This window comes from Lissotriton vulgaris, chromosome 2_1 (genome assembly GCF_964263255.1).
Source record: "Lissotriton vulgaris chromosome 2_1, aLisVul1.2, whole genome shotgun sequence".
Classification (NCBI taxonomy): domain Eukaryota; kingdom Metazoa; phylum Chordata; class Amphibia; order Caudata; family Salamandridae; genus Lissotriton; species Lissotriton vulgaris.
The window spans coordinates 474,038,784-474,110,635 of NC_141687.1; the positions used below are offsets into that span (position 1 = coordinate 474,038,784).

General features: G+C 45.5%; 1 protein-coding gene across 2 annotated transcripts; it reads left to right on the forward strand.

The window, feature by feature from the left end:
- The first annotated feature begins 17,344 nt into the window (after positions 1–17,344).
- NABP1 (nucleic acid binding protein 1) lies at positions 17,345–52,036 on the forward strand. Of its 2 annotated transcripts, XM_086955391.1 has the most exons (7): positions 17,345–17,432; positions 17,546–17,894; positions 20,071–20,209; positions 21,560–21,631; positions 44,324–44,405; positions 46,737–46,779; positions 50,510–52,036. In XM_086955391.1, exons 2-7 carry the CDS (start codon positions 17,804–17,806, stop codon positions 50,689–50,691), a joined length of 609 nt encoding a protein of 202 aa, XP_086811517.1. In that variant the 5' UTR covers positions 17,345–17,432; positions 17,546–17,803; the 3' UTR covers positions 50,692–52,036. The 2 variants fall into 2 exon arrangements, with proteins under 2 accessions (XP_086811517.1, XP_086811518.1); XM_086955392.1 differs by lacking the exon at positions 17,546–17,894 and having other exon boundaries at positions 17,347–17,432.
- Positions 52,037–71,852: the final 19,816 nt, after the last annotated feature.

A 71,852-nucleotide genomic window follows, 5' to 3' on the forward strand; every position in this document is an offset into this window, starting at 1 on the left:
GACTAAGAGTCATTGAGCATAAACCAGAGATCCACCAGGATAGATCTGCTGGTGATTTTTCTAGTAATACCTTTTCTAGACTTTTATCCGAATATGTTAAGGTAATGGATGTGAAAGATTGTTAAATTTGTGTGAAATTACCAGCTTCTGTTTCGGAAGGGGTTACCTATAATATGCTTCCCCTTACTTATGGTATTACGTGTAGTATAATAGCTAGTTTATTTTATCAAACTGGTCGTTTAGAATTTTATTATTCAGACTATGATGAAATTTTTGCAAATTTAAAGGTTGTAAATAACTTGAATAAAGTGAGACCTGGTTAACAGATGAGGGCATTTTTCTTAGTGACTAGTGAGCTCACATACGAGTACGCTTTTAAAAACAATTTAACATGCAAATTGAGAGTGGAAGAAAGGTCTCTTTTAAACATGGTTGAAGAGAGAAGAGCAATTTATAAAGAAAACGAGATGCTGAAACAAACTAAATCTAAGTTTTGGCAGAGTGAGGATGAAAAGCTTAATGGTAGAAATGAAAATGTTGCGATTCACATAGATAAACCTGTTAGTGGAAAACTTTGTATAAGAAGAGACAATACACTTTATGATAACTACTTTGTGGGTGCAAGTCAATGTGAAGATACTTACCGTATTATAGGGGGATGGGGATTTAAAGGAGGCAAAGATCCAATTTTTCCTGGAATTTATTTTGTTTGTGGGAACAAAGCTTACTTCAATCTCCCGGACCACTGGTACGGGACTTGCTACCTTGGTTTAGTTTTTCCAAAGATTTTTCATATAGATAGAAATTCAGAAGGTTCATTTGAAATTGGCAAACACCTGAATAGGTTCAGGAGGGAGAGTTTTTCAGAAATAATGGGAGACATATTTGGTGCAATAATACCTATGGTGGGAATAACCCTGAATGCAATTAAGATCAGAAAAGTGTCTACAATTGTTGACAGATTGTCAACAGACACTGCAAGTGGTTTTCAATTAGTTGACACAGAACTTGTTGCCATGAGAAGCATGGTAATGCAGAATCGTCTTGCGTTAGACATTCTGCTTGCTAAGGAAGGAGGAGTTTGTGGGATTTTGCATGTCCAACATTGCTGCACTTACATTCCAGATAAGAATCAGAACATAGAGATGTATATAAAAAATATTACTGAATTACATAGTGAGATAGAACCTCTAGAAGATTAACATTTTTCAGAACGTTTGAGCAAAAGATTTGCAGCAATCAGAAATTGGTTTCAAGAGATTAGTAGTTCAATCATTGGGAAAGTACTCTATCCTGTAATAGTTATAGTCATAGTGATGCTTTTGTTAAAAATGAGTTGCATGATACACAAGAGAAAGAAATATGTAAGGGAAAAGAAAAGATTTTATAAGCTTAGAAAAGAGCGAGAAAAGGAAATAGAACTAGAGGACTTTCGTAGAGTTCAATATGTGAGTTGTAGACAAACTGCTGAATCAAAGGTTTAGAAAAACTAATACAGTGAATGTTCAAAACATGATTCAATAGATTAAAAATGTTTGCTGAAATTTTTGGGTGTAGTTTGGTGATTATGAAATCACCAGATGAGGGAGTTGATGGAGCAAGCAGAAGAATAAAATTGTGTTCAAACTCGCAAAGTTAAACTTCCATAACAAACATAATTGTATTAACAAGCACGTGTGTTGTAATGATTAATCAACTTAGATTTAAAATGCACACATACAGAAAAATATGTGGGACTAATTTTTTATATGCTTCATGTTGCAATCGCAAGTGTGTGGAAAATAATGAATTAACCTTGTCTATTGTTTTGTCAGTATTAAATGCGGCTGTTTAATTAATGGCATGTGCTTATTTGTGTGTGCTTATGTTTTGGTATGTCTTTTCTGTGGCAAAAGCTTGTGGAGAATCCTGATGGCCTAAAGAAGAAGGTTAATATAAATGCTGCTTTGTGTGCTTAAGCTAGGTAACATAAATTAACGGGGTAATAATTAACAAAGAGGGTGGGTAATAGAATGGGTCTCAATTCTCTAATTAATTACTGTTTTGTGTTTGTTTAAATATTAGTTTCTGCAAGAGGCTTTTAGGCCTGCAAAAGATGGCATTTTCGAATCCTGTCCAGAAAGGAGACTTGCACAGTGGAAAGTTTCACCACGTCGACAATTTTGTCAAGAAATAATGTTGAATAAGTTGTGCTTGATGTGCTCCAGGAGAGATTGTCCAAGGACAGGAAGCGGCAGGATTGCCAAGGCAAGGAAGTCATGAACTGTAGCTCGAACTTTGATACAATTTTGAGGAAGCGAAATGACTCGAAAAATAAAGGACAATAGGGCTAAAGAAAAGCCTGTTCTCGGTCTGGAGATGGTTATGACATGCTGGTGGACTGACACGGCTCAGCCAATTGTGGATTTATGGAAAAGAATGCAGAATTTAGTTACTTTAGCTAGTTAGAAAGGTATAAAAACTGGCCCATGGGGAGGACGGAATGTCTCTTCTTCTTGTTTCCTGATTCCTGAAGGGCGTGACGTGCTGTTGGACTCTTTGGCGCACGTAAGGACAGCAGTCTTTAAAAATATTCTTTTAGGTGTAGTGAGTTTTTAGACAGGGTGTTAGGTTTTAGGGAATGGAAACTTATATTTTGCTTTAATTCATGCTAACTGTTTTATCTTTGAAATGACAGACTAATGAGTCTTTTCCTTAATAAAATGATGCCTTCACTTTGCTAATAAAATAAAGATTTGATTTAAAATGCTCTTTCTTTGAGAATTAAAATTAATAAATTAGATTTGAAATGACAAGCTGGTCTTGTTTATTCATGGTCTAGTTATCATCAGTTGATCCATTCCCCTTAAGTGACTTAATTAAATAGCATATGTTTTAAATCCATGGTATGAAATGATATACTGCAGTTGTATATAATTATGTAAATAGTTTGTGAATAGTTCTGATTAATTAGGTCACATGATTCAGTCGCTCAGAAATTGTCTTGTTCGTTTATGGGCCTTGGTAAGTGATTCATGATTAATGGTGAGTAATGTGGAGATAGGTAGCGGTGGTGAGACAGTTTTTCATTAGGAGCGCTGGATCAGAGGAACAGTGGCAAACAGACTCTACCACTATGACCTAATGGTGAGAACACATAGTCTAATAGACCTGTAATAGGACAATGATCAACATCCAGGATTACCAGACATATTAGGGGGATCTGTATCCCATCTAGATTAAATTAATGCCCACAGTTCATCTCGATCATTAAGTCCATTTGTGGTTGTATGGTATCTCTCAATTAGCCTGGCTTCTGTCCTGTTCAGTTTCGTTTCTAGATCACTTCGGTTCTTGGCTGCAATTACCACTAAAACTGACCAAGTCATGTCATCTTCGCTGTGTCCAGCGTCGGTGTAATGCTGTACCAATGGGGCCCCACTAGTTAAACACCTAATGCGCGACTTGTGCTGGCCAATCCACATTTTCACAGCTTGTGTAGTCTGGCCTATGTAGGCTAAATTGCAAGGACACACCACTATATAAACAACATTCTTCGTGTTGCCGTTAGAGAAGGAACGCAAAGTATGCGTCTGGCCATTGATCATAATGCTCTTTGAATCTTTAGTATTGAGGCAAGCCGCGCAGTTCATGCACCGGTAGTGCCCAATCAAGGCTGGCAAGCCTAACAGACTCCTAGTATCTTTCCTAATTGTGGGTTCTCTGCTGGCTCTTACAAGATGTTGTTTTATGTTTTTTCCTTTACGGAAAGCAAAGAGCGGTCTAGGAATATTAAGGTTCTCAATCAACCTTCAGTTTCTTAGGATGATTTGCGTAACCTTATTAGCTTTCGGGTTAAAAGTCAAAACACAGGTCATAAAATTACTTTCATATTTTTCTTTAGGTGTCAACAGAGTTTCGCAGGGCGTATACCAAGCTCTTTTAAGAGCAGCCTTTACCAATTTCCTTGGGTAACCTCGAGCGCATGATTTATTCAACAACATTTCTGCGTTTTCGAAATAATCATATTTGTTTTAACAATTTCGACGAATACATAGAAACTGCCCATAGGGCAGGTTCTCTTTAAGACTCCTGGGATGACCGCTAGTAAATTCCAATAGAGTGTTTCGATCGGTAGGTTTAATAAACAAGTTTACCTCCAAATGGCCATTACTATTGAAAATCGACAGATCTAGAAAGTTGATTTTCTCATTACTGAAATTAATAGTAAACTTAAGGTCTGGGGTACATGCGTTAAGCCACCCATGGAATGATCCAAGCTCTTCAACCCTTCTGGTCCAGATGAGGAATATGTCATCGATGAAACGAACCCACCGCGACAAGGACTGCCGAAATGGGTTCGCTTCACCAAGGACATATCGCCCCTCTAATTGGTCCATAACGAGGTTCGCTATCTCAGGGCCAAAGCAACACCCCATAGCCACCCCCTTGAGTTGCAGGTATAGGTCCCCTTTAAAAGAAAAGAAACTGCTCTTCAAACACATTTTGGCCAAATCAAGAATAAATTTAGTGGGTACCTGGTGTGGTCTGCTTCTTTGATCTAAAACTAATTCCATCACCATGAGCGCCTCATCTTGCGGTATGTTGGTGTAGAGACTCTCGATGTCAAAAGAGACCAACAGCTGCTGGTCTCCATCGAACACCGAGTTCTCAATCTTATGGATGAAGTCCATAGTGTCCCTAATGTATGCCTGAGGCCTGAGTGGTACATACAAAAGGCTTGAGGAACGTATCTATATATTTAGCCACGGGCTCAAGCATCGAACCACACACCGCAATGATCGGGCGTCCAGGGGGTTTAACAGCGTCCTTGTGTACTTTAGGAAGTACATATAAGGTAGGCGTTTTTTGCGAAGAAGTGTTTAAAAATTCATACTCTTTTTTGCTCAAAAAACCATCATCTAATGCTTCCGTAGTGAGGTGCAGTATCTTAGCTCTTAGTGTGGTGGCTGGGCTATTTTGAATTTTAAGGTAGTGTATGGGGTTACCCAGTTGTCTTAGCACTTCTGTATCATATGCTTTACTATCCCACACAACAATCCCCCCACCCTTGTCAGCAGGTTTTATAACTGTCAAGGGGTTGTTGGCCAAACTCGCTAGTGCAGAATGTTCCTCTTTATCGAAGTTGGATTTGAAAGAGATCCTTTTCTCACTCAATTTCTCTTAGAATTTGGTTCTCAAACAGAACGATTTCATCAGGCATGCTTGCACTGTCCGGGCAGAAAGTGGATTTAAGTTTTAAACCACTTACATTCCATTCCACACTCTCATCTTGTTCAACCACTGTTTTACCCTCAAAGATATAGAGGCTTCAGACAGAGTGGTTATTAGAACAGAGGATCTCAAAACCCAAAGGCGAGCCAGAGGCAAGCCCATCTAGTCCTGAACTGTGCTTCGTGCGAAGAACTCTGGCCCTCCCTCCCCCCAAAGATACACCATTGCAGAGCTCTACACCCTTGACCGTGGACGCTGCAACCTACACTGCATTCAGGTATGGAATTGAAGTTCCGCCCACTCTCTGCCCATATTTTTCATTGGCTTGTGTCATTGTCTTTTGTAAACGTTGGCTTCTGATTCATTAATGGACTTGCTAGGCCCTCCTTAGTATCGGATTATCTACAATTGTAACCTGCCATGAGGACTGGCTCTTTTACTTGTGCAGTTACATCTATTTTTACTTTAAAGTCTGTCAGCCTAATTTTGTTTAATGAGCTTCTTTCTCCTACAGCGCAACACATGTGGCGTGCAGCACTGCTTACCACAATCTTACAATATTGAAAAATTAGACGTAGGTGAGCTGCCCACTGGCATAACGAAACTTGAGGAGGCCCCCCTGCAAAGTACAGTGAGGGGCCCCCTCCAGACTAAATTGAGAGCTCTCCGGCCAGAGCTATGTGCTGAGGGGACCCCATGGAGCTTGGGGCCCCACCGCACCGCCGTGGACTGTGTTACGCCACTGGAGCTACCATGTAGTAAAGAAAGTCGCGGCTAGCCCAAGTCTGTGTTTTCAATATTGTAAGCATTTAGTAAGCAGCGCGCCACAGGCAGCATGCTGCGCTGCTTTAAAAAATCTTACAATATATAAAAAAATAGACTTCGACAAGCCACGCATTTCTTTTCTTCATTGCTGCTCAGCGAAGTCTCTTTTTTCAATATTATAAGCTTTTAGTAAGCAGTACTTGCACTGCTTACCAAAATCTTACAATACTGAAAAAACTAGTCTTCGGCGAGCCGCGATGAAGAAACGGAACGCACGGCTCGCCGAAGTCTATTTTTTCAAAATTGTAAGCTTTTAGTAAGTAGCGCGCCACAGGAGACGTGCTGTGCTCCTCATTAAAATCTTACAATATTGAAAAAATAGACTTCAGCGAGCCGTGCCTTTCTTTTAATCAGCGTGGCTCACTACAGCTGACTCCTTCTCCTCCCTGTTCGCTCCCTCTCTTCCGCTGCAACAGGAAGCAATGCAATAGGTCTCGCATTTGTGAGAGTTTAACCTATGGACATTGTAAATGAAATTGTTTTTTATTGATCTGTTTAAAAAAAACACACATACATAAAATGTATTGTCATTTGCAATGTCAATACCTTAAACTATTGCAAATGCGATACCTATTGCAAATGTGGAGAAGTGTGGAGAAGTGTGGCTCACTGGTTAGAGCAGGCAGACCCTGAAGCAGAGGTCAGACCCGGGACCAGGGTTCAATTCCCGATGCGGCAGGGTCTTGAGCTCAAATGTCCATGGACTTGATAATTCTCGCTTCGGTGCCTGACCTAATCATGGGTTCACAAGCTGCAACTCTGGGCATTAAGCTTGCTTAATCTCCACAACGGCCCCCCGCTGCGGGATGCTTTCACCTTGGGGATGCCCTGTAGTGGCTATCTCACAGGGAAAAGCCAGGACGGGTTCCCAAGGCAAGCGCGGAGATACCCCTTCGGGGGTCGATTCAGGTGCTATATAAGAAACTGTTAGACCTGGCACCTTGGCGTGAGTCTCCCTTCCACTTTTTGCTGATGTGCCTCCGATGTTTTGCTGGTTTTCCGATACTCAGGGCACTGCGCCACGGCTGACCCGTGCCGTGGTGCAAGTGCTCCCTACTGTAAATTGTACATGCGATTGGTATCCATGATTGGTTCATTGGATTTACTGTCAGTCCCTAGTAAAGTGCACTAGGAGTGCCGGGGCTTGTAGATGCCAATACTGCTGGTGGGCCTGCAGCGCTGGTTGCGCCACCCACCGAAGCAGCCGTAAAGATGTGTCTGGGAACTGCGACCGCAGAACCCGCGTGCGGTCTGGTACTGTCACGCTAGCTGGCCAAGTGCACCCACTTGCCAGCCCCCGAACCTTCCCTTGACTACATATTAGTCACCCCTATAGTAGGCCTGCGGGCAGGGTGCGTTGTAGGTGTGAGGTAGGACAAGCCCTGATGTGTGTGGCATGTCCTAGTAGTGACTTACAACCAAGACCGTATATCACTATTGAAGGCTACCTGCTCCATTAGGCCAGACTGAGCTGCTGGAATTATTACACCCTATAATCCCAGCAGGCTCAAGGAGCATGGTAGCGAGTCGTGTTTAGTATGCCTGAACTCAGGATGATAAAATATTTCTTGTAGTCAAGTTTATTTTAGTATCCTGGGTTTGCAAATGCTACTTTTAGAAAGTTAGCCTTTGCTTGCCTAACCATTTCAGCCCGCCTCTGCTGGTATGTGTATCTGACTGTCTGGGATGTGTGAGTGACAGGGCTGGGGGGATGACAGGTGGTGAATGCGCAGATTACACCTTAGTGGGAGGTAGGAGTGGCTCTTGACTCTGGGTCTTGCTGTGCTCTGCCTCCACAATGCCGGCTCCACCCTCCTGGGGAGCGACTGATGACTCAGCCGATATCTGGCCCAGGAAGGGCGAAGCCCCCATCAACAAGGTACTCTGGCTGCCCCTGTCCGCACAATGCTGGCTCCACCTCCTGTGGGGCGTCTGAGGCGCCTGCCCCTCACACTGAAAGCAGAAGCCGGATTACACCCGCCGGAGTACTCAAGGACTGAAAGTGGCTATGCAAAGGCCCCCCTGGCCTGCGAGAACAAAAGAAATGCCATATAAAAGAAGGAGCCCTGCTCCTTGGAAGTTAGATCCGGTTTGGGCTACAGAAGGAACTCTGCCCGACGAGAAGGACCGTGAAGGACAAGGAAGGGTGCTGTCTCTTGCCTGTGTCTGGTGCCTTGCTGCCGAAGGAGAGGAGAAAGGAAAGACTGCGAGAAGACTTTTGCTTTACAAGACTTTGTGCCAAACTCTGCTGAGAGATCTCCAAGGGCTTGCTGTGAACTTGCCCCCTGACCAGCGCCCCAGGACCAGTGGGCGCTACACCCTGAAGAAAGCGACTGTGTGTGCTGCCGATCACTGCAGTACCGACGGAGGAATCTCCTCCAAGGCAACGACACCCACCTGACCACCGTGACCGGGGCCCAAAGCAACAGCGAAAGCAAAGTGAGGTCCAGCCGCCGCTGGCCCGAACACCGTGACCGCAACTGCACCGGGAGCCCGAGAGCAAAGCGAAGGAGGACCCGTCCGGTCCGAGCTCTCGAGTTGACTGCGCCACGAGCAGCCAATCCACTTGCAAAGACGGACAGTCGCCCTGTGAGAGTCCTCTGGGTCGGTAACTTGCCCGACAGCCCAGCTGTGAGCACACAGCTGCACCGGCATTTGGCTGGGTACGTCCTGCACTTGAGGACCGTACTGCCACTTGCCATCACCACACAGCCGCCGCCTACAGGGTCGGAGCGAACGACGAGGAAAGGACCCTGCCACCACAGAGCACCGCTGCCCCGGATGACCCGTGACCTGCTCGGCTGAGAGCCGCAACGAACAGCGACCCCGGGAAGGCAACGCGACGTGGGACAGCTCCCCTGGAAGCCGCCCGCTCCATAAGAACTTTGTTGAACCGGCCAGAAGGCCCGAAAGAACACTTATTGCTAGAGAGAACTGTGGCAACTTGAACTAAGTAACTTGAAACCGCTATTTGAAAGTCTGACAACTGTATTCACTTGCCTGCTTGAAGTTTATATAAAGAGATATATTTTCAACAAATACAGTTTGGTCTCATTGTGTGGTGGGTTGGTTGTGACGGTGTAATATTGCAAGTGTTTAACCCTATGTGCCCCAAAGATTAGCCTACGACTGCTTAAGCCACACTACCTAGAGGGTAAGCAGAGGTTGTCTGGAAGGTAACCCTCAGCCCTGACGAGGAAGAGAGAGTCCCTGCTTGTCGTTAGTGTCGCCACTGCGCCAACTAGAGCCTCCCCCTTCCTACATTGGACGCAGCGGTGAGGATTTTTCGAATCTACATTTGCAGTATTTATACCTGAGCTTCTGACCATTGCACAGTGATTACAGTCCAGTTACTTAGCCACAGACTTTGCTTTTGAATTTTGCCGAAAAGAAGATTCCGAGTGTGAGAACCATGCCGGGCACGAAGAGCCTGAATGGAGCAGAGTCCACGACCTCGGAGGTGTTGGAGGTCGAGTGGGACGCCGCGAAGCTGGAGAAATACACCAAGGATGAGCTGAAGTTTTTTTGCAGGAAACTCAAGGTTCCGCACGCTGGTTGCAAGAATAAGCCAGAGCTCTACAAGGCCCTGAAAGCCTGGGTAGAGTCCAGAAAGGCCCCGGAAGATCAAGACGCCCTTGCAGAGCAAGTTGCAACGGAGGAGCAGAATGCACTTGGGGATCTGGTGGATCTCGAAAGGCAAGACAGCGTGCACAGCTTTGGTAAAGGCCTGTCGCCAGAGGAGCTGGCAGATAGGAAAGAATCAAGGAATCACGAAAGAAAGCTGGCAGAATTAAAAATCCAACTGGAGCTTGAAACGAAAAGAATGGCGCTGGAAGAGCGAAAGCACCAAATGGATTACGAAGTGAAAATGAGGGAGATGAGCCTGAAAGAAAGAGGCTTGGATCGTCCTCCCTCTGGTGGCAGCACATCGCCAGTGCAGGTAGAGTCAAGAGTGCACATCCCGAAAGACGTAGTTAAGGAGTTCTTTAAGGGGGATGACATAGGACAGTGGTTTAGGGCATACGAGGTAGCCATGTCCTCCCACCGGGTCCCTGACAAGGATTGGGGAGCGGGGTTGTGGGGAAGGTTCCTTAGCGAAGGGCGAGATACCTTGCTAGATTTGCCCGTTGAGAATCAGAGATCCTATTCCCACATGAAAGAAGCTTTAATGAACAGGTACGGGCTTACCCCTGAAATGTATAGACAGAAGTTTAGGGGATGTACTAAGCGGCCTGGGAATACGTATGTGGAGTATGTGACTTACTTTTGCAGAGCACTGGATGGTTGGGTGAAGGGTAGCAAAGTGAATGATTTTCAAGGTCTCTTTGATTTAATTGCATGGGAGCACTTGTCTGATCACTGTTTTCCTGAGTTACACCAACACCTGATCGATAGCAAGCTGTCCAACCCGAGGAAGCTTGCTGAGGAGGCGGACCGCTGGCTCAGCACCAGGGTCCACAACGGTCCCGTGGGAGACTCCGCCAAGAGTGGGCAGGGCCCCCAGCAGAAGAGTGGGGGGGACAAGGGGGGAAAACAGAAAGGGTTCCAAAAAGGCCCCCAAAGTAGTTCCCAGGGGAACCAGCAGCAAGGTTCTCAGCCTCCCCCACCCCCAAAGCAGAATGGGGCCCCGACAGGTAAGCCTGTTCCAAAGGGGCCCTTCAATTGTTAAAAATGTGGCGAGCCTGGGCACATATCCAGTGACCCCAAGTGTCGCCTGTTTGGAAAACCCGCACCCACTGGTGCTCCGCCCCGTCAAGTGACTAGTGTTCACTTAGGAGAAGAAGTGATGGTCCCGGGGGGTGGAGATCCTGTTCACATGACCCTGGTCTCGCTAGGAGACAGTGAGATGATCCCTACGAACTACCTGCCCTCTAACACTAAGAAATATGGGCAGGTGGTGATCATCAATGGCAAGGAAGCAGAGGCTCTTAGAGACACAGGAGCCAGTGTGACTGCAGCGAGGCAGCACCTGGTGTCTCAAGAGCAGGTTGTACCCCATGCCTACTGTAGGGTTATCAACGCTGATAATTCGGAGAGTCAGTGTCCGATGGCTCAAGTTCCCTTCGAGTGGGGGGGGGTCTCTGGTACTCTGCAGGTCTGTGTGAGGAAAACCATGCCTGTTGACTGTTTGCTAGGGAATGACTTGGAGCACTCCCCTTGGGAAAAGGTGGAGAAAACGACTCACCTGCGGATGGTGGGTCTGCCTGACTGGGCGTGCGTGACTACCCGGTCGATGGCAGCCAGTAGGGGTGATCAAGAGGTCCTGGGGCCTGAAGGAGAGGCCCAGGAACCGGCCTTAGGGAGAAGGCGCAGGGGGCGCGGGAAACCGGCCCCTGAAGTTCCCACGGTCCAGGAGGAAGCAGACCTTGAGGGGGATGCCCTGGAGCCTACAGGGGAACAGATCGCCGAACTGGGGGACCTGCCTGAGCTGACCCATTGGCAGCAAGAAGGAGGACCCTCCAGGGAGGAATTCTGCAAGGAGCAGAAAGAATGCCCTTCTCTCGTGGGTATGCGGCAGCAGGCTGCAGACCAGGCCAATGGTGTTCAGGCCAAAACACATTATGTGTACTGGGAGAACGACCTCCTGTATTCAGAGCCTAAGGCTGCTGAACCTGGGTCAGCCCGTGTGCTGGTGGTACCCTAGAAGTTCAGAGCCTTCCTACTGGGTCTGGCTCATGATGTGCCTTTAGCAGGACATTTGGGGATGGACAAGACCTATGACAGGCTTGTCACCCACTTTTACTGGCCCCAAATGCACAAGAGCTCAGACGCTCATTGTAGAACTTGTCCGACTTGCCAGGCAAGTGGGAAGACCGGAGGGAAGAACAAGGCTCCCCTCCAACCCTTCCCTGTGGTCGGTACGCCATTTCAGCGAGTGGGTATTGACATCGTAGGGCCTCTGGACCCCAAGACAGCCATGGGCAACAGGTTCATCCTGGTCTTGGTGGATCATGCCACCCGGTACCCTGAAGCTATCCCTCTGAGGACAGTGACGGCCCCCGTGGTGGGACGTGCACTGATGGGAATTTTCTCACAAGTAGGATTCCCTCCAGAGGTGGTGAGCGACAGGGGGACCAACTTCATATCCAAGTACATGAAGTCCCTTTGGCAAGAGTGTGGCGTAACGTATAAGTTCACCACACCTTACCATCCCCAAGGTAACGGGTTGGTTGAGAGATTCAACCGAACCCTGAAAGGCATGATCATGGGCCTGGAAGGTCCGATGAGGCGTAAGTGGGACGTCCTCTTACCATGCCTGCTCTTTGCATATCGCGAGGTACCACAGAAGTCCCTAGGGTTCAGCCCCTTTGAACTGCTGTACGGTCACCCTGTGAGAGGACCGCTGAGTTTGGTAAAGGAAGGCTGGGAGCAATCTCCCAGGAAACCTCCCCAGAATGTATATAGCTACATGCTGGCCTTCAGAAACCAAAGCAGACGCTTCAGACAACTTGCCGAGGCAAATCTGGAAGCAAGCCAGGAGGAGATGAAGCGGTGGTACGACCAGAATGCCACTCTGGTCGAGCTTCAGCCTGGACAAGAGGTGTATGTCCTGGCCCCAGTGGAGCCCTGTGCCCTTCAGGATAAGTGGACAGGCCCATTTGAGGTTGTGGAGCGCAAGAGCCCAGTGACATACTTGGTGGACATGAAAACGCCCAGGAACCCTTTAAGGGTCCTACATGTCAACCGCCTCAAGCCCCACTTACGAAGGTCCGAAGTGGGCATGTTGTTGGCAACTGATGACGGAATGGAGGAGGAGTCGGAGCCTCTTCCTGACCTCTTAGTGGCCTGTGAGAAAGACGGGTCAGTGGATGGAGTTAACCTCTCACCCACCCTGACCCCCGAACAACAGGAAGACTGCCGCCAGTTGCTGGGGCAGTTTCCAGATCTGTTCTCCCTGGTTCCGAGTGTCACAGATTGGTGTGTCCATGATGTGGACACTGGAGACAGCTTACCTGTGAAGCATAAGGCTTACAGGGTGACTGACAGGGTCAGGGCCTGCATTAAGGAGGAGGTCTCCAAGATGCTTGCCCTTGGGGTGGTTGAGTCTTCCAGCAGTCCTTGGTCCAGCCCCGTGGTCTTGGTCCCAAAGGCTGCTGCGCCGGGAGCCACACCCGAACTACGGTTCTGTGTGGACTACAGAGGACTCAATTCAGTCACGAAGACTGACGCGCACCCCATCCCCAGAGCTGATGAGCTCATTGATCGGCTAGGGGCTGCTCGGTTCCTCAGTACGTTTGATTTGACGTCTGGGTACTGGCAGATCGCCTTGACCGATGGGGCAAAGGAGAGGTCGGCATTCTCAACACCAGATGGGCATTTCCAGTTCTGGGTTATGCCATTTGGGATGAAGAATGCCCCTGCCACCTTTCAGAGATTGGTTAACCAGGTGTTGGCTGGGCTGGACGAGTTCAGTGCCGCCTACCTGGATGACATCGCGGTGTTCAGTGGCACCTGGCCCGAACACCTGCGACACCTCTGGGAAGTGTTGATGGCCCTGCGCAGAGCAGGCCTCACAATCAAGGCAAGCAAGTGCCAGATTGGGCAGGGTTCAGTGGTGTACTTGGGACACCAAGTTGGGAGTGGCAAGGTAGCCCCCTTGCAACCCAAAATTGAGACCATCCTGGCTTGGGAACCCCCCAAGACCCAGACTGCAGTGAGAGCCTTCCTGGGGCTCACTGGGTATTACAGGAGGTTTGTCAAGGGCTATGGCACGATTGTGACCCCCTTGACAGAGCTGACTTCGAAGAAGCAGCCCAGGAATGTGATTTGGACTGACACCTGTCAGAAGGCTTTTGACACCCTGAAGACTGCCATGTGCACGGCGCCCGTGCTCCTGGCTCCTGATTTCTCCAAGGAATTCATAGTGCAAACAGACGCTTCAGAGCATGGTGTAGGGGCTGTTCTTTCACAGATGACTGAGGAGGGCTTTGACCAACCCGTAGCCTTCATAAGTAGGAGGTTACTTCCACGGGAAAGTAGGTGGAGTGCAATAGAGCGTGAAGCATTTGCTTTGGTCTGGGCGCTGAAGAAGCTAAGACCCTACTTGTTTGGGTCTCACTTCCGAGTTCAGACGGACCACAGGCCCCTCAGATGGTTGATGCAAATGAGGGGTGAGAACCCGAAACTGTTGAGGTGGTCCATTTCTCTACAGAGTATGGACTTTACGGTGGAACACCGCCCTGGCACCGATCACGCCAACGCTGACGGTCTGTCCAGATTTTTCCGCCTTAGTGATGTGGAACTCCCTGGGGAAGGGTAGTTCCCCCCACATTTCAGCTGGAGGGGACACATGTTAGACCTGGCACCTTGGCGTGAGTCTCCCTTCCACTTTTTGCTGATGTGCCTCCGATGTTTTGCTGGTTTTCCGATACTCAGGGCACTGCGCCACGGCTGACCCGTGCCGCGGTGCAAGTGCTCCCTACTGTAAATTGTACATGCGATTGGTATCCATGATTGGTTCATTGGATTTACTGTCAGTCCCTAGTAAAGTGCACTAGGAGTGCCGGGGCTTGTAGATGCCAATACTGCTGGTGGGCCTGCAGCGCTGGTTGCGCCACCCACCGAAGCAGCCGTAAAGATGTGTCTGGGAACTGCGACCGCAGAACCCGCGTGCGGTCTCGTACTGTCACGCTAGCTGGGCAAGTGCACCCACTTGCCAGCCCCCGAACCTTCCCTTGACTACATATTAGTCACCCCTATGGTAGGCCTGCGGGCAGGGTGCGTTGTAGGTGTGAGGTAGGACAAGCCCTGATGTGTGTGGCATGTCCTAGTAGTGACTTACAACCAAGACCGTATATCACTATTGAAGGCTACCTGCTCCATTAGGCCAGACTGAGCTGCTGGAATTATTACACCCTATAATCCCAGCAGGCTCAAGGAGCATGGTAGCGAGTCGTGTTTAGTATGCCTGAACTCAGGATGATAAAATATTTCTTGTAGTCAAGTTTATTTTAGTATCCTGGGTTTGCAAATGCTACTTTTAGAAAGTTAGCCTTTGCTTGCCTAACCATTTCAGCCCGCCTCTGCTGGTATGTGTATCTGACTGTCTGGGATGTGTGAGTGACAGAGCTGGGGGGATGACAGGTGGTGAATGCGCAGATTACACCTTAGTGGGAGGTAGGAGTGGCTCTTGACTCTGGATCTTGCTGTGCTCTGCCTCCACAATGCCGGCTCCACCCTCCTGGGGAGCGACTGATGACTCAGCCGATATCTGGCCCAGGAAGGGCGAAGCCCCCATCAACAAGGTACTCTGGCTGCCCCTGCCCGCACAATGCTGGCTCCACCTCCTGTGGGGCGTCTGAGGCGCCTGCCCCTCACACTGAAAGCAGAAGCCGGATTACACCCGCCGGAGTACTCAAGGACTGAAAGTGGCTATGCAAAGGCCCCCCTGGCCTGCGAGAACAGAAGAAATGCCATATAAAAGAAGGAGCCCTGCTCCTTGGAAGTTAGATCCGGTTTGGGCTACAGAAGGAACTCTGCCCGACGAGAAGGACCGTGAAGGACAAGGAAGGGTGCTGTCTCTTGCCAGTGTCTGGTGCCTTGCTGCCGAAGGAGAGGAGAAAGGAAAGACTGCGAGAAGACTTTTGCTTTACAAGACTTTGTGCCAAACTCTGCTGAGAGATCTCCAAGGGCTTGCTGTGAACTTGCCCCCTGACCAGCGCCCCAGGACCAGTGGGCGCTACACCCTGAAGAAAGCGACTGTGTGTGCTGCCGATCACTGCAGTACCGACGGAGGAATCTCCTCCAAGGCAACGACACCCACCTGACCACCGTGACCGGGGCCCAAAGCAACAGCGAAAGCAAAGTGAGGTCCAGCCGCCGCTGGCCCGAACACCGTGACCGCAACTGCACCGGGAGCCCGAGAACAAAGCGAAGGAGGACCCGTCCGGTCCGAGCTCTCGAGTTGACTGCGCCACGAGCAGCCAATCCACTTGCAAAGACGGACAGTCGCCCTGTGAGAGTCCTCTGGGTCGGTAACTTGCCCGACAGCCCAGCTGTGAGCACACAGCTGCACCGGCATTTGGCTGGGTACGTCCTGCACTTGAGGACCGTACTGCCACTTGCCATCACCACACAGCCGCCGCCTACAGGGTCGGAGCGAACGACGAGGAAAGGACCCTGCCACCACAGAGCACCGCTGCCCCGGATGACCCGTGACCTGCTCGGCTGAGAGCCGCAACGAACAGCGACCCCGGGAAGGCAACGCGACGTGGGACAGCTCCCCTGGAAGCCGCCCGCTCCATAAGAACTTTGTTGAACCGGCCATAAGGCCCGAAAGAACACTTATTGCTAGAGAGAACTGTGGCAACTTGAACTAAGTAACTTGAAACCGCTATTTGAAAGTCTGACAACTGTATTCACTTGCCTGCTTGAAGTTTATATGAAGAGATATATTTTCAACGAATACAGTTTGGTCTCATTGTGTGGTGGGTTGGTTGTGACGGTGTAATATTGCAAGTGTTTAACCCTATGTGCCCCAAAGATTAGCCTACGACTGCTTAAGCCACACTACCTAGAGGGTAAGCAGAGGTTGTCTGGAAGGTAACCCTCAGCCCTGACGAGGAAGAGAGAGTCCCTGCTTGTCGTTAGTGTCGCCACTGCGCCAACTAGAGCCTCCCCCTTCCTACAGAAACATAATAATAATAATAATAATAATAAATGCTTGTTGCAATTCCCAGAGGGTCGCAAATCGAGAATTCCCTCATGCATATTAGTGAGAGAGATCTATTTGCGACCCAATTTAAATCGCTAAATGTGTGAAACACCCATTTGTACAGCGATTACATAATACCGAATTCCAAAGATTCGGTATCAGGTCATCGCAAACACAACGCTATGTGCATCTGGCCCCAAATCCTCTGATTGACTGCACTGTTTTGCGAAAAACGATAATATGTTTAAAAGAATGGTCATTAAAGTGAAAACACAAGCGAAAGAAGACAGAGACGCACACGCCCAAATTTAACACTGGAAGGCAGGCGAAATTGCACAAGAACCAAACTCGAGAACGAAACAATGGGAGTCCTCTTTGACCAATCAGCAGGGAGCCGGCGCGTCACAAAGGGCGGGTCAGATGGTCGGACTGTTCCATTTCCCAATAACTTCACAATAAAGGATTGTTTTCCTTTGTCTCCTTTCTAGGTACCCCGGACCCCAGTACTAGTGCAAGCCACTAACGAGAAACGAAAATCAAATCATAGTTTCTTTCATGAGGGGTTTAATTTCCTCACTGTTGTACTTTTGCAGTGAGCTGTAAAATGGTCGCGTCTACGTTCTTATAAGCCGAGGTTCTAGCGCGTGGAGCATTCAGACTCGGTAGTGTGTCGGGTCTATGCTAGTTGTGTTCGTGGACCTGTGGTAGAAGTGGTGTCAGAAGCACACCGTGCTTAAACGTACGTTACAAATTCTTATCCGCACCCTGTACTTACGGACAGGAGCTCTTCGCCTAGGCTATCTCTTCTTAAATTTCAAAGTTCTTGTTAAACTCCTTTCCTTCTCTTTCTAGGGCACTTTAAGTAGTTACGTATTCAACATTCACTCGAAACCGGCAGCTAAACGCTACTGCACTCCACATCTACCCAAGACTGACCGCAGTGACCGACGTCTGCCCACCACACCCTGAGCCAGCAGGGTCCACCGATTTTTGTCGGCCATCCATCCTAGGCAGTCGGCAGACAATCGCCAGAGAAACTGTTTGGTGTCTGGTGTGCCTGGCATTGCCCTGCCCGCATCCGGGAATGCCCGGGTGCTTCCCGTCCTCGTAATGAATGGTGTCACCGAGGGGCAAGTCTTAATCAAAGACATAAAGCCAGGCCTGAAGAACCTCAATGTGCTGTTCATAGTGCTGGAGATAGGTGAGTGTGAGTGTGGGCTGGGCACTACCAGCGCGGGCTGTTTGACTTGGCAGCTTGGGAGAGGCTTTCATTTTCAGCCTTTGCCTGGGTAGCCGTATTTGTTTTCCTTGTTTCTCAATTTTGGCTGAGCCTGGCAGCGCTGTTAACATGTACCTACATCTTGACGATTTTTTTTTTCTGTAGTTGCGGCTTCCTACCGTGGCTTCAATCTCACTTTTTTTGTTCTAGTTAATGGGCAGCTTGCTACATATTCGGCTGTTTTGTGATATTTATTATAACTGCTCAGGATCTATTTCTTGCAACGTGTTGTGGGTGGCTGTGGCGTGATGCATGTGCTACACACACCCTGGCAAAGATGAATTTTGTGCGGAGCTGTTGTCTTTGTCTGGGTTGCTCTGACCCAACATGTTTGGGTTTCCGTGGGCAGACACTGAGCTCAACCGGTTTCGCTTTTGATTAATGGCTGTGCCCAGTGACTGCTGACTTTTCTATATTTCTATGGCATAAAGGCTTATCTGATTCCTGACGGGGCTTGGTAAGTGTACTCTGTCAAGGTATGGTCTGGCCTGGCCAGGACTACTTTCTGTATACTGGCTGTGGCATTGTAACTTCTGGTTGCGACTGTGCCCGGGGTAGGCCGTGAGTTTCCTGTGGTAGTCTCGCACTGCCACAGCGTGGTTCATGGATGCTGGCGAGTCGCCCTGTATGCTGCAATACTCCACGCTGTCCTTCACACGTGCCCACCTTCCTGCTCCTTTCACTTTCCCCTCCTGCTCTCTTCCCGGGTGCTGTGTCATTCTTATTCTTAGAATCCCCACACCCACGCTGTCCTGCTGAAGGTTTAGTTCGAGCATGCACTTCCTCTGAGTGTAATTTGCTCCCTCCCCCGTAGCTCACAGCGCGAGTTTTATACGGTCTGCTTAGTAATGCGTTTTTCATTTAAACTGCATTTCCACTCATTGCAAAAAGAGGTGCTGGACGACAGCCTGCACGCGAGCGTCTGCCTGAGCCAAGACAATAGTCCTAAACTATAATTCCCGTAATGTCGCTGGACGAAGGGCACAGGGACTGGCGTCACTCCTCTGTTTTCATTTTTAAAACTCCATGTCCAGTCACGTAGCACCAGTGGATATGTTTTCCTCCCACGTTTAAAGTGTTGGGTCTTAGCACCGAGACCATTTAAACAAAAATGCATTGGGTTAAAGCACTTACTGCTGACATCTTTGTGACTGGTGGGTCACAAGGTTCACTGAATGTCATTGTCATCTACGCCATTGAGCTGTACGAGGACTCAGAATACCGGATTCGATTGAATTGGGTGGATTTTTATCTGGAAGCCTCCCTATTGTTACTGACACCATATAAACTTTCGCAACATAGCTCCGTCCTCTTCCTTACCTTTGAGTCACTGCTCCCCGACCTTTTCCTAAACAAAGCTCGAGGTTCGGTGACAAAGATAAAACCAAACATTCACAGACCAAATAGAATAACCCTAAATCTGGGAATTCTCCCCCCCATTTGGAATGTTGACTAGCTTCCTTTTGGTGTCTGGTATGAGCGGCCAATTAATACTCGGGTTACAGAGCAAGGATTTCTTTTACAATGGAAAGTGACTGTGTTCTCAGAAATGTTCATAATGACTTCAGAGGGGCAACAGTTATCAGATGACACCATGCTAATTGGACAATGTTTACCTGGTCTAATCTTTCTTTAAACGGATAGCATTCTGGGAGCTGTAGTCCAGGTTTATTTCAACTAAACAAATTGGACTAAAACGTCTGAAAACAGGGATTTGAAAAACAGAAAGCTGTGGACTAGTACATGGTGCTCTTGGTGGCATGAGGCTACGGGTAAGTAACATTATAGATGACTGGTGTGACCTGGATACTATTTGGACAGGCCTGGGCTCTCATTAAGCAGGAACCTACTTTTTGCGAAGGGTACAACTGTTGGGTCTGTTTAAATACACAGATTGGACCCTCACTCTCAAACAATGACTTGTAAAAGCAACGACCAGAGAGGAAAAGTAGTGTCCCCAGGAAGTCTTTTGGTAACCCTAGAACCAGCTGACCTAAATGCTGAATTTGAATTACCCACCTGGCAGCGATCTTTTGGTTGAAGTGATTGTATTTATCTATTTGCACTCATTTGTTTTTCCTCTTTAATCATTTTCCAGGTATGGTTACCAAAACCAAAGATGGCCATGAAGTTAGATCTTGCAAGGTTGCTGATAAGACGGGCAGTGTTACCATTTCGGTATGGGATGAGATTGGCACCCTGATCCAGCCCGGGGACATTATTCGTTTAATCAGAGGGTATGTGTTTATAGGAATTATATGGAGCGTGGTGGGGGTGTAATGTAAAGTTGAATCTACAGCTGCATTCATGAAAATGGTAGGAACTAAATCACTAAGTCAGACATCATATTATAGTTCCTAAGGTAGGGACTCGACCATTTGGCACGTGTTGCCAAAAATGCCAGTACGTTTCATACTTTATCAGAAAGCTCAACATTTCGCTTTGGTCAATTCACTTTATAATTAGTTACATTTGTTTACTCTTTCCAGAATCATACTAGTATACGAAATGGTTGCTTTAATTCTAAATGATGTGTTTTTAGAATATTCATTTTCTTTAAAAAATGCTTCTCTTCAGATTTGCACTGGTGTGGTAAGCATTTCTTGTACTGTAAGTGACATGCATATGAATATTGGACTGCATAGGCCAAGAAGCAGGCACCTTAATCTGGTCAATTCCTCATCATTTTGTAGTTTGAGATTACTGGTCAAATTCATGGTTGGGCAGGTTAGCCACCAAGTGGCTAAGGTGTTGGCGGAGGCACTACTTTTACCGGCCTAGCTGTGGCAGCCTGACACATTTATTCCTGCCCACTGGCTGATAGGGCATTTTTTGTCAACACTGCTCAACCTCCAAGGCTGGAGGTATACTTCAATTGAAAATGTATGGTAGCTCTGCCCTACCTCCCTGGCGATGCGGACTGGGTGGCAGCACTTAAAAAATAAAATAAGAAAAAACACCAAGCTGGCTGAGCAGCTAGGGAGAAAGTAACAGGATAATTACAGTACAGGTTACTACATAATGTTTGCCCGGTCTCTTGTGCTGGCCCAACAGTCTTGCACACTTCGCATGTTCTCCTTGCATGCATTACAGCCTGCATGGAGAATGCCCAGGCCCCCATTTCCTGGCTGCAGCGTTGTGATTACAGCACTAGAAAAATTCCCTCCCTCACGACCTATCTACTTTTTATTTACCAACATTCGTCATCTGGAAGCACTGGGTTGCTGGCACGCTGTATGAGGAGACTGACTTTACTACAGGTTGCAGCAGTGACATCTAAGAAGTAATTATTCTCAATAGAAAATTGAATCCATTACGAAATGAAAAGGATATACCTGTCTTTCATTTCTCAAAATATTGCTATTACTTACCCAGACTATACCACTAGCAACAACATAGTATATTGCCTTTTTGTACATAAACAAGTTGTAACACTTTAACAGACAGGAAGCTATGACAAAAAATAGCACATTATTAATCTTCTTAAATCAAGCTTTTTGGAAAGTCTGCCGCTAAAACTCATAATGTGGCTTTTGATCCTTGGATGTTTTGTGGGAACATAACTATTTTACACTGGGTTTCTCTAGATATGCTTCGATGTGGAAAGGATGCCTGACTCTCTACACAGGAAGAGGAGGAGGACTTCAGAAAATTGGGGAGTAAGTATTGAAACCGTTTCGGTTTCTTCATTTTTCCTGAAATACTTCATTCACTCCATCACATGTTTATCAGATGGACCGATTTAGAAGCTGGTGCAGGTAAATCTATTATGAAACCCCACCCCCCCCTTCCCCCCCTTGAGTCTCAATTGTAGCTGTGGGCAAGCAGTGCAAGGCTGCAGGTAAGTGATGCATAATGCACGAATGAGGAATAACTGCTTTCAGTTTCACGCTAACATGTAGAGCAGTTGTAGCCGCAGATGTAGCTCAATCTCCACTGAGGCTTCTGCTGGTCATCAGTCAGTATTTGTTCTTCAGACAATAGCACGAAAGAGTTCAGGTCTGGGAAGTGCTCGCAAACCAGGGGACAGCTTTCACACTTGCCAAACTGCTTGCTTTTGTTGGGGCAAAACTCAGGACATGCCCAGGGACCAGGCCTGGGCTTAGTACGTAGAGTTTTGCTAGGCGGAACTCTGAAGTTACAAAAAAATCTCTGAAGTTCCGCAAGTGGAGGAGTGCAGTGCGAACTGAAGTTTGTGCTGGTATTCCTGCAGCTTGGGTAGAAATTCTTACCGATCGCGAGATGGGAAACTCTGCTGCACATCGCAAAGCATAGTTTTCTGCACTCTGCGAACGGAGTGAAGTTCACTGCCAGAGCCTTCCTGGAGGACCCTGCACTTTATAGACCACGTGGTCTCCTGTCCTCCACACCCACTGATTTAATGAACTACCAAAACTCTAGGACTAAGTCGGGGTTCTGCATTTCTTTTCCGTTTTGTACAAAGTACCCAGAACGTGAAATGATGGGCTCCTCTGTGTAAATAGGATAACATGGCACACATACTCCTTCCACCCTTCTATACACTGAAGGTCTGCACACTTGCTAAAAGGATATAATGTATGACCCGATACAGAGACGCTACCCAGGAGTCATCTGGGAAAAGGCCTGTCCTGCTAAAGTTGCCATCCTTGTAAGAACTTTACTATCTGAGGGAACAGTATTGCTGCTCGCTACGAACGCACGATTAGCGTGTCTCTCCAGAACTGGGCCGACCTCCAGGTCACAGTACTTTACAGTGGCTAGCTACAGTGGGTCTCTGTGCACACGCATAGTTGTCCTGCGTGCTGAGACTAAAACAAAATGCAAAACGGGGCAAAGTTGCATGTGAGTCTACACAGACGGAGGCTTATAGTTGCAAAGCACACACTTAACATTCCAGCCCCAACAGACTCCTACTCACTTTGCTGTGATTGTTGCTGGGTGCATACTTTGCAGCAAACCACTGTGGTCCTTGGTCTGCAGCTCCACATTGGTTCTTTATGGGGTCGATGGGCTGATGTCGCAAGTCGCAGTGGTTTTAATTATTTTTATTTTTGTAAATGCAGATTGGCATGCTGTACTCTTGTTGTGCTTTCAAAGTACACACAAACGTGAGTAGGGTTTAAAGGGAGTAAGTAGATCTGTTGCTGAGGTTCTTACCATTAAATTTGTCAAGTTCCAAAACCATTTTACCATTACATTTGATCACTTAAAATTGTCTTAAACCAGATTTATATATATATATTTTTTTTAGATAGCCTTCAAGAAAAGTTTTTGGGTCATCCGCAGATAGACTAAACGTGCTTTAAAAAAAAACCGACATATTTTCGTTTGTCCTCAATTAATTTTCGTGATATGATAAAGTGGATGTTGTCACGATTTGGAAGCACATTTAGAGCTCAGTCTGTGACTCGTAGTATAAGGCTGCATTAAGGTATAGTACAAAAGAATTACAAAACGAATCCTGGGGGAAACTGTTCAGGGCTTTTAGGCGGAAAGATGCTAGGGCCTTTTGGCTGGAGGCCAATAATACCAACCCTCTAAGCATGACTTCTTACACTGTCCTAACTACCATTAGTCTAGAAGCTTGGGTCAACCATTTAAATAAAAAATACTATATGGACACAGTGCATCTAATCAATATGTTGAAGGTGGTCCCGCCTTCCCCTCTCCCGATCCGGAATTCACCACTGGCGAGGCCACTGAGGCAATTAATAGGAGCCCTTGCCACTAGGCCCCCGGATCTGATGGTGTACCAATGGATTTGTATAAAGCCTCATCTGAATTATTGGCCCTTCGCCAACCAGTGTGCAGACGCAGGCTTTTTCCTATTTTGGGGGTGGATGCCGGGTGATTTGGTCAAACACATTGAGAAAAACGTTGCCCCCCTTTTGGAGATCTACGAGAGAGTCTCTCAGTTCTTACATATGACTCGAGTTTCTGAGAATACTCCGACATAAGCTCCCTTGAGGGTAAGTGAATCTGTGTGCTTGGGCGCATTCTGGGAGCCCCGCTAATTTACTTTTATTTCCCACCAGGAGGTGGGAAGGGAATACGCAGAGGACATTACCCCCTCATGGGTCCTCCCAGTCCTAACAACGTGAAGCAGTCCTGCCTCCACCCAGCCAATCACAACGCCAGTATTCAAAGGTTACATAAGCCCCTCCTATCTACCGTCATGCCTGTTTTTTTTTCTGCTCAGATGGCGGTCGGAACGCTGGTGCTCCCGGTTCCTGTTTCTGTTTCTGTTTTTCTTCAGGGCGGTGCCGTGAGTGTTTCTTTTGCAGTTTTATGATTCTGCATTATTTTACTTTGTGAATTTCACAGGAGTATTTCATTTGCAGTTTTTTACTTCTGCATTGTTTCCTGTGGGTTTTTCTCTATGCGCAGCCGCTCCGGTCCCCCGGTCAGCCGCCTCCTGTTCTGGGGTCAGGGACTCTCCCTGTTCATGGGCTGGGGCGGGGAGTTTTCGTGGTGTCCTGGCCCCGGGTCGTTCCTGCGCTGTGGTTCTATTGCAGCGTCCGGCCCCCACGGTCATGGTCTTTTGACCTGGGGCTGTGGGTGGAGACTACAGGGCTTCCCTTGTAATTTTCACCGGTCTCACATTGTGTGATTTGGTGATTGGGGCAGTGTTGCTTGGAGGTTGCTGGGCACTTCCTTTGTTGTGTGGTGAGTTCCTGTTTGGTTCGATTGCTCAGGTTCGCTCACCATGTGTGAAGGGTCTTCACCTGTGCCTGCCTGGGCTGTTTCCATGCGGCATAGTTTCCTGGTTCTGCCGGTGGATGACATTTTTGCAGATTCTGGGGCTGCGCTGAATACTGTGAAGGGCTACTGGTGTTCACTAGATCTTCCTGCCTATGCTGTCCAATTACTTGGGTTGATAAAGTTTCAATCTGTGCTTTTACACAGTTGTTGGTATTGGCTGCCCAGTCTGCGCTGCCAGGTCCTGCGGTGCGTTGTCCTGAGGATAGGTCTTTATTAGGGTGATGCTGGGTTGTGGCCCTAGATCCCTGGATGCTGTGGGGTCTTCCGCACAGTTTGTTTCTCTGTGGTGGTTGACCTTTTCCTTCCATGTTGTCCTGTTGGATATCCTGTCTGATGCATGGCTTGAGGCAGATATGCAGGGTTTTCCTTGTTTTCTGGGATGGCGGTTTCGCCTGGCAAACTTTGTCTCTTTCCTGCATTTCCATGTGTTGCTTCTACTTTTGGGGTGCATGCTGGCTCTTGTTCTGCCTGTACTTCACTGTTCCTTCTCATGGGTTGTGTGGAGTTTGGCTGTTTACGGGCCTTCCTTCCTGTCTTGGCTTGAGGGGTTGAGTCTTCTCCTCGGCTGACCTGGCGCTGGCATCTTGATCCACTGTCTGTTTTTCTGTGGCTCCTTGGCTTTTTGGCTCCCTCTACTGACAGTCTGTGTGGTGATGCTCTGTCTTCCTCTCGGCCCCTTCGTGGTAGGGGGAGGCTGTGTTCCATTTGGTTCCCGGCCTCCGTTGTGCCTATGGCTGCCCCTGGGTGTTGGTCGTCTGGGGCTTAGGGTATTGTTGTGCCTTGGGAGTGGGGTCTCTGTGACCTGGTGGTTGCGGTTGCGTCTCTTTTTCTTTGGGTCTGTGTCCCACTCCTGGTGTTCATCTGGCAGTAGGTTCCCTGTCTCCGTTGCGGTTTTTGTTCCGGTTTTGGGGGCTCCGATCCGTTCCTGGCTTTTTGGTCCGGTCTACTTTTCGACTGGTGGGTCCTGTCGGTCTTTGCTCTTGGTTTCCGGATTCCTTTCCGGGCTGTCCCCCTTTTTGGACTGTTTTCACGGTTGCTCCGTTGTCCTTTTGACCCGTGTTGCATTTACCTTCTTCGGGCTATCGGCCTGTTTTTCTCTGGGCGCAGTTGTGCTGGTTCCGGTGGCGGAGCGGGGCTAAGGTTCCTCTTCCTCTTTGTTCTTGGTCCTGGCGCCCGTTGGTTCCTTTCTGCACGGTTCTGTATCCCGGGGCTTTATACCAATTGGTGCTGCTGGTCGGTTGTTCCCTTTGCGGTCTGTCATTCCCCTCTTCCTGGTGGGTGTTGGGCTTCACTGGATTTGGCTGTTGTCTGTTTTTCCCGTTCTGTCTGGCTGGTCCGCAGTTCCTGCGGTTTGCTGTGGATGGGTTCCTTTCTCTGTTTCGGGTGTTGCCTTTCGGCCTCTCTACTGCTCCCCAGGTTTTTTCCGCGGTGCTGGCTCCTGCTGTGCAGGTTTATTGCTGGTTGGCGGTTCCGCCCTGCTTGCACCTGTTCTTCTATGTTATGCAGGGTCAGGTCTGGTCCATACCTGGGTGGGTGACCGCCTGGGGGGTGCTGTTGGCTTTTCCCTATGTGGCTTTTGTCCGGTTTTTGCTTCCACCCTCCTTGTGGCTGTTATGGCGATGGTGGCGTCGTGGCTTTGCTCCGGTTTCTGGGGTTCATTGTGGTTCTGGCCATTTTTCTTCTGGTTCCTGTTCGGGGCCTTCGGTTTCTCGGGGCTGGTTTGTCACTTTGCGGGGGCTGTTTTCACCCTCCGGCTCGTTTCTCTTCCCTTGTGGGTCCTGCTGGGTCGCCCTTCTGCCCTTTGTGGTTGGTTGCGGTTCCTGGAGGTGGTGGATGCCTCCAAGGCTGTGGTTCCTTGGGTTTGCCTGTTCCTCCTGTCCTTGGTGTTTCTTCTGATTGGCTTCTTGGGTCCTTTTCCGTGCAGGTTACATGGTTCTGGTTCCTCTCTCCCCTGTTCTGCTTCCTACTTTGGCCTGCTGGCTTTGCTCTCCCGACCTGGTGTTTGGGGTGCGTTTTCAGCTCCCTTCTCTCCTCTTGTTATCCTTGAATGCCTGTCCGTGGGGTTGGGCGCCACGTTGGGGTCCTTGGTGGCTGCCGAGTTTGTTGATTCGTGCTGGTCTTCCCATGGCTATTTGCTGCTTGGGCCTTCTAGGGGGGGGGGGGGCAGTTGCATGTCTCTGTTCCTGCTGGCTTCCATGTGGTGTTCCCACAACGCTATGGCTCATTGGTGTGTCTTGTGCCTCTGGTGGTTCGGGCTCCTGCGGCTCTCTCTGGGCCGTGTCTCCTCTGTGGGCTTTGGGTTTGTGTTCGGGACTGTCTGCGTTTTCGTTCGTAGACGCTGCTTTGGCGGTTTCCTCCTGTCCTCTGTTTTGTGCCCTCTGTGCTCGCTTCGGCAGCGCATTTTCTTTGTTTGGTTCGATTTGGTGTGGATTTGCATGGCACCTGCACATTTCCTTGGCCTTCGCGCTTTCTGTGTGCCTTCCCTCCTATTTTCTCCTACATAGTCAGGGGATGTAAAGGGGGGGATGTAGGTGTCTGTATCGTTGACCTCTGTCTTTGATTTCCGCTCCTGTTGGCGGGGGTCTGGTTTTGCCGGACTTCATTGACTCCGGCTCCGCTTTTTGGTCCACAGCTGGTTTTTGCCCTCATGTCACTTGCTTCTGACGGCCTGGCTCTTGTGCGGTTGTGGTTGGCGTCTTTGGGCTGTTCCTCTGTGGTGGCTCGTGCCATCCCGTTGTCACGTCAACCTTCGACCCTTGGGTGCGGTGGTCGTCTTTGGGGTTCTTTTTTCTGTGTTCTTCCCATTGGGTAGTTCCTGTGCTGGGGATCCTACCTCTGTGTTGGATTTTCTCAGGACTATTTATTTTACAGGGCCTTGCCCTTTCTGCTTTGTCTTCTCAGTGGGCGGCGGTTCGTGCTTGTCGGGGTCCAGGAGCCTCCTTGGTGGTTTTTGCCCCTTTGGTGAGTCGGTTTCTTCTAAGTTTTCTGCTTCGTCAGCAGTTTCTCCTGTACTCGTGCCTTCTTGGGTTTTTGCCTGCTCTTTAGGGGGGATCTGATGTTGCCCCTTTTGAGCTTTTGCTGGTAGCTGACTTGTTCTGGTTGTCTGCTACCGTGGCTTTTTTGCTGGCCATCACCTCCGCTCGTCGGTTGGGTCGGTTGGGTGTGTTGGGTGCCTTGGGTGCCTTGGGTGCTCTGCTAGTTTTGTTTCCCTATTGAGAGTTCCTGCCAGATTGGGTTGGTTTGTGGCCTGTTCCGGCCTTTCTGCCTGTGGTTTCTTCCTGTTTCCTTTGGGAGCTGGAGGTGATTCTTCCTGTTTTGCCTGCTGGGGGGGTCCCTTGTTCCCCCTTCCTTGGTAGTTCGCTGGACTCTCCGGTTTTTCCCACCTTTTGTTCCCTGGTGTTTTTTCCGTTTTCTTCTGTCCTGTTTGTCTCCTGTGGAGGTGTGGCTTGGGGGATATGGGTTTCCGGTTCTGAGGTTGGTCGGTGTGTGCGTTTGCGGTCTGCCTGCCTTTTCAGTCCTTTGGGTCTGCCTCCTCCGTCTCTGGTGCTGGGTCGTTAGACACGTTCTGTGCCTGCTTCCTGGGCTGGGGCGGTAGGAGTTTTCTATCCAGAGTTTGTTGGGTGGCCACCCGCTGTCCCGTCTCGTATTTGTGCTACCTTCTTGGCTTGTTGTTTTACATGCCTCTGCTGGCTGTTTTTCTGTTGGCTTCTTGGACGTTGCTGTTCATTGATCTTTACTGATTTGTACTCTGCATGGATCCCTGGTGTCCTGCGTTTTTTGTTGGTTCTCTGCTTGTGAGTTCCTCATGTTAGGACTGGGACGGGGTGGACCCATGAGGGGGTAATTTCTTATTACTTACCGGTAATCTTCATTACCCCAATTAGGGTACTCCCAGTCCTGTACCCTCCCGCCCTCCCACTGTGTTTGTGTCTGAGTCTTGTTGATAACGGGCATGGCGGTATGTGGGAGTGGCTTATGTAACCATTGAATACTGGTGTTGTGATTGGCTGGGTGGAGGCAGGACTACCTCACGTTGTTAGGACTGGGAGGACCCTAATCGGGGTAATGAAGACTACCGGTAAGTAAGACATTATCAAGTTGACTCTCCCTGCTTCTGTGGTGCTGGATTTGGTCAAATCCACTTGATTCACTTAATAGGGAGATCATTGAGGATTGTGTTTTGTGTAAGCCCTGAAAAACCCTTGGTTCAACGGTCAAGGCAGAACTGGTGACGCTGGGAAGGTCAACCTTTTTTACTAACTTAAGTTGTATAACTAAAACTGACTTTACCTGGGTTAAATTTGCTTTAAGTCTGGGATGAAAGCTGGTAGGGAGGAATAAGAATTAAGAAAACCAACTGTAGGGGATTATTTGGACTTTCATAGTTTAACCCTGGAACCGTATTTGGCATGCATCAATGGGTCCCGGGATAGACCATTGACCGGATTTAGGTTAGGATTTGTGAGGTGTCTCCTTATGTTTCCCCTTGGTCAATTTGATGCAGCTAAAGTTTTATCTTGCCCCTATGACGAATCATCTCCTAAGCCTGTTGCATTTTACCCATTTTCTACCAATTTTACCTTATTTTTACCTAATGTTTTTAAATTCCTATTACGTCACAGGGGATCCCAAGTTCAAGACTACTTTTGGTCTATCTACAGCTATTCAAACCCCCATCTAACTGCATCAACAATTTGTTCCTTTCTGAAATTTACCCTCAATAGAAGTAAATCATGGTTTTAATAGGATGGAACAATTGATGTTTTCAATTTGGTGAAAAATAGTTTCAAGTGATAATCTCTAACAAATTGTGACATGATTGAGTATGTGGCTTCATTGATGGGCTGCATACTATAACTTTTTTGTTATTCGCTTTTAAGAACTGTTCCTGTATCTAGTGCCTAGGCTAGAGACAGAAATGGATAATCTTGTTTTATTGGAATGGTCTTATTGGAATGGTGGTGTTATCTCAGTGTGGATTGTCTCGCCCACCGTAACCATGATGTATGCAACTTTGTGCATTGTTTTTATGATATGGATTTGCAACTGTTTGATTTTGTGCTTTTATGGCAACTTCTTCAACCCGAAAGTGATTTTTGAATTTGAATTGACTCGTCTCATAAGTTGTGCAGGGGGTGTAACTACTGTAGAGGAGGCCTCGGTCCATGCTAGACTGCCTGGATAACCACAACAAAGCTTTTACATGTAGCAAGTGAAAAGGGGATCCATTTATGTAGTTTTCATGAAGTCTTGAAAATCTTGCATGGTTTTGGCTCTAGTGGTTCTACATTGGACACCCCTGGCTTACACGAACCACGAAGAATGCAAAAAGCTGCTTCAACACTTTTGCCTGAGGAGAGAAGTGCATGAACAGAAAACAGCTGCTTCTTGGGTATTTTGTATTTCTGTAAACCGTAAATGCCTTGTGGTTTAGGAATTACCAATGTATTGCAGTTGCCGTGTGTGCATGCATACTCCGAATTAAAGTCATTTTTGCAAATTTTGTTGTGATGCAAATGTGGAGTGTTAGACTTAGACTGTGCTTGACATATTAAATCTAACCGATTTTTCCTAGCTTGTGTTGATGAGCTTTTAAAAGGACTGACAGATCTTGAACTGAAGTCCTTTATTTATTCACAGGCCAGGTACGGTGCAGGCAGCCGCTTTGCGAGCTTCTACACTCTACCCTGCTAATGGCATTCCTGAGCTGGAGGGAGCGCCCTCTGCTGGGGTGTAACAGGTAATTTACCCTCCATGCTTGATGCCTTCTGCATTGCTACTTGACCCAGTAACGATTTCTGTTGCTCCTTTATAGCGTGGAAGAATATTAGTGGAACTGTTGCCTTTAGATTGTGGTGTGACAAACGGCTGTTCTCCAACATGTTAGGTTCCGTTCATGGTTCCTCATACTTTTAGATTAGGTTTCCCTCGTATTACTACTTCTCATACTTTCTTCTAACCACTCTGCTACGCATTTATCGTTCCCATTTTGCTAGCACTTTTTTTAGAATTTTTTTTTTATCAACTTTGTAAGTTTGCCCTCCCATTAATTTGAGCCCTTGACCCTAGGGTGCATACCTCTGCAACATGTGGTGAATGCTTTTACGTTTTTGTCACAAGGGAAAGTCTGCTGAATGGCCCACTAGTATTTGTTTCAATCGATTACCTTATTTTTTGTCAAACAGTTAAATCCATTTTCCACTCAACCCAAATGTTCTTTAGTAGACGTTTTCCTGTTCATCCGTGAAATGGAATACGAACACCAAATGTCTTTTAATGCTGCACATGAGGAAGGAGAAATAGTGGTTGAACTTGGGAGGGGAAGGAAAACCGAGCCAGGGAGGTGGGGGTTGGGCAAAGTCGAGGGCGAAGGAAAACACTGGAGAGAGCAAGTGAAAACATGCACTTCCATGTAGTGCATGTTCAAGAGAGGATATTTTCCTGCATGCAAGCAACATCAGTAGTAGGATACAAATCAACCAATCAAAACACTAAAACCTAAATGCTCCTGGGTGGGACAGACGTAAGAATGCACAGGAAAGTCATCTAATTGTTAGGCGACAACTGAGACAAATCCATTCAATCCTAAGCAAGACACTTACCCAAAGCCTAGTCTATTTATTTACCAATAGGCCTGCTTCCAGAGCTTAAGCCATCTGTAGCCAAGACATTCAAATGATATGCTTCTGAAGAACTATTTATTTTGCTGGTTTCTGTGTTGGAAAAAAGGTAGCCCCAATAGATTTAATGTTATCCTTTTAATATCAACTGTTTGGTCATGGGGCTCTCACAGATGGAAATTTACATCAAAAAGTGAGCATGCATGCACCCCATTAACCCCTTCGCTGATGGGACTTCCCCCTGTGCTAAGCATTTTTTTGGCTATTTGGGGTAGTTCGTGCGTAGGCCCCTGTAACTTTTTGACCACATTATCTATGCAAAATGTGCGTCCATTTATTCCAACATCATGGGGATTTTATAGGTATCCATGGTTTGTTGAAATTAGCCAAAATGCAGCTACATTTTTTTTGGGGGGGGGTGGGGTGGGGGGGGGATGGGGAAAAAAGGGCTATAGATGAAAGTGTCTGTTTTCCCCCCTGCAAATGGTATCAACAAAGGGTTTGTGGTGCTGCAATCACAATCTTTCCAGCTTTCAGGGACTGACAGACTTTTGTCAGAAAACCAAAATCTTTCAGTTTTGGCATTTTACTGGAACATAGCCTATTGTTGCTATGATTTTTGTGCTTTCAACCTCCTTCCAGTTAATGGTAATCATGTATTTGAAAGCAATGATGGATCCTGGAAAGCTATATATTTCTGAAAAGTAGACACTTATGAATTCAGCAAGCGGTCATTTGTGTAGATCCTTCAAGGTTTATACTAACAGTTGAAAAATAGGAAACATTGAAAATGAGTTGAACAAAACAGCTATGTGTGCCAACTTTTTTCACCTGTAACTTCTAAGTATGACAGATTTTTGAAAGCAATATACTCTTACATCCGCTGGATCCTTCTGGTTGTGGAGTTGTATAGGACATTTTAATCGGTAGAATAAAAAGAATGCTGTTTGGTAGGACATTTGTGCTGCCACAGTGATCCCACGCCAAAATATGAGAAATTAGATTTGTTTTTCCAGCTAAATATTTTTGCGAGGGATTCTGGATAGGAAAATGTTGGGGGTCCATGCAAGCCATACTTCTCTGGACTCCCCCCGGGTGTCTAGTGTTCAGAAATGTGTAGGTTTGGTAGGATTCCCTAGATGGCTGCTGAGCCTGCAGCAAAAAACCCAGGTGAACCCCTCCCACCCTCCCCCCTTTTACGGACTCCTGAAACTGAACAAAAGTCATTTTTGACATAGGACAACAATCCTTATACATATAAATGGTGACCTTTTGTTAAAAGTACTCTACCATGTTCCCACACAATTTTCTCAGTCACTCCCAAAGTGAACGGACTACCGGGGGATGGGATGGGGTGGGGGGGGGGGGGAATGAGGGGTTCAATCATGAAATCCCTACTGGTGTACACTCTGAAATTATATCCAGTCCCACTGTCGCACAGCATATACATCTTAATTCCATAGTGAGCCCTCTTGCTAGGAATGTATTGCAGGGAAACGAAGCTCATTTAGAGTAAATAGTACAAAAAAAGTCATACCAAACACCTGCAAAAACACAAACTGCAGAACCACCAGTAACGAAACCGCAACCTGGAACATCAGTCTAAAGAGAACTGGAATAAAAAGAGAACTAGAATAAAAAGGAAAAATAACACATTACAATTCAGAAGAAATAAAACAATGAAAATGCGTCATGTCACTACATACATGGTCAATCTGACAAATGGGCCTTCACATGGAGCAGAGAAAAATGGGGGGTGATCCTGCCCAAGCGATCTGGTGGTTTTCTGGCAGGCTGACCTGTCCCCAGGTGGGGCAGAAAACAGCAGGCAGAAATTTGTACCTTGCAAAAGAATTTGATCTGTGGTGCCTAGTAGAAAATACCTAAACCTAATTTAAGCCCCTTGGAAGCAACCCTTGGCAAAGGGGCTGCTTCCATCTGCAATAAAAAAAAATTATCCTGGTGCCTAATGGGCTTTTCTTCCTCTTTTGGGGGCAGAAAGGCCAAAAATATGGGTCGATCTGCCCCCATGGGGGACAGAAAACATAATTTTTTTTCTATATCAACTTTGTAATGTCCCCTGCCTAAGTGGTCGCTTCTCTACTACTTTAAAAAAAAAAGCAGTAGTGCCTAGTTGGGTTTTCTGCCCCACCTAGGGGCTAAAAAGCCAATAAAACAGGCCGATCCCGGGGGGAGGGGAGGGCGGAAAAATGTGTGCCCCCTTTGCCTAGTTGGAAGGGGGGGGGGCAGACAGGACAAAAAAAGGCCAATCAGTAACTTATTATTCTTATTGGTTTTCCACTACCAACTTGCGTGTGTGTGTGTACTGCTACCTAAATCAAAACTTTCGCTTTCAATGGAAAGTGTATCCGAGCCATACCTACACAGTGACTTCAACTGTGTGATTCCCCTCTGGATAATCGTTCCTTCTCGTCTTTTTCAGAGTTCATCATAATAATAATAGGACTAATAGGGTGCAGCGGGATAACTGAGGTCTTCATTACTAGTCCCTGCGATTTCTAGCTCCTTTTAGGTTGAAGCCTACCAGATAGCCTGGCTGTCTGGTTTGTTAATAACCTCTTCGGGGACATTCCGAAAGCTCCCCTGGGAATGCATTCTGCTTTTTGCATACCATTGAGTTTGTGGTTTTACACTTGCATTTTCTAGTCTTCTATTTGCTGACTTTATTTGTTTTAGGCTGTCCAGGTTCAGCTTGACCTCCCAAGGTGCAAAGCCTTTCAACACTACCTCTCTATGCATTCTTCCACGAGTGCTCCTTTCTGTAAATAGGCCTGTAAATCTTGTTATCTTATCTTTGCAGGGCAGTCCATGATAGAAGTGAAATGTCTGGCTCTGTCTTCCAAGGTAGCTTTGGGTTTACTTTTCTTTCTCGGGCTTCAAAGTGAAGGATTTTTGTGACAAACTTGCTGAATACTGGGGGTAGAGTAAAGGTTTTTTCTTTCTAGCACACATTTAAATGAACTGCAAAAGTATTGCTAAATGTCAGATTTAGCAATGCACATATGAAGCACATTTTTTTTATTTTGGTGCTTTGGAAACAAATACTTTAATATGATCAAACAGACCATCCATATTTGTGTGCTGCATAGTTCTATTAGTAAAACTGTCTGTGCAAATGTAATGGTCGTTCCAATTGAAAATGTCTCTAATGGCAGTGTGCTACCACACGATACATACTCTGCTCTATGCCACTCCACTCTGCACCACTCCAATTTACACCATGCTACTGCACTACATTTCGCTCTGCACCACTCCACGTCCCTCGACTCTTCTGGTCTACTCTGCAGCACTCTATGCTATGCCAATTGACTGTATGCCACTCTGTCACTCGACTGTACACCAGTCTAGGCCACTCCACTCTGCACAAATCAACTCTACACCACTGCACTCTATGCCAATACACTCTACTTTGTACCACTCCAGTCTACGCCCCTGCTCTTTATGCCAATCCACTGTAGGCCATTCCGATCTACTCTGCACCACTTGATGCCATTATTTTACACCACCCTACGCTACTGCAATCTACCCTGCCCTGTACCACTCTACACCACTTTGTTCTACTCTGCGCCACTACACTGTCACTGCTCTCTTCGCTGACACTCTACTCTGCACCTCTGTACTCTTCGTCACTGCTGTCTATGCCAATGCACTCTAATCAGGAACCACTGTACTCTAGGCCAATTCACTCTTCAACTGCACTCTACTATGCTCCACTCTGCTGCACTTTGTAGACCTCAATTCTGTGCCACTGCACTCTACGAAACTATACTATACTCTTCACTCTCTCCCAGGTTAAGGCCATAGACCAGTGGCTCTCCTCTGGCCGCGATTCCGTTGCCCCGCTCAAGCGCATCACCTCCAAGCGTGAGAAGGATGCCAACCGGTGGTTCAACGAAGAGCTTAAGGCCACCAAACTAAAAGTACGCCGCGCGGAGTGGGCATGGAGGAGAAACTATTGCCCCACTCTAAAACTGGAGTATATCTCCATCCTTACCCAGTATAAAAAAGACATCTTGGAGGCCAAAACATCATATTTCTCCTCCAAAATCCTAGCCGCGGAAAACCAGTCTAAGGAGATATTCACGATCGTCCACAACCTGGCGTTCTCGGACAGAACAACCCTTAAGCCTGCCCCGTCCGAAGAACTCTGCCAATCCCTCAATAACTACTTTATTCATAAAATTGCTACCATCAAGGCCAACATCCCTCCCCCTTCTCCCTCCTTTGTTGACCCCCAATGTCCCCCTCCCAAGGGTGAACTCACCCCCCCCCCCCCCCCATCACTAGGGAATCTCTGACCTCCTTAGTGCCCCTGGTCAAATCTGGTTCTCCGCTTCACCCCTGTCCTGCCCACATTCTCCGCCATATCTTTGTTACCTGCCCAGACCCCCCCCCCCCCCCTTCATCTCCTCAATAGCTCTCTTGCTCAAGGCGTAGTTCCAAACCCCTTGAAGTCCGCGGTTATTGTGCCTATTCTGAAAAAACCCGGGGCAGACCCTTCTGTCCCTGCCAATTTCCGCCACATCTCCCTCTTGCCATTTTTGGCTAAGGTGCTCGAGCGCCATGCCACCTGCGCTCTGAGCTCCTTTGTGGAGATGCATGGAGCTCTTGCCCCCCGCCAGGCTGGCTTCCGCCCCGCTCACTCTACGGAGTCCGTTGTCATCTCGGTCCTGGACAACCTCAGGGAGGGTATGGATACCAATCAGCGCCAGGCCCTAGTACTCCTCGATCTCTCAGCCGCCTTTGATACGGTAGATCACACCATCCTGCTATCCTGTGTCAAGGTGGCGGGGATCGGGGGGACCGCTCTGGTCTGGCTCTCCTCCTTCCTGAGGGACCGCAACCAGGCCGTCCGCCTGGGTGACTTCACAGCGGACGTCCGGAAAGTTCAGTGCGGGGTTCCCCAAGGCTCTTCCCTTCCCCCCTCCTGTTCAATCTGTATGTCGCCCCTCTTATCTTTTCTCTCCAACAGATGGAGGTCGCCGTATTTAATTATGCGGATGACCTCCAGCTTGTTTTCAATCTATCCTCTTCCCCCTCTTCTGTTCTAAACTTTCAATCTGTCATGCTCCATATCAGGGACTGGATGAACCACAATCACCTCAAACTTAACCCCGACAAGACCGAGCTGGTATTGGCGGGTGGTTCATCCAGCCCCTGGTCTCCTCTTTTCTAGCCCCCCTCCCTTGGCCCCTCTCCTGTACCCTCTTCCTCTGTCAAAACCCTAGGCATAAAACTCAATTCTCAACTCACCCTTCACTCCCAGGTTAGCTCTGTGGTATCTTCTTCTTTCCTTTCACTGCGCACTATACGCAGGGTGTCCCGTTTCTTCACTTTCTCTGCTCTCAAGCTCGTCATCCTGGCCATGGTGGTGTCCCGCCTGGATTACGGCAACGCCCTATATGCCGGCATCCCTGCATATAGCCTGCGGCGCCTACAGCAGATACAAAACCAGGCGGCCCGCCTGGCCTTCAAACTTCCAAAATTTCACCACTCTACCCCTCTTCTGAAATCTTTACACTGGCTCCCCGTGCGAGCCAGGGTCCAATTCAAGCTCGCCTCCATCACCTTCTTGGCCCGACTTGGCCTGGCACCGGCGTTCATCTCTTCCGAGATCGTTCCATACGTTCCCACCAGGGAACTACGCTCGTCCTCCCAGTCCCTCCTCACCATCCCACGCTACCGGAGAAAGAAGTGGGGAGGCTCAAAATTTGCCACTCTTGCCCCGATTTCCTTGAACTTCGTTCCATCACTCTGTACCCACAATTCCGTAAACACCTCAAGACCTTTTTGTTCACGAAGTCCTTTGAATAATACGCCAGCAGCTTCCCCAGCCTTCTAGCCCCGGACCTTGTTAGCTGTAGCGCCAAGAAACCGCTGGTAGACGTGCGCTCTATGTAATTTTAAACTCCAACTCAAACCACTCCATGCCACTCTCTTGTGCTCCACTCTGCCATTGCAGTCAGACACTCTACATCACTGGACTCCATGCTGCTTTACGCTACTGTTCACTGCTCCTGTCTGCACCACTACACTCAATGCCACCGCTCTCTACAATGCAGCACTCTAATCTTCGCCACTGCATTCTACAAATCTGCATTGTACGCAACGGAATTCTATGCTGCTGCACTCTACTCTGCAACAGTCTACTATACACCACTCCACTGCATACCACTCTAAGGGACTCCACTCTATGCCATTCTATTGCACAACTCTATACCACTCTACTCTGTAACTCTACTGTTTGCTATTCCATGACACTCCACACCACTCCTCTATGCCACTGTTAGCCAGGCTGAACTGCAGCTACGCTGGTGTACAAAATGGCTATAACACATTGGCAAAGCCAATAGCTCTTGCATAAATGAGCCCCATTGTCTTTGCCAAGGCTTGTTCTTTGCACTCCTGTTTTCAATTGTCTTGCAGCACGGTTTGGTCCACCCACACAAGTAGCTTTTCAAACCGGTCTCTGCCTTCCAGTGCAGGGCTTGTGTGTGCAGTTTACTGCCATTTCAACATGGCCTTTAAAACCGTTGGCCAAGCTTTAAACCATAATAATAGCATTTGTACATCGGGCAGCTACTTCAGGCGAGGTGTCCTGGTGCTGGGGCCGTCGGGAATATTAAGCAAGCTATTGCACAGTCTAACCTGCTGCCCGGGGATTGAAACTGTGAGCCCCCCTCCCCTGTCCGTCCCCCCCCCCCCCCCGCCCCCAGTTATGGAGTTCGCCACCCTGGCTGCTGCACCACTTCTCTTCCCCTAAGGTAGGCCCTAGGTAGCTGATAGGGCAGGGTGATTTGTAACTAAAAGGTAGGACATGTACTGTCAAGTTTTGCATGTCCTGGTAGTGACGAACTGCTTAATTTGTTTTTCAATATTGTGAGGCTTACTCCTTTCATAGGCTTTTATAGGCTATCATTGGGAATTCCTTAAAAGCTCTGAACTCTAGAAAGCTCTAATTCCTGATCAGAATAGAGTGGCTGCATCATGTTTTTGGAATAGTAATGATTTACTTATTTACTTTATTTCTTTGGCATTTTAATAAGATGACAAACATTACAAAAAGGCAGTTGCGTACAGTCCATCATTGTCCATCCATGTGCATACCATCATGTTACACTTATAATAAATCAAGTGTACTGCTCCACCTGTATGGAATGAAACAAAAATAAATCCTTGTGATGAGCAATTATACAGCAGAGGTCAAACAAAAGGTTACAAAATAGATTCCAATAGGCCTAAGGAAAATCAGTCAAGACAGGACCCACTGATCCTACTTGTATTAAAGCTGAACTAGTGTATGATACTCCTCATATTACAATGCCACACCTACGAATCTCCAGGATCCCCTGTAGATCCCTCCACCTCATACTGTCCAGTGCGGGCCTGTGGGACTTGGCCCTTTTGGCAGGTTCACCCCTAAACTTTTTGCTTTTAAATGTGACCTGATTTTAGTGTTAACGTGCGCAGAAGCCAAAAACAACTGTGTCCCAGTGTAAAGTGCGTGCGTAATCTGAGTGCGTGTGGTGAGATTGGCCTGCCCTCCCATAGGAATGCATGTGGGATATGTGTCCATGGTCATTCCTGGTGTGAGAAGAGTGCAGGGGCGAGGCTTGTGCCAAGCTACCAAGGGGGTGTGCTGGGTTTATCTTTGGCATGTAACTCCCTTTCCCTGACTAGAGTGGTGGTCTCTGCTTGGCTTTGGCGCAAGCCTAAGCCAACCAGAGATCCCATTTCTAACAGGGCCTACACCTCGAAAGGCCCCCCAAATGTCCCTAGGCCTGGATGCTGATGCCATCAATTCCCAGAATGTAGTTAATTGCAGGAGTCCAAATGTGACATCCTAGATCCACTCATTTATGGAAGCTATCCTTTGTGCTTACCTTGAGACCGCTACAAACACAGGAATACTAGGTGAGTGCCTTCTGATGGCTCTTCCTGGGCAGGAATAGAGGGGGGAGCAGACACTTGAATATGCAGTGTCCTGTTTCCCAAATAACCCCCTACTGATTGTCTGGCGCCAGGGCTGAAAAGAAATGCCCTCTGTACACTTCAAAGACCTTTCTTTGAAGTCACTCCCACTTCATAGGCACAACTGGGTAGAGGTACTGGGGCTCAGAGCCTACCAAGACAGTACACTACTGGAACTGTGAAGGACTCTGCCAGGAGTAAAGTCTGATGTGCTACAAGGATTACCTCTCTGCTTGACTGCTGCTTTGGAAGAACTGATTTTCTGTGCTGCCCTGCTGCTTGTGGAGTACAAGGACTGGACCGATCCATCTCTTGAACCCGAAGTGACTCAAAGGGCCTGCTTGCTCTCTGGTCTCGAGGCCTTCAAAGACTTCCTTCAAACTTAAAACAGCACCTGGACTCTACCATCTGAGCTCTTATCTGCCGAGTGATGGCAAACCAGTCCTGGGCCCTTGAAAGGTGATTTCAGCTGTGCTGATCCATCAAAATATGTGCATTCATGACTTTGTTCTGATCAGAACCTCCCACTCACACTTCAAGGTTGCCGCTCGATGACATGGCCTTGACAAACTGTGCAGCTCGATGACTACTGTCTGTGCAACTTAACGGTGCATTGTAATGGGGTTCTTTGACATATCCTCCATCGACCACATAGATCGGAACTGACTCATCGCCTGCATCCATAGGATCAACAATCTCCTTCTCTGCTCCTCGCATCAAGTTTTGTGACTTACCCTGACTAGAATTGTAGTTCATGCTTGGATATGGTGCATACCTAGAATGGAGAACATATGGTCAAATTGTTTGGCACCAATGGCACGTCATGTGGCTGCATGTTGGGCTACTATGAGGGGAGCCAGCTGTTTTTTGGAAATTGCCACTAGAAATTTCCTCTAGTAAAGCATTGCCGTAGTCTGAAACTCTACACAACTAGGACCTGTGCGACTTGTTTGAAGTCAGAGATGGGTATGAACAGTTTAATGCCTTGGAGCAGTTTGCTGACATTTAAGATTGTTAATGCGATGTTGTGGAATTAGTTGCTTATCCAGTTTGAAATTCATGGGCAAAGCGTAGTGTACTGTAAGATTGCTTTGAAAAGGTTTGTGTCTGGCTTAAATGAAGTATTCCATGATTCTAAACCAAGCCACTGAGATAGAAAATTCACAACAGACATTTAATGAACTCTGTTATAGTCCTGCCCATCATGATGGGTGCCTGGAAGATTTGTCAGTGAGCTAAACACTCGCAACTGAGCCCTTGTGATCTGCAAGTGACACCAAATTGATTCTTGGTATGGCCAACTCAGCCTTCTATTTTTCAGAGATGAGTAAATTGACGATCATTAAATTTAGTAAGGGAGACACTTATTTTAGAACACATGGAAAGGGCAGACGGCAGTATGAAGAGGTATGAAACGGTTATATCTGTTGCCTTAAGTGTTATGAAACTTATTTTTGTCCATAATGCAGTGAATCCTCCTCACATTGAAACTGTTAGCGGATAATTGTAGTGTTCATGGAGTTCCTAACCTCCATCTCTAGTCCATGGTACCTAAAACAGTTTCAATGTCAAACGTTAGTCCACAACCTCTTCAGGATAAATTTGAAAAGATTTGTTGAGTGTCTTGGATGAACAGGAAAATGCAGCTGTGGTGGGAAGCTGCATGTGTGCTGAAATATTGAGATGGTGGTTGAATTGTAGCTTGGTCTGGCCTCTTACAGTAAACCCACTTTTTAAGTCTAAATTTCCGTCCAACTCTGCTCTCCATCATTGGGTGCTGGCAAAGAAGTTATGTTATGAGTGCTCAATGCTGCAGCTGTTAGGTTAGGCATAGTTCAGCTGATCTTTTAAAGTGTTGCTACCCTATTTCCACCCGTTGCTACCCTATTTCTACCCGGACTGCAAACACAGCTTGCTTAGGGAGTTGCAGTGACTTTTTTTTTCCCACTTTCCTTTAAAACTTTTAAAACTGTGTTTAAATCCAATAGGTTAGACCTGACTGTGCAAATGTGCTTGTGCTCTCTCCCCTTGACATAACATTGGCTTATCCCCAATTGGCATATTTAATTTGCCTATTGGTCCCTACTAACATGCACTAAATGTGCACAGGGCCTGTAAATTAAATGCAATTAGTGGGCCTGCAGGACTCGTTATATCACCTACTTACGTAGCCTCCGAACCATGGCTCTGTCCTGCCATTGCAGACCCTGCATGTGCTGTTTTACCATGTCACTATTACATCGCAAGATAACCCTCTTGCGAGGCTTAAACCATACTTTTTTATACGTAGAAGTCCACTCTTAAGTTAGGCCCTATCTTACTAACAAGGCAGAGTGTAATGTACTTAAAAGGCAGAACATGTTTTAAGTTTTACATTCCTTGTTCGTGAAACTCCTGATTTCATTTTTCACTACTGCAAGGCCTATCTCCCCCACAGGATAATGTTTTGATTACTTTATTATGTCTCTTGTGTAATTTCCAATTGCGTAGAGACTTCAAGTTTGTCACTGGGCTTCACGATTTTAGACTGCAACTTATGCTGATGTTGGATTTTAACTTGCAGGTTAGGAAATGCCACATTTAAAAAGAACATTGACATTTACTTACTAGCCATTTTGGTGCCTGTTCAGTCTGGGTTGGGTGACAGCTGGACTTTATGTATTCACTCTAGACAGCCCCACATAAATGAAGCTGAGGTGTCTTTAAGGTCCTTCCCGGGAGATGAGGGAGGAGCTGGCCACAGCCTCCCCCACCTGAATAGGCTGTGTCCTGTTCTCACACAAAGGGCTAAATAACCCCTGTAACGAGTCTGGAGCCAGGGCAGGACAGGAAGACCTCTGTTCTGATCAGAGGTTTCTTTGAAGGCTCCCCCCACCTCAAAGGCACAAATGGGTACAAGTGCTGGATCTCTTGCACCATGACTTTAGTACACTTCTGGACCTGTGACAACTTTGAGAAGGGCTGCTGAAAGGGCCGCCACTCTGTTGGACTGCTGCTTTGCTGCACTCTTGCTCTGCTGCACTCTTGCTCTGTTCTCCTGCCTGGGTACGAAAGTCTGGACCTGCATCGCGTGAACCCACAGTGTTGCCAGTGGTTTGCTGGCTTGCCTCCTGTTTGAAGTCTGAGACCTCAGACTTCAACTCATCCTGCTACAGCACCTGGACTTTGCTTGTGGCAAATATTGCCCTGCCGAGGGCTGCCAACTTAGTCCTGATCCCTTGGAAGTGGGTATTAAGTGCTAATTCAGTCAAAACCCATGCATAGTTATCAGAACTGGCCATCTTTGCCTTTGTGTAAGTCGAAATGAGTGCATCCTCTTCACTGCGTGGAGTGGGCAATGCATCGCCTTCGGAACCAGCGCAGTGCCTTTGGAATTGACGCATTGGCTACTGTGTGAAAAGCAGCCATGCGTCGCATTTGGAACCAGTGCCTCACACTTGAACTGACGCATCACTGCAGTTGTGTTGAGAAAATCGGCACATCCCATCCACTGCATGGCTTGATACAACGCATCACCTCTGCTGCATTTCGCATCCTTGTCTAATGCAACATAGATCAAGGTACTTTGTGTTCAGCGGGCCCAAGTGGGTCTCTGTATCCGGCCCTTAGTCAATCACGGACAGCCTAAACTTTTGACTTTGCCCTAGTCCAACGCAACAGATAACCCGTTTAAGCACTTATTTTTTTCGTAAGCGCTATTTTACATTTATTCTTTAACAATTCGTATCTTGACTTCTACTTGCTGTATATTTGTTGTTGTTGTCTTGTATTAAAAAAATTGTTTACTTTTCTAACCTGGTTTGGAGTCTTTTCGTGGTGTTTTCACTGTATGTTTGAAGTGTTGCAAAAATACTTTACACGTTGCCTCTCAAGTTAAGCCTGCCTGCTCTGTACCAGGCTACCTGAGGGTGAGCATAGGATAATTTAGGGTGTGCTGTGACTTAACCTGGCTAGGATTGTGGTTCCTACTTTGACAGGATGTATACCTCTGCCAACCAGAAACCCAATTTTACACAATGGTTATCTGAGTGATTTACACATTTGGTCAACAATGATGCGGTTGTGAAGTAGAATGTGACTCAATTAATTTTTGATGAATGAGTACATCACTAAAGACAAGATACACTGGTCTTGAATACAACATAAGAGTGAGCAAATTATTTTTCTTGAGAGAATTTAGGATTCATGAATGGCATTAAATGCAAGAGACCAAAGAATTAAAAAAAATATCATGATATTTTAATTCTATAAATGAAAAACCATGTAGATCAATTTTGATGTGTACGATTACGTTGCCATGGAGATGAATCTTGTGTTTTTAGTGATTATCTCATGAACGTTTGTGGACTCCAAGAGATCCAATCACAAAACATGTTGGCCAGTAAATTAGAGTATGAACTGATCCAGAAAACTGTCCCTGCACTTTATTTTCAAACAGTTTGTGAATATATATCAAGATGGGGAAGCAGATAAGAGCTGAGGGTACAAGGTGCTGGTGTAACAGATGTGAATGCCAATTAGTGTGTAAATTGCCACCTCTTATGTGACCTAAATGCTTATTAAACATGGAGTGACATAGCCTATTAAAGAATTTTGTAAAGTGCACACCCCGAAGCCACATGTTTTAAGGTGATCTCATGTGTAAAATTAATTATAACTAGGCACTGTGAAATAAAATATTGTCTGGGATCACACAGTTTGGTCGAGTGGCAAAGCCGAGATCATTCCAAGGCTTTGTTTTCACATTGTGCAGTTTAGCCACTAGATGACCCTTGCTCTTTCCCGTTTTCCATCAAAAGTTAATGTTGGTCTTCATAGCATAAGTGGTAGGCTGAAGCCACATAAACTTGTTTTGGCCTCGAGGCCAGCTAACTGAGCCAGGCATTTGGCTTGAGCTTTCAGTGCCCCCCCCCCACCTTTTCAGATGAGAAATAATTTTTTTTAACATTTTCTCTTGGTTTGTCACTTTTTCTAATGCGTTTTCTCAAACTTCAGGTTTTGCATGGTGTACTCTGAAGTTCCAAACTTCAGTGAATTTAACCCAGATTATGTGACTAATTCCCGGCAAGGCAAAACTGTAAGTAACATTGTATGCATATTTCTTTTGGTCTGATTAAAGAGTTGTTCAAGTACCAAAAAGCGCGACTGTTTTAACTGGCTAGTTATCAAGTAGAGTTTGGTCAACTACTGTAGCATTTAGCCGCTAGCGGTGTGGTTGAGCGTCCTGGAGCATGCCTTCTGCTTATCGTGTTTAGGTGGGAGATGAGTGTGCACAATGACTAAAAAGATATGGCCTCTACACAGATGAGTGGCTTTGCTTGGTCCATGGTTTGGATGCTTACCAATCACTAAGTGAAAGCCGCTTTAAATGTGTACTAACACGTTATTTTGACACTTGAGTATCTAAGCCATTTTATTCAACCAGAAACTTGATGGAATGTGGACATCAGCGCTTAACTGGTGGAAATGTGTAGGATCCCTAAGTTTTCTTTTTCTTTAATAGCTTGCTGCCGAAAGCGGCGGTTGCAGACCACCAAGGCTGCCTAGAAAGGTTTGCTTTGTGCAGGTCTGTGGTTTTGAGTTCTGCCTATTCCCCCCCCCCCCCCCCCCCCCCCTCATCCCCCCCCCTAATCTGAGCTCTTCACCTTAAGTGTAGTTAAGTCAAATAATGTCGGCAGCATTTCTCACGTTTCTGGAAGGGGCACTCCTTGGTTCTTTTTATACTATTTCTTGTCATAGGGCATTAGTGAGGTGTCACAGGGTTTCCTCCTAATGTCCTTTTGTACACCTCGGAATAGCCCCTTCTCATCCTGAACTTGGCTTTTCTAATCCTAGATGGATCAGTCGCACAACCAATTTGCTCACTACCTTGGCTATGAATCCCCCTCCTAGGAGCGCAGGTGGAGGTCTGGCAGCTGATCCAGTCAAAGCTTTAAATTCTTCTTGGCCTCTCGGTCTTAGTCTCTCTTCTCTAGCTTTATATTGGTCCTCTAACAATTTGGATGTCTGAAAACTGAGGTCCGTGCTGAGCCTGAATATACAGTGCTCCACCACACTCAACATACTTGTGAAACTGTTTCAACAGGCTCTGTTTTGTTGATTGCACACCCCCTCTGCCCTGATAGACTTTGCCTGGCTCCATTATTTGTTTGGAAAGTAGCACAGTATCTGCTGCTCTCCTAAAGCATTTGAGGTCTCTCCACTGGATCTTTTATCTAATAAGATTGTTTGGCAAGCTGTACATTTTATTATGACTCCCTTTGGAAGCCACCATCAAATTCATCCAGCTAAATCCGTAAGTCAGTTCTTGGGTGCCTTCCTCGCTGGAGTGTTTATTGTATTGGTCCCCTATCTCTGAGGTTAGCACTCGCTTTCATTTTTAGATTCCACATGAGTGGCTTGCCTCCCCTAGAGTGGAGCTGTCTCAGGAGGTGAGGGCCCTTATAGTGGAACATATTGCCACTTATGTGGCTACTCTTCTGTTAGGATTGCCCTGAGATGCCATCTCCTAATCCTTTCACTGATGTCTGTGTAGTGCTGCTACTCTTGGGCGGTGAAATACATCTTGAATTTCACTTCTGTAAGGTAGCATAAATCTACTAGAAGACTGGTGCATTTTCTATAAATGGGCAGGAACCTCTAAATTGTATCCATACAATTGTTCCACAGTATGAAACAGTTTTGTGCTACTTATTGGATCACTGAACTGTTTGCCCTGCAAGACAGTCGGGGCTCTTGTTGGAATAAATGTATTTTATCTTGATTTGATGGAACCATGTAAAGGGTTTGACATTCCTTCAACCCTGAACCAGTGTTGTCTTAAGGATTTTTCGAGCCCTGGGCAAGACATATTTTAGGGGCCCATGTTTGTAATTTTTCTGCCCATTTTATGCAAATTGAAGCACCCTTCATACCAAACAAACTTTCCGAAACCGGGTTCACACAAACGTTTGAAATTTCTTCCAGGGTCCCCAGAAATCCTTAAGATGCCACTGAACAAAGTGAGAGAAACTCATGTAGAGATGGGCAGAGAGGAGACGGAGGCCCTGGGCAATTGCCCAACTTGCTCAAGCATTATATCTCTATATTGAATAGATACGGTCCATAGACTGTGTGGCAGTTTTTTTTGTGGTTTCTAATCTTACCAGGAAATATTGGCTTTGCAAATTTGGGGCCTCCTTTATTGCGAGCAAATACACGGCCATTACAAACACTTGTGGGGGATCTTGTTCCATAGATTGCAAATTATTAATCCCATCAACACTTACAGAGCAAGTAGTTCTTACCAAAGTAACACTACTGCAGTGTTAACATTTGCAAACATAAAATACTTCATGTACATTATTTTACACTAATGTATAGATGCGTGTAATACTCACTGGTTTTTATTACTTTCTGTCTTCTTAAGGGCCAAGCTGAACAGGGAAATAATTCTCCACCCAAAAGCACTGGTATGTTTTGGAAGATACACTGGTTTTATGGCAGTGGGTCATTATGAACATTTTGCTCAACTCTGTAAAAGTATATAATGTAAATTGTTCAGTTACAGTATAATTTTGATGTAGAGTCAAACTGAGTGGGAAATTACCAGAAAGTGGGTTGATTGAAAAGGGAATCTACATTGTCTCTGCAAATTGGTAATGTCTGTGGTGGTTTGTAATTTGTCCATTCAAATTGTAATTTGCCTTACGTTTAGTTGTGAAAGCATAACTGTTGAACCTGCTTTAAAGCACACAGCAGCACTGATGGAAGCGCCACAGTATCCACAAAGAGTAGTAGGTCTGCAGAGGAATATCCTGGCTCAGGCTGTGGGCCTTGTAAGAGTGGATCGTTTGGCATGGATGGAAGTCCTTCTCAGATACTGTCATTCTCATGATTTATTCATTCTTAGCTCCAGTAAAGGCTTCAGTGATTTTTAAACCAGAGCTCAACCCCGGTAGCTATGGCACAGAACAGACAGGCTTCACTTAATAAAATGTCTACTGCATTCAGAATTACTGAAACTATAAAAGTCAACAATACAAAAGTACCACTTCTATTTGAGAAAAGAGAATAATTTAGAATCAATCATTTTTATAAAGCGGGAAGATTTTGTTCATTAAATTAAAGAGAATAATTTAATGAACAAAATCACAAAAATCCAGAGATGAGCTTTTAAAGTTTTCACTAAAGAATAATACAAATTGCAGTCCTCTGGTTTTCTTTGACTAGTATCGAGGTGTGATTTAAGGCTGACTGAGTGTGGGTCTGATATAGAAACCAGGTTTGACCGATCATGTTTTGCCTTCTGACTAAGTCTCTGAAATGGTAGTCAAAAATCCTTAGCTTGGCAAGGCAACAGGCGAGGCTGAGAAGGGCTCCAGGAGGTCGAATAGCAGTTGGACAAGGCTCTGAGCTTTCCTGCCAGAAGTCAGCAGCTTCACCAGAGTGGGAGGAATTAAAAATTAACACCATCAGAAGGTCCCCAGCCGGACAAACCTTTTTGGTGTGTTCGACCCAAGAAGATTTCTACATTCAGACTTAGTCGCTTTTGTTTTTTTAGAGCATTGATCCTTCCAGTGGGGGAAGGCTGCAAGCTGCAGCAGAACAGGGACCCAGAAGGCCAAATATCCTTTCCAATCCGTTCCTCTGAAAAATATTTTTCTGCTGCAGAATAGCTGAATGAGAAAAACCTGCGTCTTTGGCCCAGAGGCAATGGATGGTCATCTATTTAACTTGGGAGGTTTGTTCTGGTTCTCATGTGCCCTTTGGAGCGAAAACGTTTCTAATACCAGGTTTTTCTGGATCGTGGCAGAAGTACCTTTTGACACCAGCAAGGGACCCAGGACCGCCGGAACAGCACCTGAGGGTCAAGACTCACTCCAGCAGAAGTCAACAGCAGGGTCCAGGGCAGGTCTTGTTGGAATTAGTCAGCTGGACTCCTCAGGAAAAGGACTTCTAGAAGCTTGTGTCCCTATAACTTATCAGGAGAAGTTAAGCCAAGTGAGTCTTGGAGTCTACTTTCACATGGGTACGAGTGTGAGCAGGATCACCCTTTCAGATCCTTACACAGATCCCAACTTCAGGGGGTGGTGTTCTGCTCCAGTAGTGTTTTGAAGAGGGTACCAAGTGGTGCCACATTTATGCCTGGCATTAGCATGTGGGAGGAGTATAGTTCCTGGCCTCTCCCTAGCCAATAGGGAAGACATTTCTAGGGATTACTATCCACTTTTGTAGCAGTTCCTGTGTACCTTACTGCAGGGCTCCTCTCTGCCCAAATCCAAGGTGGTGAAACCCTTTTCACCTTGTGTAGAGCCTGTGTTCCCACCCCAGAGGTGTGGCCAGGGAAGTGAGTGATTTCTCCCCACCAGTCACCACTTCTGGAGGGCAGCTGCTCTCCCACTGGGATTGGGACGTGCTGTCCTAGAGGATCAAAGAAGGGCCCTGCTCAGATGTTAGCTAACATTTACCTGTGATAGGGTAGGGCTCTTTGTCAATTCGGTTCCTGGGCACAGCCCAGATTGTCATCCTGTCAATCTAATGGAACACCTCCCTAGACCCAAGGTCTTTGTTCTGCTCGCTGAGCAGTTTTCGCAACTCATCAACGGGGCTAGCCTCTTTCCAGGTGACAGTTGAAGCTCAAGCAAATATACCTCTGGAGGAAAGGCAACTTTATAAAAAAAAAAGGTAACTTTCTTAAAATATGAAATTTGTAGGTGTTCCCTAGCCAATATGCCATTACATATAATTTTGTAAACCAATGTGTTCCTATGAAAAAGCCAACCCTGCAAAAGTAAAAATAGCCTTTGAGGTATTTTTCACTGTAAGACTGTGTTTAACTTGAACCTTTTACGTCTCCTACTTCCATATGCCTTGCAACCAGCCTTATGCATTCTACGTCCTATTTGGAAGTAATTTATTAATATTTAAAAGCAATGTTTAGGCCTGTCAAAAGGGGTTATTTTTACACGTGGAAATTGCTGTCCTTGAACTGCAGAGCCAGGCTACAATGGTGGGGCTGCAGCCATGGCCGCAATGCCACTGTAGTGGGTGTTGCTATGGATTCTGCAGTCCACTTCTAACATTTAACTTGCGATCCACAGGTACACTTTGGTACCATATACCTGGGACTTGTAGGTTAGCTAAATATGCCAACTGGGAGTGTAGCCAATTTCAGCACATTTTAGGGGTCGGATCACATGCACTGGAGCCTGGTTAGTAGAGCCCATGTTCAGTTAAAAAACGAGCAGCATCAGTACAAAAACAAATGGGGGTGTGTGAAAGGGTGGGGTGATCATTCAAAATGAGGCATTGTCCTTCATTCCTCAATTGGATTGCCCTGTGGTTTGGGGAGGTGCTGATAATTGTGGGGTGGGGTGGGAGTGGGAGTGGGTGTGGGTGTGGGTGCAGGTGGCGGCACAACAGAGGTTCCTCTAAATCCACCTAGTCTGCAAGCAGTCCAATTTGCTGACACCTAGTCATAGGATGCAAGCTTTTATCCTCCTCTTGTAAGGCAAGTTTGGATTGTAGGGTGAATCAATTCCTTTACTAAATGGACAATTCATTGTTTATTAATATTATGTGTGTGTTTAGATAATTGGAATTTGTTTCTAGTATGTGACTTAACATCAATTTGAATATGTACAAAATTAATTGGTGTGAAACTCCATATAATTAGCTTTGTTTGAAAATAAAAGGCCTCTTTACCTGTTAAGGACTTTTTTTAAGGGCCCTCTATCTTCACTTCAGTGAAACTCTTTGCTTCCAATTAACACTACCAGTACTGCTGTCTGATCGATGTTGACCAGGCATTCTCGATTAATGAACTATGGGAAATCTTGTTCAACCGTCAGCAAAATGCTTGAAAAAGATTGTCATCTTGATGTCTTCTCCAGTGGGATTAGAGCCACTCTTTGGGCAAATGTATCACCTACTTGAAAGCCTTTTTATGCTTGGGCTTTTGGAGTCTGTCATTAAATTCCTCATGGTGGACCATGTAAGTGTCAGCTATTGTCTCTTGCTAAAGGGGCGGGAGAGAAGTGTTGACTTAATGTGCGCTACCTATTTAATCAAACAGTGATGTGGTTTAGCCATTTTCAGTTACCTGAATTGTCTATCAAAGTGCTAAAAGGATCCACATTGTCGGATAGCCACCTTTTGACTTCATTAATTCACATCAGCCAAACTTTTTTTATTTTTCAGGAAATGGTTCACAAACTGGCCTTGCATCTGGTGGATCAACTTTATCAAATGGTCCCATCCCCTCATACGGTGGTGGTAGAGCCCGTGGACGAGGACTGACCAATGGATCTTCAAATCATAATCACCCCTTTGTACCTGCCTTCAGTAATGGGAGGGACCAGCGTAGAACATCAAAAAGATGATTTAGCAGTATTCTTTTTTGCAATTGATAACATCTGGCCTTTGCTAACAATTACGGCACTTTCTTTTGTTAATGGAGGATTTATCCATATTGATTTTTTTTTTTCGGAACTATGACCACAGGGCTGTTCTGCTGTGTGATTTATTTAATTGGTTTTTTTATGAATGCCTAGGTTAAATCTTGATAACCTATACTTAATGTACGTTTTGGACTTTTGTTGTGCACTAACTGTAAAGTCTAAACCTGCTAAAGTCTTTCCACACTACGTGGCTATTCTTGCAACCCTATTTAATTAATTATACTTTTCTGTATCAGAACAACCTGCTAGAAGGGGTTGCAATTTGGAATTAACTTGCACCACATTGGCGTGGTTTCTGACTCTGCTTTATTTTTTGGCGCAGTTTGACAATTTCAGTTTTTCATTGATTTAAATGCTCAATTCTTAAATAAAAATTGCACTATTGAATATTCAAATGCTGCCTTTCACCAAGCTGTTGCCTTCAAACATTTCTCAGCCTTTTAATTCACCAGTTGGTATCATAGTGACGTGATATTAATAGTCTGTGATGTTCTTCTTTGCTTCTAAGATTTGATACACATTGTGAATACAGTGGCGGAGTTAGTTTGCAATACGCATTGCCTTTCAAATTGTTCATGCTTGAAAGGTCTCCACACTTCAGTTTAGTACAGCTAAAGAATGTGTCCAAACAAATAACTTATTTTGGTTAGTTTATTTCTGGTCGTCAAAAGTGTACTTGTATCTGTAAATAGTCAAGGCAATGAATCGCTTATATTCAATGTAGCTGTGAAGTTAACCAACACAGATAGTTTTTATATTTAATTATGTTGTTGGGTACTGCATCGCAATGAGCAGTACTGGAGCGCAAAAACAAGTCAACATTGTAAGGTAAGTAGGCCCCAGATAACCAGCACATTATGGTAAGTTCTCCATATGTGGTCAGAAAGTTTGTGCAAACCTGAAGTGGGCAATGTTCCAACCCACAGGATGTAGCAAATTCCTCGGGTAGTCATCAGGGGAAAAGACGCCAGGTAGCACCATGTCTTCAATTGATCTAAAGACAGTTTGGGAAAAAGGAAAGAACAAAGTATCCAGTGAAATCAATGATGTGATAAAACTGTTGATGTCAACCACATTGCAATTAGTGGGAACATTTAGAATGCCTAGGTATCTAAAATGTGTATTCCTTGTGTATACATATTTGGGGAGCAAATGGATAATTTTCAATGTACATACACCACCTTTTACAGCAGAGAAGATGCAACACCTTTTAGATGTTAATTTCACTAAACAATAAACCGTGTCAAAATCGGCAAAAAAACAAAAATGCGTCCATTTGAAGATGAATCTATTTCTGAAAGTCAAATCTTGTAACACTGATTTCTTATTTTGAAGTTTGGGTATTTATCTTTTAAAGCAGGTGACATATAAATAAGTAGCTGTAGTTTAATATGCGCTCAACCTAATTTGGGAGTAGAATTTTGGTGCAACATTCACAATGTACGGAAATTGTTGCAGTGTACACTAGTATCATCACTTTGTGCACTGCATGAACATTCTGTATTGAACAATGACCTCTGGGGGGGGGGGGAGGGTAAGTAGAGTATACAATATAGGAGAGGCCATGTAAGGACTTTTTTTTTAAAAAGCATTTTTGAAAACTACAAGAAAGGAGTGGAGTGTTCTTGTATACAGATTTTTCTTTAATCAGACAAACCCAAACATGAGTGTGAAAAACCTTATACCCAATCGTGTAACAATCTACTTAACATCGGACAGTGACCTGCCATTTCTTGTTTAATTCCTACATAAGCCTGTGGCACATCAGGTGTGTGTGGATCTTTCATCTGGTGGATAAGTCTGGTTCCTTGTTAGCGTTGTACATAGCCTTTGCAGATTCTAATCTATTCTTGCGCTTTTTTTTTTGCCAAGGTGTGTTTGGCTACATCATGAATCTAGTTTTACAGCGGGATTTACATGCTGTATATTTTTCCGCCATCTAGTGGTTGGGTCTGAAATATTGGGGCGGGGGGAAGGGGAAGGGAGACTGGGTAAATTACTATGTTACCTGGCATGGTCCAATTGCCCTTTAAACCGTTGAAAGAAACTGCCATCATATTGTAACGTTGCCATACATCTCCATCAAACATGACAGAGCCATACTTCAAAGTTGCAATTCTTTTGGGGAAAAAGAAACCCCCCAAAGCAGGTCTTTTTTTTTTGGGGGGGGGGGGGGGGGGGGGTGAAATACTATGTTGCAAAAATAATCAGCTGGAAAAAATGCAGGATACTGCTGTAATCAAATAACTTAGGCATTTACCAGATGTAAATTTGATATACACCATTAAAATTTAATGGTGGCCCATACAAGAGGACATTTAAGGTGAAGTTTCTTCACTTCAGCAGTAATTATTCAGTTTCTGGAATGAGCAAAAAGGATGGCCCTGCCCTAGACAACCCCCACATGGAACCTCAACCTGGCCCTGACATAGTTCATATAGGAACATTTTGAACCACTAAACACGACAGAACTCTAGTTTTAACCCTAAAAGCAACATTCTGAATCACAGTTACTTCATTGCTCAGGGTAAGAAAATTGCAGGCATTAACAACCCAGAACCCTACCTACAAATACACAAGGGCCATATGTATCATAGTTATGTTTTGCGAATTCCAAATAGCGAATTTTAAGGAATCGCTATTTGGAATTCGCAAAACTGTATGTATGTACAAAATAGCTTTTTTATAGCGATTCCTTACCATTCCTAATTTGCGATTAGCAAAATGCTAATCACAAATTACCCATTCATTTCTATGGGCCAGGAGGCCCATAGGAATGAGTGGCAATTTGCGATTAGCAATTAGCTAATCGCAAATTAGGAATTTTTTCAAGGGTGCATGCGTGTCTCAAGAACACCCCTGCTGCACCCCTGAAAAATACATTTGGGGGCATATGGCACACATACATTCCCTAAGGGCATGTATGGGCGTCATATGGCACCTTTGGTTTGTTTGAAAATGGCATCATTAAAAGAATTCGCAACTTACCACCAACTAGAAGTTGGTGGTAATTTGCGATTCCTTAATGGCATTTTTTTGGATTTTTTTTCTTTGATACATTGCATTTAAGGAATCGCAAAATTTGCGATTCCTTAAGTGCAATCGCAAAATAAGGAATAGCAATTTTTGCGATTCCTTATTTTGATGCAAAAATGTTTCATACATACCATTTAGGTATTTAGCATTCGCAAAGGCCGAAATTCGCAGAATTTCGGCCTTTGCGATTGCTAAATAGCTTGATACATATGGCCCTAAATGAAGTGCTCGCTGGTAATTAAGAGCACTATTGCAAGCTGTATAGTACACAGTCCTAATGGAGACAAGTCCGAGAGCACTCTCCACAAGAAAGAAGGGAGCAACTTGGCTTCCTAGCAAATGTCCTGCTAAGTGACATATGTATGCAAAAAGAACAATTGGTGGACAGAATGCAGAACGATGTCATTCATTCACCCCAGTACATGGATCTGGACCTAAATCCATAATTTATTTTGCTCAGCATGACTTTTCAATTTGGAGCCATGCATATGCAAATCAGTCTTGACCCTGCACACAATGGGAACAGTCCATCCCAAACTGCCAGGCCCTCCCTGGACTGGAAACCAGCATCCTAGGACGTGTTTCGGGCTTTCAACCCTCATCAGCCAGGACAGCTTGACTCCAATGGCATGGAGAGCAGTGCCATATGTATGGCAGCCACATGGGTATTGTTGCTTATGTTCACCAAACCCTACTGTGTTTATGCTTAAATAAATAAGGAGTCACAAGTGGGAGAGAATGTACAAAAACTCTTTTATTCCTGCTCGAGAACATTTAAACCTAATTTGCATGGGTGAACAAGGATATTGCTAGAAAATAATACACATGTGAATCCAGAAAGGTGCATGCTGCAAAAGGGCATGGTTTCCTACAGGAGAAATTATGCAACTTGAAGAATTTTCTGGATTCACATACAACCCACCCAACCCCCAAGAATTGAGGTGCAAGATGAACATGCAAACAAAAAGAGCAAAAGGACAAGAAGGGGAAGGTTTAACAAGTAAAAAAGAAGCCACAACAGCAAGTCAAGTTGCCAAGAAAAGAAAAATATAATCTATAGAGGACAACTACGCACAGGAGCTTCTAGGCTGCAATGGCATGCACTAAATGGTACAATGTGACACCCCCACTCCAAAAAAAAAAAGATGAGACCCAACCACGAGATTGTGGAGGTACTGCACAGCATGTGATTCCAAAACATTCTTCAAGCTGCAAAACTGCTCATACAGTTAAGTAACCATTTTGTTTTCTATCATGGGGCTCAGAGTGCTGTACCCATTGCAATATACTGTTTTGCAAGGTGTCATATGAACTGTACAAACTTCCTTTTTGTTTTATTAACAACAACAATGTTATCAAAATTGAAGAGTGTTGGGATCATCTGTCAATAACCTTTGACCATTATTCTGCTAACTTGGGCCAATTCCATACCAATTGGAAGCATGTAGTGTGTTGGTGAACTCTTCCTTCCAGAAGTGCAGGCAACTGTTCCTATCAATTACACACAATGATCAGATAGCACAGTGCATCTTGTTGGACAAGATAAGAATGAACATCAAAGATGGGCACATCTGCGAAAAGGAGAATGAGTTGTATTCCGAAGTTTGAACATTATTGGTATGCTGCGGGTGGAACCTGTAGACACCCCAATTGGTACCTGGAGTGTGATCTGTTTTTCATGAGCATAGCCTCCAAATTGGGTGCAGGCTAAGAGGAAGGAGGGAGAAAGCACCAGGTAAAGCGGCTTTCCCAAGTTTCCCTGGGATAATTGGTATTTTTTCATGGTGGCCTCTCACTCTAATTGTTTTGGATTTAATTGAGAACACAGTCGCTGAAGTCTAGCAGAATAATCCACACAGGGAGCAGCAACCAAAGTTCTCAAAAGATCTCTACCTTGCTTCCAGCTTCTTCCTCAGTTATCCCCTAATGAAGCTTTTCACACTCAGTCTGTTATCCGAAATTATGCAAGATTTGAATATGAATCCAAAAGAGCTTTGCCCCAACCCTTCTTCACTCGCTTTGTCTTGAGAGCTCACTCACTTCTGCGGGACTTCTCTATGGTGTCCAAAGTATCTTCACCCACTCTACATCAGCTACACCCATCACTGGAAGAAGGCCACCCCAAAGCTCCTCCGCCCACAGAGCAAAGTCGAGCGTAAACCAGCAGACCAGACTCTTCTGCCAGGAAGCAGACTATTTCAGTTCCTTCGAGAAGATAGAGGAGAGGTGAGGTTGGGGAAGAGGAGAAAGTGGGTTTGGACCCATGAATACCCTAGATTGGCAGCAGCAACTCGGTGACTGTGAACCCCTTCATTGCACAGACATTACTAAGCTTAGAGGGAAACAGAACCCTTGGTCCGAGCACCCAGACTGAAAGAGAAATGTGTGGAGCCAGCCCATGTTGGTGAGCAGAGGCTGCAAGTTTCTTGCTGGTTACTCTTTTGACTGCCATCTTTCAATTGAGTGTGCCTCTGCCTAGATGTAGCAGTAAGTACCACACCCACCCTTCATTGCGCAACCAAAGAGATAATGCGGGTCACCCAAACAAAATGTAATTCTCCTGCAAACTTAGCGTCTTGCAGTATACATTCCAGCGACACAAAATTGAGATGAAATATTTTGTAGCTAATTTGCAAAACTCGACAGAAGAACCTTAACAACAAACTCAACACTATTTAGAGCAAATGTTCTAAGAACAAAAGAGTGTTGTCATCGTGAAACTTTATTTCCAGGAGATTGCTTTCTTGGGGGTGGAGGGAAGGAGGGGGTTAGGGTGTGCTCTTTTGATGTACAAATGGGAGAAATGATTTCAGAGGCAGTTCAGAATTTGCTGACGACCATGGCATTATCAGTTGGGTGACGTTTCACAGCTCTGTGCAGATAGTGCCCTTTGTACTAAATATACTGCCAAGGGCAGCGCCAGGCATCATGCCAGGTCTTGGTTTACTGCAAAATGAACCATTTCAACAAAGAAATTGTACTTACTAATATTGTGAGGCATAAAAGGAAATGTCGGAGGTTTGTTTTGTTTTCTCGTTTTTTCTGTCAGTTTTCCTCTTGCCACACCTACCCGCATAGTCATTTCTATGTTTAATATATTTTTGTAGGAATAGTTCTATAGAGCTCGCGAGAAAGCAAGGTAGTGCTGAAAGTATGAAATAATTTTTGGTTGCGGGCAAAATCAGTCGGAACGTGCCTGAATGATCTGATATAAAATAACTTTAGTTAAACGTGTTCCATTAAACTTTACAACAAATATCGAACGAGCAACTAATTTGTCAAAAGCAAGCTTTGACAAAGCTAATAGGTCTGGCTTTCATGGGCTAACGCTTGCATGAATGCTTAAATACTATTGGTGCCTTGTCTCTTTGCAACTGGCCTCGTTCTGGGCTTGCAGTGCTGTATGACTAAAAAAATTAAAAAGAGCAGGATTGCCAGTTTGAGGAATGTATAATAAAGGCTGCCGCCATAGGAGGCACAGAAAAAAGCAAGTTGCACAGTGGCATGGCACAAATAGGCTTGAACAAGTATTTAGTTTAATTCCTGTGTAAAGCACAACGTGCATCTAAAGCAGTTTGAGGGCATGAAGTAGGTCCTACAAGGAAGAGAAAAGGCATCATGCGCTGAGCACAGTCAGAAGTTCGGTTGTCTCTTTAACAACCCCCGTGCTTTTTAGAAGTGGAACAATGTCCAAGCCATGTCTTGTGCAGACCACAACGTTTTGTAAATGCTTCTGGATGTTGATGCACTAATCAGTCTTGGACGTCTGCCTAGCAGGCAGAGTGGAAATAGGACATTAAACCTGCCCTGGCCCCAACATATAAGGGACCCCGATTAGTGAATTACAAAGATTTTAAAAAGTGGCCATATTTACAAATTAGGGTAGCTTTGAACTTTAAACGCAGTGTAAGTGTTTTGCATGGCAAGTCTGCCAGGGGCGCAACTAGACCTGAACCTCTGGGGCGGCCAATACTCTCAGCAATGGATCAGGACGAGCGTTTCCAGAAATGGGCTAGTTGCTAACCTCATTGCCATTATTTGAGAAAAAGATGTTGCAAACTGCAATGTAAACACATTTGACAAACCTGATATTATAGCAAACATATTGTTTGGGAGGTTTGACACTGTTCCAAGGCATCAACTCATTGCAATTCCAGAAAAAAGCTCCTGACCCACAGTTGTGACGGTTTGTTTACCCACTGAGATGATGTAAAATGTGCATGGATAAGGCTGCCCTTATGTACAGGTCTCAAAATATTATGCTAAGTAGCAGTGCTTAATTTGCGCTTGTAGTTGCAAGTGGAGTCCACGGGTACACCTTTTCAGGATCACACACATATTTTTGCTCCTAAGACTGTTACAGAACAAGAGAGAGAACAACTCAAAAGGGAGACAGGAGGAAGAGAAAGATGGCAAAATTGAGACAAAGGAAGGAAGAAAGCAGCGATGAAAAAAAACCTGCAAGAGTAAGATTTAAGCGCAGGGAGTGCCGGGTGGTGATGAAAGTGGCCCACGGTTGAATCACGTCTTGAGGGCCATCATCAGTTCTTCCAGTTCAGATCTCCTGTCTTATGTTAAGGTCTCATGACCACTGTCTACTCCTCAGGCCGTGGATCTGCTTTCCAGGATATAAGGCAGGTTACTTTAAGGCAAGGCAGGCATCAGGGCTCATGGCATTCCTGGTTCTAGTCAGGTGTTCCTGGTACCTACTCCTGGGTTGTTCTTGAGAAGAAAAGAGAATTTAACATCCATGCTGCTCAACATAGGTTGGTAGGTGTGTGCTGTACAGACTTTGGCAATTATTGGAAATAATGTATATATTTAGTTCAAGGATTACACACAGATACAAATAGACATCAGTTTAGTATCCATGCAGGGACCCATTTAATGGAGTCCATTAAACATGTTTGCAATGAACAAACCATAAGAGCGCCCCTTTAAATTTAGGAAAAATGTAATGCTGCGTGAATATGCTGTACTTCAAAGGATACATATTCCAACAGGAAAACTGTGCACTGTGAATTGCCTAGCTCCTTGTAAGCACTGGCATCCACTTACTAAGATTTCAGTGAGTCAAAGCACAATGTGTGCAGTTAGGAACTGTGCCAGATTATTGGCAATAAATGAAAACAATGTCATTTTTAATAAACTAAAGTGTTATAAAAACCACTTTTCTGCTTCTGGAGAATGACTAATACTCTGCAACCATTGACATAATTCCATGCATAAGTCTGGAAAAGTTAAGATACTTTTATACTGATGTGATGTGCTTTTTTTAAAGCACCATAGTTAGCGGGTGTGTTTCAAAAAGTCTGAGAGTCCGAGTTTTATTTTTTAGATCTGGCCGCACATCTTAGCAGTCATTTGACCATATGTGATCAAAAGAAAAAAAGCTTTAAGAAACACACCTAACGGAGAGGCTTTTTCTCTGCCCACCAGTTGGTAACCTTGAGTGTAATATTTCATTGGGCAGACGGTGTGTGCTCCCATTAAGATGCAGTGCTTGTACTCCTGGTGGCCTCCTGAAGGTAGGTCGGTCACCTAAAAAAACTGTAATTTTTTGGCAGTTTGCAATGGGAAGACTCCTTTACCAAGTGGTAACATTATTGCCAAATAATACTTCTAAAGCATCATACATGCTCACAGTGTGCATTAACTGCACTGCAGACCGTGTTTTTATGGGTCGACTAATCCTATTGGCAAAAATAGGTTTTTAATAAGGATTTTCCATTATTCAGATGGCTTTGTTATCCTCCTTAATGCTGCAAAGGTGGTTGTGCAAGTTCCTTTCTTTCCCTTTTACGTTTGTGCTGCGAAAATAAGCACTTGGTTCTGCCCTATCATCCTAGTGCTCCAACAGACATGCATTCTGCTGCAGCCCCAACATGCCTCATGATTCCTGCCACATAAATGCCTCAGTTTGCTCTCCCCAACTGCAGCAGCCCACACAAATTCAAGCTTCCCCAAGTCATGGGAGACCGATTCACCGTACCTGCAATAACCCATACCATATTGTTCAATTTTGCCTATGAACTCGGAAAAATTACAGGAAGGTTAAGAAAGTGACGGGCTTAGATACTTTATAAATGTGAGCAATTATATACATTTTACGATTAGACAACGCTGTTATTTCGTTGCAAAATCTCTGCTTCTGTCTTTTCTACAGAGGCAGTGTGCACTCTACTATTAAACTGCCCCCTCTACACCCTGCAAAATCTGCTCAATAGTGCAGGCTGAAGATCTGTGTAAGTGGTTCAATGTGATACTTCCTCCTCCAAATGCCAGTGAGCAAAACGAGTAAAAAGACCTCTTGTAAGTAGCTTCAGAGGGAGTGGGCTTCTCCCCTGAGAATTTTTATAAACTTTTTTAGGTCAAATTTCCTAAAATGCCAAAGACCCTTAAAGGACATTCATGGGATAGTCCAGTACATGCATGGGGCACCAGAGAAGCCTGGCCTTTCATAGGAGTAGAGCCCCATTTTTCAAATGTCCTAAGTCAGAAATTACTTCCACTATACAGAGGTCAGCATATGTTCATGGGTGAGCCCCTTATGCAAAGAGTACATACAATATGAACATGTCAGAGATTTGCCATGCATACTTCAACCATAGTCCTAGATCCCTTTAACAATTCCCTCTGGTATAAATGGGTCAGAAGTGTGCCGTTGACACCCCTTAGTAAACGAGTACAAGATCTCTTATGACAAGAATTACCTAAAATATCAGTTCCAACATTTTGCTATGGATCCACCTATATGCTAAAAATTATGAACATCATGCCAGGGACTTCGAACAGTTGTAGCTGGCGTGTGTGCTGTATCCCTGCTCGGCTAGCCGCTTTCTCAGTTAGATTGTACGAGTTCCTACAGCTAATGATGGTATCTTAATAGAAGGTGGTCAGGGTCTGCTCTTTGCCATAGGTAACATCTCCCATCCATGTAGGAAAGTGAACAAACCAAAAACAAAGTCTTGTTACCAGTTCACAAAGACATGTAAATGGTCTTTTAAAGCCCTGTGAAATACTTGGGTGAGGTTGAGGTAAGATACCAGACACTGTCCAGCCAAGCCCACAGAAGCCCAAGAACAGTTATGTGTCTTGGAAGCTGCAGCTGCCCTGGGCTGAGATACACAATAGAGCAGGAGGGAAGGGAGGGAGGGACTCTAGCCCTTTTAGCCTTTCAGGCCATGCACACCTGAAGACTGCATGGATTATAATTTGCTACAGGTAATGTTTGTTTAAATATCAGGGAAATCAACAGTAACAACTGGCCCAGCAGATCATAAAACATGCCCACAAACAAGTTAATAAAATGGCTCGCACATTGACCTGTCAGACCAGTCCATCGGGCTTTACCTGATTTCCCTATAGGCCAGTCTGATTCTGCTAGCAAGTGAACAAGTAGTGTTGCAGGGATTGTGTTTGGAAACAGAACTATACCTGGGACCAGAGGAAGTCAGAATGTAGGGACTGAGTCACCATATCTATTGGCCCAAATCCAACTGTCTCATAGTGCCTTACCTGCCCTCCTAACATTCCCAGAGCAACGGATAAATTGGTACTCCAGATAACAACTCTATAGTCCCTAGGGGACTATAGAGAAACTGTTTGTCACCTTTCGTTTTCTCACTCATGGACGTTTTCCCACTCATTGATGTTCATAATAAACAAAAGAAAGACATGAGGGAAGTTTACAATTTTTATTGAAACTATTGTGCTCTATTATAAAGCAACTGTGCTGCAATTAGAGAACATATACAACTGAGCAGAGTAATCAGCGGTACGAATAAACTGTATACAATGGAAAGTCCTATCAATCAGAATGATATATCTGCCTAAGCCTACCCTCACCACGTGAACACCTTGATATATCTATCAGTGATCTCTTGGATTAAACTGGCCCCCATATATAGTATTTGTAGTTAGGAGGTCTGCATCTCTGGTTGCGCAAAGCTAGTGCAGCCATCCGGGGACTATTCCCCTCTGCATAAATCCTCTATGTTGCTAGCAGATCACAGAAAAAACAGGGCACAATGTCGTTCGACCTTGTACGAAATGTTCAGAATGAATCCCAGAAAGGAGAACTGAATAATAAAACATGTGCAGCATATTTATAAAATAATATTGTGGCACAAAAATAAACATGCTATGAGTAACATGTACAAAGCAAAGCAGTTAGACTAAAATAAGTGAGCCCTAAAGGGAACTCACAAGACCTCCTTCTTGTATGGGAAAGTAACTTAGCGACAAATTAGATAATAAAAATGTAAAGCACCAGCTAAGTAAATGAAATGGTTTGCTAATAATCATGTTATACCAAACAAATTAAAATGATAACAATAAAAAAAGTATAACATACCAATTTAAAAAACATGGCCAAAGTAAGGTGTTTCTGCAGAATCCATGATGTCTTCCTTCACTCCAATGGAAAGCGAATCCAGGATGGATTAATTCTCCGCAGACGACTCCCCAGTTTATATCATCCAGGGAACAGACATGATCCTCGTTATCAGCCGATGCTGAGGATGTATCCAGGCAACCTACATCTGCGTTGTTAGAGCAAAAGTTCACTGTGTCATGTGCCAAAGAACTCGTCAACTCTGAAGGGTGGGGCTAGCACCTCGCGTTGTGCAACAGCTGCAAGCTCATGGGACAACACCAAAATTGAGTCATTAGTAGGACTCATCAACAGGTTCATGTCCACAAGAACTGGAGCTTGCAGAGCCAGGCAAATAGCCAGTGCCCATTCAAAGGCGCACCATAGGCAATGAAACAACAGCTGGAGGCAGGTAAAGCAGACAGATCAGAATGTCAATGACCAGTCTAGATCCAGTTCTAGGAGCTGTACAATTCCAAAGAACCTTTGCATGCTAGACCAGTGGTAGACCCAGAGGGCTTTGAGATGGTAAATGAAGCAAAAATAGAATCAAAATGCTGTAAATGCAGAATAACACCAATGGTATAACCCTGAACACATTGGAAAAAATGGAACGAAGTCAGTATTACACCAAAAATGTTTTGGAAGGAACTGGCTAAGCCAGGAACAATACATTTAAAGACGTGAGCAAGGGTGGCAATATTAGATGCATTAAAAAAGCAATGTACCAATTAGCAAAAATGTAATGGGGGCTTCGAGTTTAAGAAGGATTTTATTTCACTTGATGTCCTTCCAACCTGCAATTCAAAAGGTTCTCGAGTAGATGTTATTGCTACATTTTTTTGAAACAATAGTGTTTTGAGTCTGGTTAGCTTGTTAAAGTCTGCCTTCAAAGTTGGAATGGAAGGCCACAACAAACTATCTAAGACACTTTTAGTGGGAGGGAGGAGCACATTGTTGCAACAAGTCGCTATTTGGAAAACTGATAAAATATAGGGGATCCCAGCTTTCATTCGATGACAATCCTGATCACTTAACATTAAATAGCTTCCATTTGAAAGTACTTAAATAAGGGAGACAATTGAAAGGGCTGGTATTCCTTTTGGAAAACAAGCCAAATTAGCTATGGCTGCCTTACATGCACCATGAATGGTAACGTGTTTACAAACAAGTGAATGTCTGACAGAAGAGTTGCATGCTTTTCCAGTAAGGAAGACCGCCTTGTTGGCACATTCAGAACAATAAGAAACTGGGCATGAACGTAACTCATGAATGAAGCTGCCTCTTAGAGGTTCATATCTACCAATAGGGAAATGTTTTGTGCAAGTTGTAAATTGAAATGTTGAAATTGACAAATATATTGTGCCATGTATTACCCAGACATTGGAAGGTAATTCTTATATTGAGCTGTTCGTATTTCTTGAGATGAACATAGTGTATGTGGCATTTGTCTGAGCCATGAGTTGTTGTTTATGTGTCAGATTTAAAAGCAAGAATAGCTGGCTAGAATTAAGGTAATACCAAGGGACGCAACCATTTGAAGGTTTAAAGTGTCCAGCTGAATTGTATAATAGATCTAAGCTGAAATTTCATTATATGTGGCATAAATAAGTCTTTTGAAACATGGAGACTTAGGACACAACAAGCAATCAGATAGGTCCATATACTCCAATAGGAGAGAAATATGTTGGTTTAGAGCAGACCGTATGGAACGTTCCAACCATTGTTGACTCAGTTTCTCATCAAAAAGGTAGTGACAATACTTGAATGCTGGGAGTGGGAGTAACAGGGGTAGGGTCTGCTTGCCTTAAACCTTGGTGTGGAATTAAAAAAAATTAGCATAACACCCATTTCTGTCTGCTGGCTACAATAACCATCCGTTGGCTAGACCATTAAGGTCTGGAACTTACATTTTGATGCCAAAGAAGACCACATATGGGGTGTGGCCACCCAGAGTTCTTTTAGGGAGATTATTAAGTGCTCATTGTACCCGATCTAAGCGAGGGATCCAACTATGTCCTGTGCCTAATCCTCTAAATGATATGGACTGTTTTAAGCCACGGTTCATCCTCTCCACAACAGAATAGCCCACTGGCTGATATGGAGAAAATAAATGCACCTGTACACCCAGGGAAGACATAGTGTCCCGTTATGCTTTAGAAGCAAAAGCCGGGCCCTTGTCTGAGTGGAATGTACTGCATACATGTGTCCCGGTAAAGACTTGCATGACTTTAATCTCAGTGTGAACATCAGCTGAACGCTGCGGCAAATCCAGATAACCTTGAGCAAGAATCAACAGCAACTAAGATGAATTTAAACGCTGTATCCGAAATAAGAGGACCACAGTGGTCCAAATAAATGCAGCTAAATGGTTTGTTAGAAATTAACAGGTGTGTCTGTGGTGGACGTGCCTCGGTGAAAGCTTTAATTAGTATACAAATGTCATAACAAAGGACATATGTTTTGGCCTGTTGATATAAACTGTGCCACCAATAACGTTGCTGTAGCAGCAAAATTGTGGCTGCCACACTGGCATGTGCCGAAGTAATACCTTCATGTGCAGATGTCACTAAAACTAGTCTGAGGTCTTGGGATTCAAACAATCGCCAACTCCTGGATTAATTACAAAAGGAATGTTTTTTTTAGAGTGGTCTGTATATTTAAAAGGAAAAGCCTTAGGCAAAGGGGTGCAGTTTTTATTATCATTAACAGCAGCCAAAATGTCAGAATCTATCTTAATTTTAGAATGAGTAATTACAGTAGCGGTTACAACTGCATATTTGGCTGTTTCATCAGACAGAGAATTCACTACAATGTGTGCTTCCACTTGTTGATGACTTAACATATGTATAACATGAGTCTGTGGCAACCTATCTTTGAGGTCTGTCACTTTAACCCAAGGCATTTTATGCTTGGTTGTGTGGGGAACTCAGGATCCGTATGATCGAGTGCAAGAAGCAAAGCCTTTAGTTCCGCTACCTGCGCAGTGCAGACCCCTAAGGAATGGGTGTGAGTTTTTTGTGGTTGGAATTTGCTGTCCAACATAACACCAACAATGGTGCTGCACTCCACCGAATATTGCTGTTTAGAGCCTATAGCAGGCTGGGCTGAACCATCAGTGTAAACAATATATTTATACTGTTCAAGAGTTAAGACATGGGAAAAACTCATATTTTAGAAAATCTCATGTCTGTATAAATGTGTCAAAAGCAAAGATGACATCAACAGCTGCTAAGGATGTTGCTTACTGTGTCCATGCAGGTTGGAAGGCTTCAGCGTTGGGAACACCAGCCTTTGTAACAGCCTCTAAGGCTAGCACAGGAGTAATGACAATGATGCATTTTCCTTTTTCAAGTGGCTGCTCTTTAAAAAATAGCCATGTACACCATAGTAATTATTTTTTCAGTGGAAGTTAAAGGCATTTCGGTCCCAGGATGCCTCACGGATTGGCGGGTGGAGGGAGGCGCAAGAGGGGGGGGGGCAAGGGAGGGGGGGAGAGGGAAAGGGAGGGGGAAGTTAGGTGAGAAGAAGGCAAAAATGGAAAAAGGAGGGAATGGTGCAGAATCGGTAATGGTCAAAGGATGCCAGCAAGGAAAAAGATTTCTGAAAGGATTTTCGATATAGGTTGCTACACTCAATTTGATGGCACACATTAATATTTGTACAATGAATGTGGGGGGATTAAACGATTGGAGGAAAAGACAGAAATTAGCATACGTGGTAAGTTCAAGTTCAAGTTCAGAAATTTGTATAGCGCACTACTCACCCAGAGGGTCTCAAGGCGCTTGAGGGAGGGGGGTACTTTACTTATCGAATATCCACGTTTTTAGTTGCTTTCTGAAGGAGAGGTGGTTTTGTGTAAGGCGGAGGTGGGTGGGGAGAGAGTTCCAGGTTTTGGCTGCTAAGTAGGAGAAGGATCTTCCCCCCATGGTGGATCTATGGAAGCGCGGAATTGCGGCGAGGGCTTGATTGGACAATCGTAGTTGGAGGGTGGGGGTGTAAAAGGACAGGCGCGAGTTGAGGCATTCGGGTCCTAGATCGTAGAGGGCTTTGTGTGCGTGGGTGAGGAGACGGAACGTTATTCTCTTGTTGACGGGGAGCCAGTGGAGGTCTTTCAGGTGATCAGAAATGTGAGCTTGGCGGGGGATGTCTAGTATGAGTCTGGCTGAGGCGTTTTGGATGCGTTAGAGTTTTTCTGTAGTTTGGCTGTGGTTCCGGCGTACAGGGTGTTTCCGTAATCCAGTCGGCTTGTGACCAGTGCGTGGGTGACCGTCTTTCTTGTTTCGGTGGGGATCCAACGGAAGATTTTCTTGAGCATTCGTAGGATGTTGAAGCATGAAGATGAGACGGCGTTGACTTGTCTGGTCATCGAGAGGGAGGAGTCCAGGATGAAGCCCAGGTTACGTGCATGGTCCGTAGGTATGGGTGCGGTTCCCAGGGCTGGTGGCCACCATGAGTCGTCCCAGGCAGAGGGGGATGATCCTAAGATGAGGACTTCCGTTTTATCCGAGTTCAGTTTTAAACGGATGTTCTTCATCCACTCGGCTACTTCTTCAATCCCTTCGTGTAGGTTGGTTTTGGCGGTGTTTGGGTCTTTGGTGATGGAGAGGATCAGCTGGGTGTCATCTGCGTAGGAGATGATGTTGAGGTTGTGTTGGCGAGCGATGGATGCGAGGGGACTCATGTATACGTTGAAGAGGGTGGGACTGAGTGATGATCATTGTGGTACGCCGCAGATGACTTCGGTGGCCTCTGATCTAAAAGGGGGAGGCGGACTCTCTGGGTTCTTCCGGCGAGGAACGAGATGATCCAGTCCAATGTTTTTCCTTGTATTCCGACGTTGCTGAGGCGTTGTATGAGGGTGCTATGACAGACTGTGTCGAAGGCTGTGGAGAGATCAAGTAGGATGAGGGCAACTGTTTCTCCGTTGTCCAGTAGTGTTCGAATGTCGTCTGTTGCTGCGATGAGGGCAGTTTCGGTGCTGTGTTTGGCTCGGAAGCCGGACTGTGAGGGGTCGAGGGATTTGTTGGATTCGAGGAAGGCGACGAGCTGACTGTTGACGGCTTTCTCAATGACTTTGGCAGGGAATTGGAGGAGCGAGATGGGGCGGTAGTTCTTAAGTTCAGTGAGGTCTGCTGTAGGTTTCTTCAGGAGGGCGCTGAGTTCGGCATGTTTCCAGCTTTCCGGGAAGGTGGCGGAGTTGAGGGAGCAGTTGAAGAAGTCTCGGAGATGGGGTGCGATAATGGAGTCTGCTTTGTTGAAAATGTGGTGGGGACATGGGTCGGTTGGCGATCCTTAGTGGATGGAGTTCATCAGGTGGATGGTGTCTTCGGTGGTGATTGGGTTCCAGGAGCAAAGGTTGTTAGAGGGGGTTTTGGTTTGGAGGTGGGTGGAGTGGACTGGTCTCCGGACTGGTTTTCAAAGCTGTTATGTATGTCGACGATTTTGTTGTGGAAGAATGAGGCTAGGGAGTCGCAGAGGTCTTGAGAGGGGGTGATGTCGTTGGTGCCGGCGGTGGGGTTGGTAAATTCTTTGACGATGTTGAATAATTCCTTGCTGTTGTGGGCGTTGTTGTCAAGTCGATCCTTGAATGCTGATTTCTTGGTGGATCGGATCAGTTGGTGGTGTTTACGGGTGGCGTTCTTGAAGGTGGCCAGGTTGTCAGTGGTTGGGTTTTTTCTCCAGGCTTTCTCGAGGGTGCGACAGAGCTTCTTGGATTTCTTAAGGTCATCGTTGAATCAGGGGGCTTTTTTGCTACCTTGCTTGATTTGATGGTTTTTCAAGGGTGCTAGGTTGTCGGCGCTGTGGGTGATCCATTGTGTGAGGTTGGTGGCTGCTTGGTTTGGGTCCGATGATTTGGCGGAAGGGGTATGGTGAAGCGATGTGAAGAGCTGGTCAGTGGTAATTTTGTTCCAGTTTCTTCGAGGGATTGGTTGTGGGAGGTTGTGGGTCGTGGTCTTTTTGTAGTTGAAGTGAACGCAGCTGTGGTCCGTCCAATGGAGAGCTGTGGTGTGCCTGAAGGAGATGTGCTTGCTGGAGGTGAAGATTGGGTCGAGCGTGTGCCTGGCATAGTGGGTGGGGGTATCAACAAGTTGTTCGAGTCCAAGGTTGGCCAGGTTGTCCAAAAGGGTGGTGGTGTTGCTGTTGTTTTTCTTTTCTAGGTGGAAGTTGAAGTCTGCCAATAGAATGTAGTCCTCGGAGGGGAGGGCGTGTGGGCTGATGAAGTCAGTGATGTCTTCGCTGAATTGTGTGCGGGGTCCTGGTGGCCTGTAGATGAGGGTGCCTCTGAGTGTGGTCTTGGGATCGGTGTGGATCTGGAAGTGAAGGTGTTCGGTGGATGTGAGGTTGTCATCGGAACTGGTCGTGATGCGGATAGTGTTCTTGTGGACGATGGCAATGCCTCCTCCAGTTTGGTTGGTGCGGTCCTTTCGGATGATCTTGTAGCCTTCCGGGATGACTATGGCGATGTCGGGCGATGATGAGGCGTTCATCCAGGTTTCAGTAAGAAAGGCGACGTCCGGCAATGTGGTGTCGAGTAGGTTCCAAAGTTCGATGGCGTGTTTGTGGACCGAGCGGGTGTTGAGCAGGATGCACTTCAGGTGGTTACTGTTGGAGTTCTGTGTGAAGTCTGTGGATTTGGTGTGGATCCTAATGCAGTCGAACTTGCAAGAGCGACCGGTGAAGGGTCCATGGGTTTGACCTGGGGCGGCTTGGTTGCAGTTTGGGAGTCGGCCGGGATTAAGCGCTGGGAGGGTTGCGGCGTCGTACATTATGCGGGTGGAGTGGGATTTGCGGGGGCCAGGGGGTCTGGCGCTGGGCGCGGTCCAGGCGCGGACGGGCGTAGACGGGCTTACCATAAATGGATTTGAATTATTAGCCTGTAGAACTCAAACTTCCACTATTAGGGGGGTCGCCATTCTAGGAAGGAAAAGTCTAGGGAAAGCGAGGAAAGTGAAAGTAGATAGCAATGAAAGATGGGTGATCATTGAGATGGAATTGGGTCTAACTATTTGTACGGTATATGGCTCTAATGGGGACGACCCGGAAATCTACGATTTTCTAGAAACAGAGCTTGCAAATTGGCCCACTCCTTTGGTTTTCACAGGATATTTAAATATCTCATCGGAATGGGGGACAGGCATATCGTATCAGGGGAGAAAACCCAGAGTTTTTAAGGCGGTTCAAGCTATGTTAGCTTCTCATGGGCTTCAGGATCTATGTAGAGCAGCAGAACCCTTAAATGCAGGATATACTTACTTTTCTAATCCAGCCCAGAGATATTCAAGATTGGATTACTTTTTTGTCTCTGTTTTAGAATCTGAAAAAGTTAAGATATGTAGACTCCCAAGGGTTATTTCAGATCACAATCCTCTGTTGCTAAACTATGTTATGGGAGGGTTAGAACGGTCTAAGACAAACTGGACTTTTGAAAGAAGGCTGTTGGCAGATAGCAGATTTGTTGACCATTTGAATATATGGGCTGGTGAATTTTTTGCGGCAAATAGATACAGCACATCTCGGAACGGGGCCTTGGAGGCTTTTAAAGCTGCTTTGAGAGGAGAAACGATCAGCTGTGCCACCAGGCTTAGAAGAGAAGATAGGAGCGAAGTAGAGAAATTAATGGATAAATTGGTTGAGGCGGAAGAACAACATATAAAGGATATTGCTTCAGGTAGTATTAGTGAGGCTAGTCAGGGTGTTCTGCTGGCAGTAAAAGCGGCATTGCAGAAGGAGGTTACATAGAAAGCAATCAGGGAGTATCAATCCTCAAGGGCAAAGAGGTACGAAACGGGAGAGCAAGCTGGCAGAGCACTTGCTCTTCGGATTAGACAGGAAAGATCAAAGAATGTGATTGTGTGTATAGAAGAGGAAGGGATAACATATACAGAGATAAAGGATATTCTGTTGGTGTTTAAAAAATACTATCAGAAATTATATGAGGAGGATCCTTTTAATAATAATCAGGAGGAGGGATGTATTGACAACGGACCTTGTTTGGATGATTTAACAAGAACAGCCCTCGATAAGGATATTACGTTTGATGAAGTTTTATCTGCCCTGCGAGAGTTAGCGCCAGGAAAAGCATCTGGCCCTGATGGTCTCCTCCTGGAGGTATATAAAGCAATGGAAAAAGAGATCGTTCCTCTTTTAGTAGATCTATTTAACGGGATACTGTATTCGGGGGTGGTCCTGGACTCGTGGAAAGAAACTAATGTTATAGTCTTTCATAAGAAAGGTAAACCAGCTGAGAAACCGGGGTCATATCGGCCTATATCCTTAATAAATGCCGATACTAAACTATACTCAAAGATCTGGGCGAAGAGGTTGGGCAGGATCATAGGCGGTCTCGTCTCTCCATGGCAACATGGTTTGGTTCGACAGATCATACCTGTAGAGCGATAACTTTGTTTGATGCCCAGGAAGCCGCGGGGGGAGAGATGGTGATGATCCTGCTCGACGCAGAAAAAGCTTTTGATTGGGTGGGGTGGAGCTTCCTTTGGAGCATTTTGGCCGGGAGAGGTTTTGGTCCAAATGTCATCAGGGCTATCAAGGCTATGTATATAGATCCAGTGGCAACAATTACGGTTATGGGGGAGAAATCAGATAAGTTTAAGATAAGTAGAGGGACTCGGCAGGGCTGCCCCTGCTCCCCCATACTATTCGCTCTGTACATAGTCCCTCTTATTCAGAAAATTTTAGAGTGATCTAGAATATCTCCAGTGATCTATAATGGCTACGAAAATAAGATCTTAGCCTACGCTGAAAACCTGACGGTTATCACAACAAATCCCCAGCAGGCACTCCCGGAATTGGTACAGATGGCTAAAGTTTTCGGTCAAGGCTCTGGATATCTTTTGAATTAATCCAAAACCCAGATAATTTGCTCTAGGAATATACCAAGACCCGATTTAAGGTATGTTGATTCTGTTATATATTTAGGGGTAAAGATTAATGCTTCAGTGGGTAAGATAGAGGAAGAGAACTACCCCCCTTATTAAATCCATAGAGATAGAACTGAAAAGGCTGAATGTTCTTCATCTTTCTCTGGTTGGGAGGGTAAATGTCTTAAAAATGGTGATGTTCCAGAGGGTGCTGTATCTATTTAGAGCCATTCCCCTATATATTGAGGAGAAAATGCGGAAGAAATTAGAGTCTGCCTTTATTAGGTTCATATGGCAGTATGGTAAGGTTAGACGATCAACGACCCTTATGTCCCTCCCTTCCGTGGGAAAGGGGTGGTATGGCACTCCCGAACCTGAGACTGTATCACTGGTCTTGTCTCCTGATCCAGATGTCAATTCTGTTTCAATGTGAAACTGGCGCGACTAATGTATACAGTCAGGGTCCCCCTCCAATCTTCAAACTGCTGATGGGAGGGAAAGCAACGGGCCTATTGTTGACGGAACTGGAATATAGGTTCTATAGGAAGGCACGATTTAAGACCCTACTGGGGGCATGGCAAGTATGGAAATCAATCTTAAAATTCTTTCATGTCCCTAAAATTAACTCTTCTCTTCTTTTGGAAAATTTGAGTCTTTTTCCACAGTTAAGTAATGATGGGAACCTACAAATTTGGAAGGGCTTAGGGGTTAAGACTATTGGAGACCTAATGGTAGGAGACAAGATAAGTGGGTTTGAGGACATGCAAAGGAGATATGGCCTCCCTGTAAAT

What these genes read in the sequence shown, in the direction of transcription:
- NABP1 (XM_086955391.1), top strand. Translation starts at nt 17,804, where the DNA reads ATGAATGGTGTCACCGAGGGGCAAGTCTTAATCAAAGACATAAAGCCA. An exon ending in ATTATTCGTTTAATCAGAGG is followed by an intron (nt 20,210 to 21,559) that starts GTATGTGTTTAT and finishes GGGTTTCTCTAG; the next exon opens with ATATGCTTCGATGTGGAAAG. An exon ending in ATTCCCGGCAAGGCAAAACT is followed by an intron (nt 44,406 to 46,736) that starts GTAAGTAACATT and finishes TGTCTTCTTAAG; the next exon opens with GGCCAAGCTGAACAGGGAAA.